Here is a 70,284-nt window from a genome sequence, read left to right as displayed (position 1 = left end):
GGTCTCAGTTGTCTTCGGATCTCTAGACACTGGATGCTCTTGGCTGCACCCCTGAGCTTGTGACAGTAGTCATGTCACAGGGCAGTCCTGGTCTTTTACAGGTGGCCTGGCTGTGTTGAATTTTCTGGATGCCAGCCAAGGAGAGAGATTCAGAACCAATGGGGGTAAGGGGGCATTCCTTTCTCATGCCCTGCTTATTCCCTACCCAGCTTCATGCCTCCTACCCAACACCGTGAATCCAGGCCTCTCGGGTACACCCCAGCCCACAAAGGGCTGACCCCAAACAACCCACACAAAGCACCCCACATCAGTCCTTCCAGAGCCCCCGTGAAGCTTTACAGACTTACCACCCATGCTCTGCCCCACAGCTGTGCTAGCTCAGTCTAAGCTAAAAGATCCCCCAGGGCTCCATCCTCCCTCCACCCATTCAATCACAGCTCCTTGGCGGTCCCTGCCAGCCCTCCTCCATCCTCCCTCCACCCATTCAGCCACAGCTCCTCGGTGCTCCCTGCCAGCCCTCCTCCATCCTCCCTCCACCCATTCAACACAAGCTCCTGTCACTACTAAAATGCAAGGCTCTATTCTCACCCTTCACAGTAATTTAAACAACCAGTCCTCCCATGCTGCATCTACTGTTATTAGAAAGGCTAAGTGACTCACCAGGGCCACACAGCTCCTGAGTGACAGAGCTGGAGTCAGGGCCCTGTTCCCTGCAAGTGAACTGCTGCAGGCCCCCCTAACAAGCTTGGGCCTTGAAGCTTTGCACTTCTTGCAATATGGCCCTCCCCTGCCTTCTAAGACACTCCCCTAGCTCCTCTGCCTCTCTGCCCCACCCCTGGGAAGGTCTGGTCAGCTGACCTTCGAACACAGCATTGGTGCCCCCTCCCACAGGTCACGGGTGGTTTTGTTTCTTTCCAATTAAGGGGTTCTAATCCTTAACTTTATCATTAATGACAGACAGCCTGCTGCTTTCCAAAGACGACATGGGAAGCCATTGGTTCAAAGTCCCAGCCAACACACAGAACTGAAGCACTTGGCCCCCGGAAACAAAGGTGGCAGAGATGCTGTGTGATCAAGAGACTCCAGGCAGTCGGGTGGGGGGGAGAAATCTGACCCCTACTATCTGCAGGAAGCAGACTGTTTTTGCTCTGTGGCCACAGGGTCTTTATCTCATTGTAATAAAGACTGCTTACAAGGTCCTTGCTAGGAGGAACACTGAGGGGTGGATGGATTGGCTGTACCCTAAGAAAAACATTTTGAGCTAAAGGAAACCATATTTTATGGGAATGTTGACCAATGCTGAGGACGCCCAAGGACACCGAGTACTTCAGAAGGGGCGCCCACAGTGTTCAAAACAGGCTCTCTTGGGGCAGGATGGGGAGGTCAGGGTCAGGACTCTGAGTGCCCAGAGCCTAGCTGACTAACTCAGCCCAGCAATGCACGCTAGGCTGTGCTGACAAACTGCTGGTCCTCAAGAGCAGCATCTCTCTAACTCTGGCCCTGGCTCTACACCTGGACAGCCGGGATGCTGGAACAAAGGCCATGGGTGCCTGAGTCTAGACCCCGTTATCAGAAACCCGGAGAACCATGTGGGTCCTTTGCTGAGGATCTCTCCTACAGCCCCTTGCCAGACAAAGAACCGAAGGAAGCGTCTCTAATCGGCAGGCCTTTAAAAGGAGGTTTTGGTGAAGTAGTTCAGGGAGAGCGTGGCTCGAGAAGGCTCCAGAAGGGATGGCTGGGGAAGAACAACCTGTCCCATCCAGGCTTTGTCACCTACCATTTATTGTTTGTTTGTCTTTTAGTAGGCATAAGAACCTCATTCTGCCTAGGATGGCATGGATCTCGGCCATGAGAACTGGGCTCTGCCTTCCTAGGCCGACTGAGGGGACAATGGCTACTGCTGGTGGCTTCCCTTCGCAGTCAGAGGCTGGCACGTGGGACCATGTTTAGCAGGGCTGCTCACCGAGTCTGTTGCTGTGAGTTTACCCAGTTGTCTTTAGCTAGTTTTACAGCAGGAGTCAGCTCCCCTGTAGCTCTGTGGCCAAGAATGTGCTTCCAAGTGTGCTGTTTGCTCTTGTATGGGGCAGGGGTTTTGTTTGGTTTTTGCAGCACTGGAATTGAACCCAGGGCCTGTGCATGATAGGCAAGCTCCCTACCGCTGAGCTATGCCCTCTTCTGGTTTATTTTTAACTGAGCAGTAACATGTGGCTTGAGGATTGCTTGCATACATGTTAGCATTTGAAATTTTTCTGTCTCCTCTCCCAGTTCACTAATGCTTGCCTGCTGAAGGGTCTCAAACCCTGCCTGGTGTAGCACACTTTTATTTATTTATTTGTTTGTTTGTTTGTTTGTTTGTTTGCATTCTATTCTCCTCTTCCACGTCTGCACCTCTTCCTCCTCTTTTTTTTGTTTGTTTGTTTGTTGAGAGAGGGTCTTGTGTAGCCTAGGCTAGCCTCAAATTTACTACAACTCAAGGATGACCTTGAACTATGGTCTTTCTGTTCCTGTCTCCCAAGCACTAGAATTACAAATGTGAGCCAAGCTTGGCTTGTTCTTTCCTTCTGTAAAAATAATAAAGCCCAGCCAGGCCAGGAGCACACACATGCACTTAGGAGGGAGGTAGAGGCAGAAGAACCAGGAATTTAAGGCCTGCTCTGGCTGTGTAAGATGTGTCTTAAGGTATGATGTTTCCCAGCAACCCTTGCATCAGGGGCAGTCACCTGACTAGGCACTGGACATCAAGATGCTAACATAACAGGTGAGCACACACCTTTCGTCTTGTCCCTCTCTAGATAGGACATGGAGGTGAAGGTGGTTAGCCAGTTTTGCTCAAACTCGACCATCAGTCTGTGGGCCAAGAGAGCTGCTGTCAAAGACCCTGATTAGCACAGCCCTTCCAGCAAAAAAAAGGAAAATTAAGATGCCATGTGTCTAAGCCACTGTTCTTGTGAGGCTACGGCCGTGGAGAACACCCTTAGGAAGCACCCAGAGAATGTCACCACCCTTCCTCCCAGGAGCCACCTGGGCACTGAGCTCTGCCTACACTAACAGACTTCTGAGGTCACTCCCAACCTTCTGCCTAATGAGGACAGTACCCCTGCCCGGGACTGTATGGGGAAACTGAGGCAGCGTGTGACTGGCCTGAGCCAGCCCCACCACCACCCTAAGAAAAATGAGAGCGGTTCACTGTTAACCAAGCAAGTTCATCTTTGAGAAAAAGTCTGAATGAAACACTGGGGACTGGATTTCAGAAGGTGAGCTATCATTTGACAGTGGGACAGCCCTGGGGGTGGGAGGGACCAAGGGATGGAGGGGATTCTGGGCAATGTGAGTAATGGTCTCGCTGCCATTCCACAAGTTCTTCCCCAGGGCCTAGCACACTGGTATTCTTTTTTAAAAAATATTTATTTATTATGTATACAATATTCTGTCTGTATGTCTGCAGGCCAGAAGAGGGCACCAGACCTCATTAAAGATGGTTGTGAGCCACCATGTGGTTGCTGGGAATTGAACTCAGGACCTTGGAAGAGCAGGCAGTGCTCTTAACCACTGAGCCATCTCTCCAGCCCCACACTGGTATTCTTGTGATGGTTTGAATGAGTGGCCCCCCATAGGTTCATATATTTGAATATTTGGTTCCCAGTTGATGGAACTGTTTAGGGAAGATTAGGAGGTGTGGCCTTTGCTGGAGGAGGTGTGTCACTGGGAGTGGGCTTTGAGGTTTCCAAAGCCCTCACCAGACCCAGCTGCAACTCTCTGTCTCCTGCCCAAGTAACCACAATGTAAGCTTTCAGGGACTGCTTCAGCCCCATGCCTGCCGCCGTGCTCCCTGCCACAATGGGCCATGGACTCACCCTCTGAAACTGTAAGCAAGCCCCTAATTAAATGCTTTCTTCTAAGTTGCCTTGGTCATGTGTCTCTTCATAACCATGGAACCATAAGACAGGCCTTGTATTGTTATTGTGGGTTCAGGTGAAGACTCTGAGCCCTGCGCCATAGCCCCAGCAGCCCATGGGGCTGGCACACCCAGTGCAAGGCTGTGCCTGCTGTGTTGCCATGATCTTCAGTGCTGGCTGTTGGGTGACAGAGCTCACAAAACACACACTGGGTTTTGTGGTTCTGAAGAGGGCTTGTCTCTGCCACAGCCCACCAATACATGGTGGTTTGAAAGAAAATGGCCCCCAAAGGGAGTGGCACTATTGGGGGTGTGGCCTTATTGGAGTAGATGTGGTCTTGTTGGAGGAAGTGTGTCACTGTGGAGGCGGACTTTAAGGTCTTCATATGTGCTCAGGTACTGTCCAGAGAGACAGACTAATTCCTGTTGCATACAAGGTATAGGACTTTCAGCTGCTTCTCCAATGCCATGTCTGCCTGCATGCTACCTCATCTGCCTGCATGCTACCTCATCTGCCTGTATGCTACCTCGTCCCACCATGATGAGAATGGACTGAACTTCTGAACTGTAAGCCACCCCAATTAAATGTTTTCCTTTATAAGAGTTGCCATAGTCATGGAGCCTCTCCACAGCAATAGGAACCCTAAGACAACATGGCAAGAATCTACAGAGGGTAAGGGCAAGCGAGATAGTGAGAAGAGAAAAACCTTACTGCAGGCAGATTTTTCTGTCCCTCCTGCCAGCTCCCGAATCACAACATGGAAACCATGAAAGCTTGGTTGATAGTTTAAGCTTGTTCCTAACTAGTTCTTATAACTTAAATTAACCCATTTACTTATTTATTTGGTTTTTAGAAAGGGTTTCTCTGTGTAGCCATGGACCTTCACTCTGTAGACCAGGCTAGCCTGGAACTCAATGAGATTTGCCTGTGTCTGCCCTCCCAAGTGCTGGAATTAAGGCGTGTACCATCACCACCTGGTTTTAGCCCATATTTTTATTGACCTATGTTTTATCACGTGGCTTTTACCTCTATCCCATTTTGGGTGTCTGTCTCCTTCCATGTCTGTCTGGCTTCTCCTGCTCTCCTGATGACTTTGCCCTTCTTCTTCCCAGAGTTCTCTCTGTCTGGCTCTCCCCACTGTACCTCCTGCCTAGCTAATGCCCCTTTAGTTTTTATTAAAGTGATCAGAAGGCACGTTGGCAAAGACACATCTTCCACAGTATACAAGAACACTCCACAACACCCCACTCAGAAAGTGGGGAGACTCAAGTGGGGCTCTTTCAGGAACTGTGCCCAGGAAGACTCTGGGGTCACACATCTTGCAGCTGGGTGTGACAGCACATAGCTTTAATCCCAGCCCGTGAGAGGAAGGGCAGATAGATCCAGAGTTCAAGGGCAGCCTGGCCTACACGATGAGACCCTGTGCATCACAGTTCAGTGTGCCAGCTGCCAAGCTTGACAACCTGAGGTTTACCCCAGAGCCCGTATGGTAGAAGGAGAACCTACTGCCTCCACACATGGACCATGGATCACATGTGAGCGCGCGCACACACACGAGCACACAAGCTTGACAACCTGAGTTTTACCCCAGAGCCCGTATGGTGGAAGGATAGAACCTACTGCCTCCCACTGTCTTCTGACCTCCACACACAGACCATGGATCACATGTGAGTGCACACACACACGGGCACACACACACAAATAAAACACAAGTTTTAAAAAGCATTAAAGAAGAATGAAAAGATGCTTCTATAAAGCAATGATGGCAGTAACGGCTTTCCCTTGGAGGGCCTCAACAGAGCCCTCCTCCTCCAGCTCCTCCCTTGCACATAGTTTCTTTAATGACAATTATGACGCTGTGCCTTCCTTAACTGCTAGTACGTTACCAGGAACACAAGAGGGTCCAAAGCTTCCTCGATGGCCTCCAGGCCTGCTAATAGCTGGCTAACTCCTTTTAAAAAGCCTGCAGCTGGCAAGGACTCAGGTCTGGGTGTTTGGAGATGGGAGAGGGGAAGGGGTGTGTCCTTTGATCTAGTTCCTAGGCAACACCTGGGCAGAGCTTGTACCTGCAAGCCACCCACAGCACCCACTAGAGGGCAGCACTAGTCCTCTGATGCCTCCCCAGCAACTATGCCTCCCCGGCAACTATGCCCTAGGGGTTCCTCCTCTTTGAGGGGCTGTAACATCTCATTTCATTGCACGCATGCACACATGCAAAAACACAGACACTTACAGTCTGTTTTGCTGAGGATTTCGCCTAGTCTCAGCTGTACAGGCAAGATCACCTATTTTTGCCTGCTTCAGCTATGCTGTGGGTCATCAAATTCAGGACAGGCATAGAATCCCATCTGGGTCCCACAGTTTTGCTGTGGATTAGAGAGCCACTTCCAGGCTCTCCTAAGAGAAACCTCCAGAAGCTTCCCTCCCATCCTCCAGACACCAGAAAGCAGCAGGCCCTGGGAGGCACTGTGCCATTTAGACCACATGGGGACGCCAGTCTCCAGTGTGTGCTGACAGAGGCTGGAAAGTCAGCTATAGGAACCAGACTCCAAAATATATTCAAACCAACCCTGGCCCCCCCCCCGCCACACTGACCAGCCAGCTAAACTGATGTAACATGGTGTCTTAGGGTTTCTATTGCTGTGGGAAAACACCACAACCAAAAAGCAAGTTGGGGAGGAAAGGGTCTATTCTGCTTACACTTCCAGATCATAGTCCATCACTGGAGGAAGTCAGGACAGGAACTCACACAGGGCAGGAACCTGGAGGGCAGGAGCTGATGCAGAGGCCATGGAGGGGAGCTGCTTACTGGCTTGCTCCCCATGGCTTACTCAGTCTGCTTTCTTATAGAACCCAGGACCACCAGCCCTGGGATGACACCACCCCCAATCAATAATTAAGAAAATACTCTACAGCTGGATCTCAAGGAGGCATTTCCTCAGCTGAGTCTCCTTCCTCTCTGATGACTCTAGCTTGTGTCAAATTGACACACAAACCAGCCAGCACATGTGGCAACTGTTGTTTTGTTTGTTTGGCTTTGTTTTGATTCAATTTTTCGAGACAGGGTTTCTCTGTGTAATCTTGGCTGTCCTAGAACTCACTCTGTAGACCTTGCTCGCTTTAAACTCACAGAGATCCGCCTGCCTCTGCCTCCGAAGTGCTGGATTAAAGGTGTGCACCGGGCCACTGGGCAACTGTTTAACCCAGTATGAGAGATGGTTTTTTTTTTTTTGCAAGTGAATGGAAGGGCCCAACTCACTGGCACTGTGGAACAGTGCCAACCCTGGGCTGGTGGCCCTTGGAGTTTGAGCGAAGCCATGAGGACCAAGCCAATAAACAGTGTTCCTCTGTAGTCCCTGCATCAGCTCCTGCCTCCAGGTTCCTGCCCTGTGTGAGTTCCTGCCCCAACCTCCCACAGTGATGGACTACAAGCTGGACATGTAAGCTGGCCACAAACCGTTTCCTCTTCCTAACCCTGGGTCCCCCCACACCCCCTACTCTGGGGGCACCTGCAAGCTAGATCTGGTGATGCAGCTGGAAGGGAACACCATTGGGACCTGTCAGAGAGGCCAATTATCCCCCCTGAGGTCTGCCCAGGGTGATGTATGAAGTGAGGGCAGCCCTGTGTACGCCCAGGGTAAACCATCAACCAGCTAGGGGCTGACTGCCAAAGGGAGGGAGGGGAACCTGTCAGGATTGCCCTGCAAACTATTGTCTGAAAGAAGGGTGTGGGGGGACGAGATGGGAGGAGTCAGTTTGAGGCAGCAGAAATGACGAGGGGAGTCTCTGGGGACACCACAGAGGCAGGTTCTCTGGAGTGGGGGAGCTGCCTTGTGCTCGGTACGGAGGTTCTCAGTGCCAGGAGACTTCTGAGACACAGAATGTGACTCCAAAGAAGAGTGAAGAGACGGGGCTGGAGAGGTTGCCCAGTGGTTAGAGCACTGGCCACTCCTCCAGATGAATGGACCCCAGTTCAGGTCCCACCATCAACACGTTGCTTCTCGGCCGTCTGTAACTCGAGCTCCAGGGGATCCAACACCAAGGGCATCAGGCACAGACATCCATACAGGAGAATCACCCGTGCTCGTAAAATACTGAAGAACTAACGCTTGCCGTACTGTTTCGCATATTCAGATCTGAAGGGCTCAGATCTGGTCTCTGCGCGCGCTGTCTCATCCCAGAGAACAGGAGCAGGCTTGGAGGAGGAAGCTGAACGGAAAACTGAGACCACTCTGGAAGGTCATTCTGTTACCTCGGCACCGATGTGCGGGAAGGAATGAAACCTGAAGACACCAGCGGTCACTCGCCTAAAGCGTGGGGGGTCAGCTTCAGGCCACGGATGGACGCCTGGAGTGGCTCACATCTTACTGGGATCACTTTTGTTTTATTAGCAGAAGAATTAAATGCAAACGAAGTTGGCAGAACAACATACACAACTCTGGGCTTCTATCCCCTCATGAGAAAGGTCTGGCAGCCCGAGCCTGATTGTCCTCCCAGGACACTGAGGCAGACTGCTTAGGTGCCTCTCGGCACAGACCCTTAGTCTAGTTTCTGCTGCTTGTACAGGGTACCACAAACTGGATACTTTATAAAGAAAAGAAACTTATGGGCCGGAGAGATGGCTCAGGGGTTAAGAGCACTGACTGCTCTTCCAGGGGTTCTGAGTTCAATTCCAGCAACTACATGGTGGCTCACAAGCACCCTTAATGAGATCTGGTGCTCTCCTCTGGCCTGCAAGGACACATGTATGCATAATAAATAAATAAATTTGGAAGGAAGGAAGAAGGAAAGAAGGAAAAATTTATATCTTTCTTACCTAGAGGTTGGGGTGTCTGAGAGCCCAGCATGAGGACCCTGGTAGGAGCCTCATCTCTGCAATAGGTCAGAGGTACAGGGCAGAGAGCTGGTCTTGGAACAAAGCCACTCCAGGGACAACTATGTCCATAATCCATTGTTTGAGGGTGGAGCCCCCACAATCTCTTCAAAGTCCTGTTGTCCGGTATCAATCACTGAGACACTTAAATTCTAACATGGCCTCGAACCCCACCCAGCTAACTCTCCACACTCCTCCAGACCCAGGGTGCTGCCCACACTTCCTGGCTCTGCCCAGAGCATGTGGGACTGGGAGTGAACCCACTGTGCAGGGGTGATCTGCACAGTAATGCAAACAGCAGGAACAGCTACAGAAGTAGGCGCACAGATGGACCCTGTATCAACGCAGTGCCTGCCCAGGGAGGCGAGTGGTCAAACACAGGACCTCAGGCCCCCATCTACACCCACTGGTAGGCATCCACGACAGGGCATCTTTACGTCCATTTTTTATTTTTTCAAATATTACATGAGAGTGTTCTTATGTTCAGAGAAATTGGTTTCCTTGCTTCTCCTTTATCCCAGCTCTGGAGAGGTGACCACACCCTGAACCTAGAGACCACCTGCCACTAACAAGCAGCTATAGGAGGACAAGGCCAGGCCTGCTGGCTATATTGTATTAGGCAGGGCTCTCTACAGGAACAGAATTGATAGAATAAAAATGTATCTATGGGCCTTTATTAGATTGGCTTATAGGACTGTGGTTCAGGTGATCCAACAATCGCTTATCTCAACTGAAGAGGGAGTTCCTAGATGGGAATCTAATATTTATTCAGTCCATGAACCTGGATGTCTCTAACATCCGGCTTCTAGCTGCCAGCCTTCGGTCCACACTGGAAACCCAGGGAGCCAGCTTCTGACAGTGGTGAACGACCAACAGGACTTGCTCTCCAGAGGGGAGACAGGCAACAAGCAAACTGTTTTTCCTCCTTCTGTGTGGCAGCCACCAGAAGGGTGTCACCTAGACTCAGGATCTTACGTTCGGAACTGATACAAGTCAAAGTCATTTTGGAATAGGGACTCTCAACTGAGAAAATGGCCCCTCCACATGGACCTGTGGGGCAAGCCCTTGGTACAGTTTCTTGAAGGATGAATTAACCTAGAAGGACCCAGCTCACTGTGGACAGGGCCACTCCTGGGCTGGTAGCCCTGAGACCTTTAAGCAAGCAGGCTGAGCAAGCCGTGAAAAGCAAGCCAATAAATGGTGTTCCTCTGTGACCTCTTGTATCAGCTCCTGCCTCCAGGTTCCAGCCCTGTGTGAGTTCCAGCCCTGACCTCCCTCAGTGATGGACTGCTACCCAGAAGTGTAAGTGAAATAAACGCTTTCCTTCCCAAGTTGCTTTTGTCCATGGAGTTTTAACACAGCACTAGAAATCCTAATGAGGACAGGCTGATCTTTCTGCTTCAAATAATCTGATCAAGAAAAACCCTTTGTAGGGGTGGTGGTGGTGGTGGTGGTGCACGCCTTTGATCCCAGCACTTGGGAAGCAGAGGCCAATGAGGCAGAGACAAGCGAATCTCTGAGTTCAAGGCCAGCCTGGTCTAAAAAGTGATTTCCAGGACTGTCTCTGAAAACTGAATGGAAAGAGAAGAAGAAGAGGAGGAGGAGGAGGAGGAGGAGGAGGAAGAGGAGGAGGAAGAGGAGGAAGAAAGGAAAGAAGAAGAAGGAGGAGGAGGAGAAGGAGAGAAGAAGAAGGAGGAGGAGGAGGAAGAGGAGGAGGAAGAAAGAACGGAAGAAGATAAGAAGAAAGAAAGAAAGGAAGGAAGGAAGGAAGGAAGGAAGGAAGGAAGGAAGGAAGAAAGCTGTAGAAAGAAGCGCTCCAACGTGGTGACTAAATCCACTTAAAAACCTGAGAGGGCTTTAAATAAAGGAGAGAGAGAAAGTTTAAACACAGCTTTTTGCTGTTTGCCTGGACGTGCCGTTAGAGAGAATTTCCTGTTTTGGCAATAGCAGCAGAGAAAAGCTGAGTCATTTTAAAACGCAGCTCCTGCGCTGTGCCGCCAGTTGGCAAAACTCTGGCTATAAAGCATTTCAGTGGCTTTTATGGACTGGATGTTTGTGTGCCGCTGGGGGGGATCGGAAAGAAAGTACTCTGAGACCATGCGCTGAGGCAGGAGTGGCTCTGGCTCTGCTCCGCCATGCTGAATTGTGCTGACCTCAGGCAGGAACTATCGTAATTACCATGATAACAGCGCAGTTAAGGTTTAGACTTGGCTGTAAACAGGCGGTACCATATTACATCTACTTTGGCGCAACTTAAGTTTTTAAGAAGTGCTTAACCTTTTAAGAAGTGCTCCGGATAGTAAAAAAAATTACAGATTCACAATAGGACAGATTCAGACAGAAAAGACTTTTAAATGAGTCACAATGTTGGATGAATGTACGCATACTTGAGAGAGAGAAAAGAAAATATAAAAATAAAGTTAATGCCTTTAAAAAAGGGTAAGTCTTTAAAGAGACAGAGTACAGATAGTTATAGATTAAAAGAAGTAAAGTGATAGAGTAAAAATAAGCCACGTAAAAAATGGAAAATTCACAGAGAGTCTGGATTATGTATTTTGTTGTGTTTTCTTTGATTTTTTTGACTGTAAAGGAGCTAAGTACAGAGAGACATTTCATTATATGGGCTGCCAGGCTAGACCAGAATGGACATCTTAACGGTATGACTTCAGGATTTGGATCTAAGAACATGATGCTTTGGAAAAGAGTTTTCTTTTCTTCTTTGTTTTCACAGAGGATGAGACTCTGTGGATTGCTTCTATTCCAATATGGTATGATAAGACCACGCCCTCCTGAAAGGTTGCTGTGAACACCCTCAAAAAATTACTTTGCTCAACTGCCGACTGAGATGAACCTGGCAGACAGGTTATACCATGAAAGACCTAAATAAACAACGCCCCCATTCAGCAGGAAAGCAGTTTGGAGAGAAAAACTGCGCCCATTTTCCCAAATATTGTTTATAAATGTTCTTTTACATTTAAAGGGGGATATGATATAGATATGAATAATTTTCATTGGTATGGATTTTAAGGTCAATTTGTTATATGTATATGTATTTCTGATCTTGATTAAGGTATTATAATTGTGTAGTTCATTTAAAAATGTAACGTATAATTAGGAAATATAGGGTTGTTAATGGATAATCATTGATAATAGTCAAGCTTGTAGTCATGTTAGATTTTTCTAGATGTGCATAGATATATTTCAGATAGACATTCTTCATATCTTTCAAAGACTGCAGAATATGGCATTTAATGTTTTAATAACTTAGGGTTTTCATGATAATGAGATACGTCTGCTCCTGGCAGCACCAATCTACTTCGAGAGAAAGATGGGCATCAAAGAGGCTACTTATGGAGTTTGTTAGCCACTTGGGCAAGAAACTGCTCTTGCCTGGACTGTTACATAAACTGGACACAAAGAACCCACAGAGAGAGGACTGCTGAACTTGCCTAAAGGTGAGATGGTTTTTCGGGGTTCCTGATTCATGAAGAAGTCTGCGAGACATTCTGCAGGACACAGCAGAAGTGACTGAACCTGTCTTTGGAATTTCCTGCTTCATGGAAAAGTCTGCTGGACACTATGGGCCTGAAGGCTGAAGATGGATGCCCCAACGGTACAGAGGAACTTTGGGTGACTGTCCAGGCAGCGAATTGTCTCTGTCATTTCTAGAGTTTGAAAGTTACATATGACTTGTTTACTTAGGTAATATTATATCCTTCTGGAGTCTTTGATGGAGTTGAAGAATGGTTCAATAGTTAAAGTTTTCCTTAGTTATGATAAAAGATAAAATAGGTTTAAATATTGTAACTGTAATTCTTGCTTGATAACTGTTTGTTATATGTAATTTTGCTATGTTAAGTTAAAGCCTTTCTTTTTGTTTAAACAGAAAAAGGGGAAATGATGGAGGAGTGTCTATGTGTTACTTTCATTATTAATAAAGATACTGCCTTGGCCCTTTAAGAGAACAGAAATTAGGTAGGCGGAGATAGACAGAACAGAATTCTGGGAAAGAGGGGGAGACGATTCAGGCAGTCGCCATAGTGAGTCTCCATGCTGCTCCTCTCTGAGATGGACGCAGGTTAAGATCTCTCCTGGTAAGCCACACCTCGTGGTGCTACCCAGATTACTAAATATGGGTTAAAGGAAGATGTGAGAGTTAACCAATAAGAGGCTGAAACTATGGGCCAGGCAGTATTTTAAAAGAATACAGTTTCCGTGTAATTATTTCGGGTGTAAAGCTAGCCGGTGGCCGGGTGGCGGGACACAGCCCCGCCGCTTCACACTACAGAAAAGCCCTCATTAACTGGGCAGTGGTAGCACATGCCTTTAGTCCCAGCACTTGGGAAGCAGAGGCTGATGGATCTCTGTGAGTTCAAGGACAGTCTGGTCTACAAAGGGAGTTCCAGGACAGCCAGGACTGTTACACAGAGAAACCCTGCCTCAAAAAGCCAAAAAGAAAGAGAGAAAGAGAGAAAAGAAAGGAAGGAAGGAAGGAAGGAAGGAAGGAAGGAAGGAAGGAAGGAAGGAAGGAAGACCCCTCATAGAAGTGCAAGTGGCTTGAATTTTAGTTGATTCCAGATGCAATCAAGGTGACAACTAAGATTGGCCATCCCACAGCACACACCTTTATTCTCAGCTCTCAGCAGGAGGATTAGGATCTCAGTGTCTATCTAGTGAGTTTGAGGTTAGCCTGGGCTACATGATCTCCTGCCCTGTGTTCAGCCAGCTACACAGCCAGCAGCAGGACAGGCCCAATCATAACACAGAGGACAGAGTCACAGCTCAGAAACAGAGCAGGCAAGTCAAGCCTTCTCCCCGCCTTTGGTCCCCAGCTCCTGAGCCCTGGGGAAGAGCCAGGCACTGACCCTAGGGCTCCAGGTCAGTTCATTTTAGTCAGTAGCATTGCTTGGACTGCTGTGGCCCCAGGAGGAAGGACTATCTTTGTGACAACCGTGCTGCTGGAACAACAGTTAGCTTCTACTAAAGCTTTCATAACAGAACCGGAACCACCGAGCACAGGGGAACTTGGGGGAAGATCGTTGAAGCAAACAACCAAGTTCCAGGATATGCATCCCACATAAAACTGGTGAACACATTTGGCCATTGCTCCGTGATTGAAACTGTCTCGTCTAAGTTACAGCTCAGAAATATGTTCTAAATTGCTCTTGAGGGAGGAAAAGGACTTAAATTTAGTAACTTGACATTACAATCTCCGGAAATAAAGTGAGTCTTGTACTGTTGCCCTGACAAAAGCAGGGAGTTGTGTGCTCCTAAGTGGAGTGATCTGGTTTGGTTTTTTTTTTTTTTTTTTAATAAGTTTTCCTTCTCTTCCAGAAGGAAGGTTCTAGAACAATGTTTCCCAAAGCATATTCATCAGACGAGGCTCAGAAGATGCTCCTGGGAAAATCAGCAAGCACAGCATGGTGATGCTTCCCAGCACTTGGGAAATATAAGCAGGAGAATCAGGAGCTCAAGGCCAGCCTCAGCTACACAGCAAGTTCAAGGCCAGCTAACCCAAGACTCTGGCACCAACTGCGGGGAAGAGGGTAGGAGGATCCTTAGCTTCCTAGTTAGAGGCCAGTCTAGGCTACATTATACCTTGTCAAAATAAATAATTAAAGTGAATTTTGAGGTGCTCAAGGGAGCGCTCACAAGTGAAGTTAAAGCACGCAATTCTCTAATAAATGATCCAGGTTCCGTTCCCAGTACTCACGTGGGGGCTCACAGCTGTCTGTAACTCCAGCTCCAGAAGACCTGATGCCACCCATGAAGGCCCCACCTGTACACATGGTACACAGACTTGCAGGGCAAAGCACTCATATGCCATAAAATAAATTTTTTTACATTTAAAAATAAAATAAAATATTAGTTGAATGTATTTAAAAACAAATAAGGTTTTAAATGATGAAGAGAAAATGCAGGGTATGGTTAGTGAAGAGGAATGCTTCAGATGGGGGCATGCGAATCAAACAATACCACACGAACTCCTGAATAGGGTATACAAAGGGTTTTCATTATTAAAGGGAAACTCACAGATCACAACGAGGAAAGGGTCCTCCAACATCTGGGCTGTGGCGAGTTGGGGGGGGGAGATGGAGAGGGCCGTCCCACTGGCCTTTTGGTGCCCAAAGCCACACCCCACCTGATTCAGCCTCTCAAGGGCCATTGGCTGAAGGAGGTTCCCCATCACGGTAGCACACACCTTTAATCCCAGCACTCTGGAGACAGGTGGGAACCAGCCAGGTCTATGTAGTGAGTTCTAGGACATCCAGGACTACACATCAAGACCAGAAAGAAGCAAGCAGGGGCTGGAGAGATGGCTCAGCGGTTAAGAGCATTGCCTGCTCTTCCAAAGGTACTGAGTTCAATTCCCAGCAACAACATGGTGGCTCACAACCATCTGTAATGAGGTCTGGTGCCCTCTTCTGGCCTGCAGACATACACACAGATAAAATATTGTATAGGAAAGAAAGAAAGAAAGAAAGAAAGAAAGAAAGAAAGAAAGAAAGAAAGAAAGAAAGAAAGAAAGAAGCATGCAGATAAGGCATAGTTGGTTCGTAGAAGAGAGTCTGCTGAGCACGAAGCAGCTATTCCCCCTCACCAGAGTCCCAGCACCAAAATAAAGAATATCTAGAGGCAGAGGCTGGTGAATCTCCACGAGTTCAAAACTGGAGAGGTCACTCAGCAAGTTTTAGGTCAGCCAGGGCTACACAATGAGACCTGTCTAAAATAAAGTAGGGGAAAATAATGATTTGGTCAAATCTACTTGTAAATATGATTTATCTCTCTTTCCTTCTCCTACACATAACACAGCACAAAAAGCAGACAGACACACAACAGATACACTCATTGCTGTTTGTTCATAGTTTGAGTTTTTAAGATTTTTTTTTAAGCGAGTGGGGGGGTGGGTTGCACCACATGAGTGCTGACGTCTTTGGAGTATGGTAGTCTAGACGAGCAGGGATGGACCCTCTGGAGCTGGAGTACACAGTCCTGAGGTTCCTGACATGGGCAACTGGGAACCAAACTTGGGTCTTCTGCTCTCAACTGCTGAGCCATCCCTACAGTCCCTGGTATGGCTTCATGACATAAGTTCTCATGCAGCCTGGGCTGGCCTCATCCCAGGTCCCCAGAACTACGTGGATATAACACTACGAACACTTGTTCTATTTTAAAGACAGGGGTCTGGCTTGTATTGCCCCAGGCTGCTCTTCAACTTCTAGGCCTCAAAAGATCCTCCTGCTTAGTCTCCTAATCTTGTTTTTTAGATTTCCCACTATTTTGGCATGGGAGCTAGGCATGGTGGTGCAGGACTTGACTGCTTAGCCCAAAAGTCCCCAAAATATTAGACAATGGGACCCTTTTATTCCTGTGTGAAACTCACTAGAGTCCTCAGGGCTCCTGGAGTTTAGAACCCATTTGAAGAAATGCTGCCTTGCCCTGGGGGAGGAAGTTGGGCCATAATCCTCTGCTTCCTGCCAAATGGCTTTTGGAATATTCATCAATTTTCTCAATAACAATGATGAAATATTGCTTCTACTTTTAGTTCATTTTCTCCTACAATCCCTGTAACATTTGGTATGCGATAAAGGCATTTTTAAACAAAAAGATACATTCAAAATTGGGGCTCAACAAGCAGGAAACTGTTCTGCAGCCACCTGTGCCTTTGAGGCTTTTGAGTTCACGCCAAGGTCCTGTAACCTCTGGGATGCTCTCCCAGGTACAGGGACACCCAGACTGCACACACAGAAAAAAAAATGCTGCTTGTTATTTATTTATTTATTTATTTATTTATTTATTTGAACTCCATTGAGAGTTGTCAGCCTGGGAACCGACAGTGCTGGAAACATTCTGAACTTGATTTTGTTTTCACAGAACGTCCTGATTGCCAAATTCAAAAGGCAGAGCACAAAGTATGCAAGTCAACAACTCCGCCATGACTCTTTGGCCTTGACATCAGGGTAGCATATGGTCATTCCAGCGTGCCTCGGGTAGGTTCTAGCACATTCTGGAAGGTAATGTTTCGTTTGCTTGCTTGAGAAAGTTAAGAAAGTACGACACATTTATAGTCTCCCTTCTCGCCATCCTGGGATCAGTGTGGACAGTGGCTCGGTGGTTGGGAGCACTAGGAGTGAAAGACCCCCAGTGTGGGGAGACTCCCACTCAAGTCTCGGGATAACACCCCCCCCCCCCCCACCCCAGTAACTCACGAGAGTCCGTCCTTGCTGCAATCACATGAGGTTTAATGATGAGATGAGACAGGAACCAGTGCACTGGGGCCGAGACTCATAACCCACGCAGGGGAGGAGTTCGACCCCGAGTGACCGGGAGAAAGGGCTTTTAAGGGAAGAAACCGTTGCCCAGTGATCCGAAAGGGGCAGGGAGGGTGTAGAAAATTCCAAGAATACCAGTGATGATCACCAGGGGGCAACTCCCTGCCTCTCAAAACCATTCCCAAAGTCATAATCAGCTAGTTCCTTTCTCAAGATTATTCTCAAGATTACAATCTAACTTTATCTTCAGCTAGTTCCTAAAACACAGTCACTGAATCGGCTAATCCTAGATTCCTGATTTTTCTCTCCCTGCTTAAATTTTTGGCTATTTTCTTCCTGCTGGGGGTTGGGGGGGGGGACCTGGATTTATCCAGGGCTTTCTTTGGGGAGATCTGGTTTTATCCAGGTCTTTCAGGAGCACCTGCTACTCTTGCAGAGGACCCAGGTTCGCTTCCCAGCACTCACACGGTAGCTCACCACTCCAGTTCCAGATATCCGACCCTCTCTTCAGACCTCCATGGGTACCAGGTCCACACATGGTATACACATACACATTCAGGCAAAACACACAGACACATAAAATAGTAATAATTTTTTTTTTTTTTTTTTTTTTTTTTTTTTTTTTTTTTTTTTTTTTTTTTTGGTTTTTCGAGACAGGGTTTCTCTGCAGCTTTTTTAGAGCCTGTCCTGGAACTAGCTCTTGTAGACCAGGCTGGAGTAATAATATTTTAGAACAGCAAAAAAAAAAAAAAAAAAACCTTTCCTAATGGAGCTGGCATTGAGCAGAGAAGTTTCTAGTTAATAAGATGGCTCTTACCATAAATCCAGTCCAAGACGGAGGTGCACATCTTGAGAGTAGCTGTTACGTAAGGAATGGCCTTAAAGTCCTGAGAAGTGATGGTCCACACAGACCATCAAGGCCAGTGGACCTGGAAATAGGAGAGAGGGCTGGAGGGGAGTGACGCACAGCATCCATCACCTGTGGAAATGGTGCAAGCGCGGGCTGAGGACCCAAAGGCAGCATCCGACATGAGACACGGAGACCAAGAAGAACCACGGAGCAGGACAGTGAGGCCAAAACCACGGGAAACTTACATGAGAGGGGACAAGCTGGCTGTGTGTGACATCATCCCAGGGGCTCTGTAAGCCTTACTCGATTCTTCCCTCAAGTACACCCTGAGCAATTAGTGGTATTCGGTGTGTACTGAGCAAGAAGCGGCTGGCAGCAGGGATGGAGTCAGGGTTCAAGGAGGAGCCTTCCTGGCCACGGTGACACACACCTGTAATCTCAGAAAAGAATGTGAGTTCGATGCCAGCCATGGCTCTGTAACAAAATTCTTCTTTTTAAAAAAAAGAAAAAAGAGGAGAAAGGGCCACTACTGGGAGTGCCCCCTTGGACAAAAGGCCCTCAGCCTACAAATATAGACCACCCCAGCATAGAACTCAGAAGGCTGACTACCCCATCCTTCCTTTCTCTCGGGACAGAAGATAGGTCCAATGCTATCCGCATTTTGGCCCTCACTCTCTGTGACCACAGTGCCTCCTAAACACCGCATCATTCCCTATTTGGCATCACCTAGAGCTGGCCCACTGAAGTGGGTTGGGGGCTAAACCCAGGACCTGGTTATCCTGGGCACAGATGCCTTCAGACAAGCATTCAACTTGTCTGAAAGACCCAGAGTGGTGCCCTCCCTGTAGCTGAGCCACCCGGGCTGAGGTGTGGAACTGGGCAAGAAAAGGGATCAGGACATAGGCCAGGAAGACATCAGGCACCTTGGGTCCCATCTTGAAAGCTAAGGGGTGGTGAACAAGGCTGGGTAAGCAGTCTGCAGCGTGTGGGCAGGTTAAGTCTGCAGCGTGTGGGCAGGTTAAATCTGCAGCGTGTGGGCAGGTTAAGTCTGCAGCATGTGGGCAGGTTAAGTCTGCAGCGTGTGGGCAGGTTAAGAATGCTTCTCTATCTGCTCTGCAGAAGTCATTCATTCATTCAACACGTGTTTACTGGCACCTATGATGTACCAGGTATGACTCTGAACATCATGTGTACCACACGCAACCATGTACTTCATACGCCAGGCACAACCATGAACACCAGGCACAGCCATGTGCATAACAGTCAAAGGCCCTATTCTTCCAGGCTTTACATAACTTTGAAGAAACGCACTCGATGTATAACTGAACATATGAAGGGAGGCTCAAGGGCCCCACGAGGAACGTCTGGCAGAGAACCCAGTTTGCCTGGGGGTTATCAGAAAGGAAGAGACACCCCAGACCTGAAGGACGAGATGAGGCCTGAGCCAGTCCTGGGAGTGCAGCTGGGGTGGGAGCAGCGTTTTCAAAGGCCCATAGGACTTAGCAGGGAGGAGGAGAGGGAAGGCAGGGGGAGCAGGCACCCAGTGTGGCCACAGCTGGGAACTGCGGAGGTCTGGAGATTTCAGCCTATGAGCATGAGTACACGTCGCTGTGCTCCTCTGAAAGACACCCTGGGATGGCTCAGTGGATAAGAGCACTTGCTGCTCTTCCAGAAAACCTGGGTTCGGTTTGCAGCATCCACAACAGGCAGCTCACTACCACCTATAACTATAGTTCCAGGATATCTTAACACCTTTTTTGGCTTCCACAGGCACTGCACGCACACAGTACACATATACACATGCAAAACACTCATTCACATAAAATCTATCTTTGAAAAATAAAAGACACCATGATATCAGTGGAGAATGGCGGACTCAGAAGCTCCAGTGGACTTGAGGGCTGGTGAGAGACAAGGCTATTGATAGGACATGGAGCAAAACTCCACAAGAGGTAGAAAGGATGTTGTGGAGAGAAGGCCCTGGCTGAGGGAGGAAGGATCCCTGTGGAGATGGTCTGACTGAGGGAGGAAGGACCGCTGTGGAGACAGTCTGAGGGAGGGAGGACCGCTGTGGAGACAGTCTGAGGGAGGGAGGACCGCTGTGGAGACAGTCTGAGGGAGGGAGGCAGAGGACAAGAGCTGAAAAGCAATAGGGCACCACTCAGAGGCAGCAAAAGCACGCAAGGGCTGTTTCTGGGGGAGGGTGTACTCGGAACCACCTTCCTGCCAGCTGTAGCCCAAGTCCTCCCATGTCTGTAACACTGGCCTCTCAGACAGTTAGCTAGCATGGACCTCTGACAGGAACATCATGTCCTGGCTCTTCCCTGGCTGGGTCTCCCCATGGGTCAGGTCTCAACTAAAATGTTACCTCCCACAGAGGCTTTCCCTGACCACCTTCACAGATGTTGCCCTATCACGGTGCAGTCACCACCTGAAAATACTTCACCAAGGTCCAAGTGATGTCCCTCACATGGACAACAGTGGGACCCTCCGGGCTGGGAGCTCTGTTCTCTAGCACTGGGGTACTGGCTCCCAGGCAAGTTTCTTCCATATGGCTCTGCAAGGCTTCAGGGTTCAGATGAAGCGGCCTGCTACCGTGAGAGTGTGTGTCAGTCAGCACCAGGAGAGGGAAGCACAAGGGGTCCGCTAGGAGGAGGGCCAGGCAGAACCCCGAGGAGCTGGGTAGGAATCACTGAGAGACAGAAACAGACCCTGGTCCTGGTCCATTTTAAAGAGGGAAGGCAGGAAGGAAGTAAACAAGACCCCAGGGCACAAGCAAAGAACCAGAAGCCCAGCTAGGCACTGAGACAACAGACACAGGGGTCAGACTCCTATCCCGTGTCACTGTGCTGCTGTGGATGAGAACGGCTCCCAGAGGTTCTCACGTTTGGATGCTTGGTCCACAGTTGGTAGAACTGTTTGGGAAGGCTGGAGGAAGTGTGTCACCGGGCCCTGTCTCTCTGCCTCCTGCTTGTGGATCAGATGTAAACTCTCAGGTACTGCTCCAGCACCATGCCTATCTGCCTGCAGCCATGTTCCCCACCATGAGGGTTATGGACTCACTCTGAAACTGTAAGCCACCCCCTAATTAAATGATTTCTTTGATCATGGTGTCTCTGCACAAACAGAACAGTGACTAAGACAGTCCCCAAGTGTCTGCTGCCATCACCCGTTTCCTAAAATGGTGGAGAACTTAGGTGGCACAGTTAGGAGCAGACATGGGGTGGGCACCAGTGCTACCCCAAAACCCAGTCTCCAATCATCTCCAAAACGCTAGTGGAGGGAGGGTGGACTCATGCGGAAAGAGGGGCAAGTGACAAAGTGGCCAGAAGGACATCAACACAAAGACTGAGAAGTGGCCTCTGGCAGAGGGGGAGAGACCGGCCTGGCGAAGTCCTAGAAGCAGGTGGAAGCCCAGAGAGTGGGGTGGAAAAGGGGTCGATCCTCCGTGAGGCTTGGCTGCCAGAGAGTAACTGGGGGAGGTAGTGGGGTGAGCAGGGCTATTTTAAGGCAGAAGAAACCTGAGTGTTGGGGCACTAGAGCCAATGAAGGGCAACTGAAGAAGTGGGGTGAAGGAGGCTAGCTGGAGGCTCAAGGTCTGCGACAGGGAGGTCTGAGGGGGATGTAAGGGGGAGAACCTTCTGGAAGAGTGGAGCAGAGGTGAGGACTCAGAGGACCCGGTGGCCAAACTTAGTCTAGCCAGTCTAGCAGAGGCGTGCAATTATTTGAGGTCACTCGTGCACTCCAGGTCAAAGGGCAGACTACAGCAGCAGTCATCTGGGCATAAGATGGAAGAAATGAAGTTAGCGTACAGCAAGAGTGACTGAAGTAATGGATTGTTAAATCAGAACTGGAAGGCACTAAGGGACAGGGCAGACAGAGGTCATGGATCAGGAGACCTTCAAGAAAATGATTGTATGATGGGCCATGAGATGGCTCAGTGGGTAAAGACACTTGCCACAAAGCCTGACGACCTGATTCAATCCCTGGGACCTGGTGGAAAGAGAGAACCAATTCCTGTAAGTTGTCTTCCGGCTTCTCTGTGTGTGCCTGAGATCACACACACACACACACACACACACACACACTCACACACTAAGTAAGTGTAATAAAAAATGTTTTATGTGAGCACTTGAAAGAACAGAGTGACCATGGGCTCTCAATAGAGGGAGGGGGTCGTATCTGTGAGACACAGAGTGACCCGTGGGTCAGCTATCCCACAGGGCCCATGGACTGCAGCTGCATGGGAGCCCACAGCATGGGAGCAGACTGGAGAGACAGGTGCATGGCAAAGTACTCACCTAACACAAAGAGATGTCCTTCAAGGCACTGGGCAGATAGTTCAGTGGATAAACTACTTACCATCCAGGCATGGAGACCAGAGTTCACATCCCCGGGGCCACAAGGTGGCTTACCACGTAAAGGCACCTGCCACCAAAACCTGAGTTCAATACCCAGAACTGACACAGTGGAAAAAGAGAACTGCTTCTTCAAAGTTGTCCTCTGACTTCCACATACGTGCTGTAGCATGCACACACATGCAGGCACGCACACACACATGTGCGCATACGTACACACAAATGTGGTGATACTTTGTTTGTGCTATAACAAATAAATCTTGCCTGACGATCAGAGTGTAGAGTGAGTCACTAGTTAGCCACAGAGGCCAGGCAGTGGTGGTGCACAGCTTTAAATCCAACACTTGGGAGGCAGAGGCCGAAGGGTCTCTGTGAGTTCAAGGCCACCCTAGGCTATGTGAGATTGAATCAGTCTAAAAGAGAAACAGCCAAGCAGTGGTGGCTCACACCTTTACTCCCAGCAGGAAGGGATACATCTAGACAAAGAAAGTAATATAAGGCAGGAGGAGACAGCTCAGGATTCAGTCTGAGGATTCATAGCCATAGGACCGCCCCTTTGGTCTGAGGATCCAGTAGAGAAGAACTAGTGGCTGGCTGCTCTGCTTCTCTCATCTTTCAGCATTAAGCCCTATATCTGACTCCAGGGGTTTTTTATAAAGATCAATTAGAATCCATGCTACACACACATGCGTGTACACAATAAATATCAAGATGCCATTTTTGAAAAAATTTGCTGGGCATGATGGTGCATGACTTTAATCCCATCACTCAGGAGGCAGAGGCAGGAGGGTCTCCGTGAGTTCAAGGCCAGCCTGGTCTACAGAGCTAGTTCCAGAATGGCAAGGGCTACAAAGGAGAAACCTTGTCTCTAAAAGAAGAAAAAGAAAGAGGAAGAAAGATGGCTCACAAGGCATGGTGATGTGTGCCTTATTCCAGCACTGGGGGACAGGAAGAGTCCTAGCCAGTCTGGTCTATATAGCAAGCAAGCCGGCAAGCTACAGAGCGAGAGTTTGTCCAAAAAAAATCACCACTTATTCTTAGTATAGGCTCCTTTGTTTGAGACTGTGAGGTAATAATAGCTCATATGGGCTGGAGTCTTCTGCACTGCCTCCCTTGTGCCTACTCCCAGAATCTCAGGCCTGCAGGGGATATGGATACTCCTGGTCAAGCCCCCAGTTTCTAAATCCACTCTTCTCCAACACAGACTCTTCCATCCCCGACTTTCCCAGACCTCTGGTTCTCCTCTCTTGCCTTCAGCTAAGGGACAGAACACCAGACACTTCTGACTTGAGCCTCACCCTGACCCACCCCAACTTTCATGTGTGGCTCTAGCAATATTGTGGCCCAGAACCTGCTAAGCTCCAGTCCAGGAGCTAACTGTCCCTGAGGTGTTCTGGAGCTGAGCTGAGAGCAGAGGCCCCTCCACCGATGCCCCTCTGGCAGGCTCGGGCTTGGGGAGGGAGACAGGTCCCCTGCTTTGGGTCCTGTAGTTTGTGGTATCTCTCAGCTACAAGTCAAGCAGATAGATAGTGTGACCAAGGTCTGGAACATTCTATACTCTCAGGAGAACAGTGATTTGGGTTCATTCACCACAGACACAGGACTTGGCTGCTATCTGACATATTTGAGTCCACAGGTGAAGGCAGCATGTTGTGCATTCATCTTAACTGTGTGAAAAAAAAAAAAAAGCCTGAGTCGTCATCTATTTTCCTTAGTCTAAAGATGAAGAAGATGAGGGAGTGGGAAGTGTCCACAGAAGTCAAGCACCTTCTCAGGCCTCAGTCACTACGCGCACTACCAGAGTGCACACCCAGGCAGTGTGGGTCGACTGCTAGGTGACACTGCCCAAAACCAGCCTGCGGGGACGCTCTTGCGGCTTGGGCTTGAGTCCAGACCAGTCCTCAGATTTCTCTCTTCAGTGGGTCAGTATATTCTCTCTCTAAACCAAGCAGTTTGTTTTCTGAGTCAGACCTGAAAAGTCAGTCCTGACTGAATAACCAACCCCATAACCTCAGTGTGGGACATCAGGACACAGCCATCGTCCACCTCCTGTCTTGCCCTCACCCTCCCATGCAGCTACTGACAAAGCCTGCATCCTGGGCTCCGGTGGCAGCCATTGTGCAGGGTTTTGACCATCACATCCTGTTGCCTTTTCTTGTCCATCGGGTCCACACTTGGTTGTGCTTCTGCCCACTAAGGGTCCAGGTCTCTAGTGAGAGCCTCCAGCCACCTGACTTCCCCTGCCCTGGGGCTCACCCCCTTTAGACACCCCCTCCCCCACTGGCTGCTCTTCTCCCTCCACCAGGTGCAGGCTGCCAGGCAGACACCAGGGTTGTGAGGTGGCCTTCATCAGCTCCCTCACTGAGGACTTGGCTTCTCCCCACCCTGGGCATGGCTTGTGATCTATTTTAACATCAGTCTTTGAGCCCCACTCTCAGCCAGCTGAGAGCTCCCTGAGGGGAAGCTGTCTCCTTGCTTCCTTGAGCCCAACTCCAGAGCGCATCAGATGTCAGCACAGAGAATCAGGAGGTGCTTACAGAAGAAACAAAGAAATCAAGTTTGTCCCTAGAAGCCTCCCCTCCCCTTCCTTCTTTCCCCTCCCTCTTAATAACTCCCCATTTCTATAATTAGACACTATGACCAAAACAACTGCTAAAAAAAAAGCATTTATTGAGGCTTACAGTTTCAGAGGATGAATCCATGGCCATCAGAACGGAGGGTATGGCCACACACAAGCAGGCTGAGAGCTTTCATCTTGAGGCACAAGGACCAGGCAGAGAGAGAACTAACTGGGAATAATTCAAGTCTTTTGAAAGAAACCTCAAAGCCCACCCCCAGTGACACACCTCCTCCAACATGGCCACACCTACCAATCCTTCTCAAAGAGTTCTATCAACTGGGGAGCAAGCATTCAAACATGTGAGCCTATGGGAGCCACACAGAAGAGGTGCCCCTCCCCAGCTCTTGTCAGAGATCGAATAAAGCCAAACTCTTGATCACACTGACCGAGAGATCAGGGCGCAGGGCGCGACCACATTTGGGCGCTAGAGTCACTTCCAGACCACGTCACACCCACCCTCACAAAGTCTTGGTTCTAAACCAGCTGTGTGGCCCCATCTGTAATCCCTGAGAGGCTGAGGTAGAAGGATTACTGCGAGTTCAAATTCATTCTAGAGCACACAGTAAGGTTCAGGTCAGCTTGGGCTATTGAAGTAAAATTGTATCTCAATAAATACATAAGAAATAAACAAACAAACGAACAGTCTGCTAGAAGCAGGAAAATGGAAGGGGAGCGAGGAGACAAACTAGGAATCCCAAGGTTAAGTGCTGGAAACAGAGCACACACTCAGAACTGTATTGCTGGCCTGTTTAATAGCAAGCCATGGAAAGTGATGGCACATTACTGGGTGGCTGATGCTCTCTCCAAATGAGAGGGTCTAACCTATGGTTCTCAGCTGCAGCAGGTCACAACAGGTTGCTGGGCTGTAGGGCACTTACTGTCAAGCATCAGGCAGGACAAGAGCTTCACTATGTCCACAGGGGCCTGGTGGGCAGAGGACACACTAGTGTCCAAGTGGTTGGGGTGTAAAGTCACTTCAGTGCCCAGAGCAGACAGCAGTCACCAAGTAGACCCAGTGTTCCTGGAGCCTGGGTCCCCGGAACCCAACCCGGGTGTCAGGGAACAGAGTGCAGAGTCACCACAGTCCAGGTATCTTCATCCCATCATCTGCATCACAACTGGAGTGAGGGTGGGTGGCAGGGGTTCCCTGGTGCGCTGGCAGGTGGAGGGAGAGCTCTCTGAGAGGCACAGCTGGCTCCAGCATCTGTAAGACATGGTGCCCCTCTCTTGACTGGAGGGAGCTAGGCAGTCAGCTGAGATCAGACAGGGCCTTGCACAATGATCAGACTGACAGGGTAGGGCAGGGTGCCCCAGTAGTGGTCACACAGGCTCAGGCTAACAGAGTGCACTGGGAGCCAAGGTGCCGCTCCTCTGTCCCTCAGGCCCCCTCCAGTCCCCCCTTCTTTCCACTCTGAAAGGAGGTTACTGCAGGAAACCCCTCTTTTTTCCCCCACCCACCTAATAGCCTTGATCAGAGATCTGTAGCGAACTTCTGAACACACAGTACCCATTCCAAACACTGAGTCCAAGGGACATCAAAGGCAGGAAGCTGGCCTACCCCCTCTCCCAGTCTGTCACAGTCCTGGGTGTGAGCAGACAAGACAGTGCTGGAGACACAGCCTTTCCTGCCATCCAATCCGCCACACATCCCTAACACCACAGGGACTTGGTTTGGATCTTTGCCATCCATGTTTACTTCAGCAATCCTCTGAGGCCCTCCCCGTTCCTCAGGTTCAAACCAGGAAAGCTGCATGCCCAGCTGGCTTCGGAGTTTTCTTCCCTGGCATCTAAGGAATGTTCTCGGACCAAACGGAATTCTGGCAAGCTACGCCGCCACTAAGAAGTAGGTGACAAGGAGGGCGTCAGGGACAATGACGCTTAGGGTTGAGGTCAAGCTGGCCTGTTTGCATGTATGCCTGTAACAGCTCCCTTCTTGGCGGAAGGGAAGCCATTGTCTCCTGCCAGCATCTGCACAGAGCTGTGGGGAAGCAGTGGGCAGAGCAGGACCCAAGAGAATGAGCGTTGGAACCTTGAATGCCCCCACATGACACGCTCTAGGGGCGTGGCCGTAGCTGGGACGCCACCGCGGGGGGACTCCATGGTTTCCAAGCTCAGTCTCCTGCGAGTCTATCTTTCCTCTCACTGTTCCTCTGAGCCTTCCGGTTGCCAGTGGAAAGGGGTTTTGCAGGGATTTAGAGAGGAAGAGAGGAAGGGAAGCACGACGGAGCCGGGAGACCGGAGGGGAGACCCGCAGCAGAGGGTATCAGATGGTAGGCTCAGGGGAACCTGGTCAGGAGCTCTCTGGTGCCCACCACCAGGGAAGTGAGTGGGGACAGTGCCCTGGGCTCTGCTGCCCACTACCCTGATGCCAGGAGCGTACACATGTGTGCGCGCATGCACACACACACACGCACATGTGCACACACGTGCACATGTACACACATACACACACGCATGCACACACAGAGACACGCACACACTGCCCTGCCCTGGACTATCTTCACTCCAAGGCAATGGGGGAGGCATCTTTGACGTAATCTGCCATTTTCAAGGCCAGGGTGGCACGGCTGGCCAGGACCAATGCCAAACCCTTAGCTGCTAAGCAAGGATCACACATTGTCGGCTTCACAGCTGCTTAGCTGCACCTGCCCACACCCTCAGCCCCTCACCAGGTCATCCTCACAGGCACCCTGCACCACTGCCTTCCTGGTGGTAACTTGAGAGCTGGAGGGGTGAGAGTCACCAGGAAGAGCCTCCCCCAGAAGTCCCCAGGCGTCCCACACAGCACCCCCCTTTCATGGCTCAGTCTGAGGTGGCCTTGGACTGGGGTTACTCTGTCTTTGGCCACCCAGGCCCTTCTCTCCAGATGGTTCCCTTCCTTAGAGAGATTGAGACAGAGACCCAGAAGCAGCCCCACAGCTGGATCCTCGGCCCCACTTCTACTTCCTGCAGCATCTGCTCCTGCCAGGAGCCTTGCTGTCACCACCCCCAACGCTCAGCTGGTCCTAAGCTACCAGGGTCAGGGAGCAGGGGAGGAGGCCTCACCACACCTCTCTACCTGCAAGGGTTCCCCAAACAACCAAGGATTCCTCTCTAATGGGAGTGAAGGCTCTTCCCCCTCCCCTCCTCCACATTCAGCTTGGTTGGCCCCAGTCTGCCCACTCCCGTCATGAACAAAGGCTTCATGGAGGAGAGAGCAGCGAGCTGACAGCCAAGGCCAGACTGAATTAGTCTGCAGTACAAAGGGTCCTGTTGAGCCAGCACACTGCACATTGGACTGGGCAGATGCAGGGATGGGGAAACACACAGGTACCAGAAAAGAACTCCCATCACCAGGCCATGCCGGTCTCTTCCTTTATGCTCACGGGAGCACAAGGGCTGTCTGTTTGTAGAGGGCAGTCAGGGTGGGGGAAATGATCAGAGGCAAAGGGACCCTCCAGCCCCACCCCCACGTTCCTATGCCTCCCAGCTCTCACCTGTGCAGGAGACAGGAGTTTGTGGGATGGACCTTCCATTGTGTTCCACAGAAATGGGCTCTGGAGGGCACAGAAGGGGCTGAGCCTCTCAAGACAGGCTGACACCTAGGAGTCATCCCCTCCACAGGCACCAGGCTCGGCCTCAGGGATGCATGCCTTTCCCTAGTCGGTGGTGCTATCAGGCCCTGCGCTCGGAGGAGGAGTCCACCACCCAGGAACAGGATCCCGCAGAGCACCAGCAGTGACAACACGCCCAGGACTACAGCCTGCACCAGTGGTGGCCCCTCCGGGGGCTGGAGTGGCAACCCAGACTGGTTACAGCAGCTCAGCCAGGCAGCCTTGGCCGCAGCTCCCATCTGTGAGCTGTTCATGCTCCCACCAGCTGCCCAGATGTGCACACTGTCCTGAGTGCTGAGGCACAGGAGATGTATTCAAGAGGCGGGTCTCCCAGGGCTCTACCGCCCCACTCTACCCAACTCAGGCCCCTCCTCGACAGGCTCCTCCGAGTACCCTATAGGTCCTTCTCTGACAGGCCAGATTCTTAGGCTAAGCCTTTCTGTTCTCCAATTCCATGCCCATGATTTGAAATTTCCAGGTAAGTCCAGGAGGTCTGTCCCCAAGGCTTCCCTCCCTTGAAAAACACCAAGATTCAGTGTTCTCGGGGCTTTTCAGCTTCTGAGATTTAGACAGCCCCCTCCCGGGGCTGGTTGAGGCCCTGAACACACTGAGCTTTCTGTCCCGGAACTAGACGTTCAACACTTCTAGCCCCCAGGGACACAGCCAAACAGGTAGCCCAAAGGGTCCAAATATGGAAATCCTTCCGTCAGGGCAGGCAAGCAGGACACAGGACTCCTCCACACCACAGGGCAGAGAGAGTGGGTAGAACTAGGTTCTCTGATGGCAAGTCCTACCTATGTTCTCTTGTCCTCTTGGATAAGGAGTCCTATTTACCAAGAAGAGAGCACAGATAAGAGAACAAGAAGGGCTATATGGGAAGGTTTGGAGGGAGAAAGCAGGGGTGATGTAATTTTATTATTATTTCAAAAATAATAATTTAAGCCGGGCAGTGGCAGTGCACGCCTTTTATCCCTGCACTTAGGAGGCAGAGACAGGCAGATCTTACAGAGTGAGTTCCAAGACAGGCTCCAAAGCTAGAGAGAAACCCCGTCTCGAAAAACCAAAATAAAAATAACAATAATTTTAAAAAGAGCAGAGACCTAGCCCACTGTCCCCACGTCAGGAGAATCATAATGCTCCAGAAGGATGGGGATATTACTGTCTTAGAAGACAGCCCCTGCAAGCTAGATACCCATGGTCTAGCCAGGGTTGGGGAGTCGAGCACAACCTGGATGCAGAGAAGCCTGCCCAGGTCTCCTGGAAAATCCTTTAGCAAATTTTAAGTTCCTTTTCTTTCTCTCTCTTTGTAATATGAATGCTCTGTTTGTGTGTACGACTGCACACCAGAAGAGGGCACCAGATACCATCACAGAGAGTTATGAGCCACCACGTGGTTGCTGGGACTTGAACTCAGGACCTCTAGAAGAGCAGCCAGTGCTCTTAACAGCTGAGTCATTTCTCCAACCCCTTAAGTTCCCTTTTCAAAAATAAAGTCACTGTGAAGAGGCTTGGAGGGCAGCATCCACCTGCGATGCCAGCACAGAACAGAAGAAATCCAAGGTCAGAATACATAAGGAGTTTGAGACCAGCTCGGACTACTTAACTTTGTCTCAAAAAGAACAACTAAGCCAGACAGTGGTGGCACAGGCCTTTAATTCTAGCACTTGGGAGGCAGAGGCAGGAGGATCTCTGAGTTCAAGGCCAGCTTGGTCTACAGAATAAAACCCAGGACAGCCAGGGCTATATAGGCAAAACCCTCTCACCAAAAACAAAAAGTAAGTTACAGCTTTAATCCCTAACAGAGGCTAGTGGATCTCTGAGTCTGAGGCCAGCCTGAGCTAAACAGTTAGTTCCAGGACAGCCAGGAATGCCTCAGCTATGTAGAGACCTGTCTGTAGGCAGAAATTGTGCTTTCATTTCCCAACTGCTCAGACCCGAATAGTCACATAGAAACTATATTAATTACAACACTGTTTGGTCAATAGCTTAGGGATACTTCTAGCTAAATCTTATATCTTAAATTAACCATTTCTATTAATCTGTGAATCACCATGAGGCTGTGGTTTATACCAGTAACGTTCTGGCTGGCAGCTGGCATCTTTCTCCTTCAGCAGTTTAAATGCCATCTCTTCTGACTCTGCCTACTTTCTCTACTATATCTCTGTTCACGATTTCCTGCCTGGCTTTACTCTACTAAGCCACTGGCTGAAAAAGCTTCTTTAATAATCAATGGTAATATAACATATTCACAGCATACAGAGGGGAATCCCACATCATCTCCCCTTTTCTTTCTAAATAAAAAGGTTTTAACTTTAACATAGTAAAATTACATATAATAAAATAGCTATCAGCAAGACCTACAGTTACAATATTATATATACTTTATCTTTTATCATAACTTAGGAAACTATAACTATCTATTCTTCAACTCCACAAAGACCCCAGAAGGATATATTACCTAAGTTAAAAGGAAGCGCATTGTAAGCAACTTCCAAAATTCTAGAACTGACAGAGACATCTCACTGCCTGGACAGTCACCCAAAGTTCTGTAACATTGGGGCATCCATCTTCAGCCTACAGACCTATAGTATCCATGCAAACTTTCTATGAAACAGGAAATTAAAGACCATTTCACCTCTATTGGCAGTTTGTCAGTCACTTTCTTCTGTATCCTGCAGAATGTCTGCCAGACTCTTCATGAAGCAGGAATCCTGAAGGACTGTCTCACCTTAGGCAAGTTCAGCAGTCATTTATCAGGGGAAAACAGCACCACCATCAAGCAGTCAAGGCAAGAGCAGTTTCTTGCCCAAAAGACTAACAAACTCCATAAGCAGCCTCTTCAATGCCCATAATCCTCTGAAGTAATTGGTGCTGCCAGGAGCAGATATGCCTCATTGTCATGAAAAGTTCTAAGTTCTTCAAACATTTTAAATGCCATATTGTTAGTCTTTGAAAGGTTTAAAGAAAACCTATCCAGGGGCTGAGAGATGTCAGAGGTTAAGAGCATTGCCTGCCTCTCCCAAAAGTCCTGAGTCAATTCCGGCAATCACATGGTGGCTCACAACCACTCTGTAATGAGGTCTGGTGCTCTTTTCTGGCCTGCGACATACACACAGACAGAAATTGTATACATAATAAGAAATTAAAAAAGATACCTATCCATCTGAAATCTGAAACATATCTCTGTACATCTAGAAAACCTAACATGGACTACAAGCTTGACTATTATAGACTATTAACTTGCATTTCTTAATTATACATTACATTTTCAAATGAATTGCATAAACACATTAATCAAGAGCAGAAATATACATATAACAAAACTGACCTTAAATTTGTATCAATAAACCAAATCCATACCAATACAAAGTATTCATCTCTATAGTATATCCCCTTTAAATGTAAATAAACATTTATAAACAATAAATTCCTGCTGACTGGGAGCGCTGTTAATCAGGTCTTTCATGGGGGATCCTATGTGGCTGGTCCATCTCAGCCAGCAGTCCTGAAGCTGTCATGGATGTTGGACCATCTGGGCCACTGCTTCAAGAAGTCTTGTTTGATAAACCGTATTAGCTGGTAAGGAATCCACAGCTTTCTATCCCCTGTGGAAACAAAAGCAGAACCTCTTTTCCAAAGCAGCAAATCCTTAGACCCAAATTCTGAAGTCAAGATACCTTTAAAATATATATGCTGATTTAACAGCAGCCCCCAGAATCAAGTATCTCTCTGCAGTCAAAGATTCAAAGAAACATAACAATATACATAATCCAGACTCTGTGTATATTTCATCTTTACATGGCTTATTTTTCCTTACTCCTTTAATCTATGGCTGCACTTTTATATTACTTTTACTGTCTCTTTAAAGACTTTACTTCTTTTTATAACTGTTTATACTTTTTCTTCTCTTTCCCAAGCCTATGTACATTTTTTTGAACATACTGTGTCTCATTTAGAGGTCTTTTTTTTTTATCATTTAGAGGTCTTTTATGTCTGAATCTGTCCTATCTGAAACTACTTTTCTGACAAGAAGCATTTAAAATGGTAAGCAGTGTGTTCGCAGCCGCCCTAGATGTGGCTCCGCCCTTCTCAGTCTTTCAATATGGTAGAGGTACCTTTACCGCCAGTTCTGGGACCACCTGAACTGCACTCAACACCTCAACTCTGGGAAGGAGCGCGCGCACCTAGAAGACCCCATCCAGCTGCTTGTTCACACAGGGGTGCTGAGCAGCAGGCACGCTCTCAGCTACTTTCCTCCTTACCCTGAGTGGGTGTACAAGAACCGGGACCTGAAGTGAAAGGCAGACCATGCGTCGTCAGCCCCAGCCATAGGGCATCACTTGTAGGCAGACTGTGCTTTCATGTCCCCACTGCTCAGACTGAATAATCACACAGAAACTATATTAATTACAACACTGTTTGGCCAGTAGCTAGGCATACTTCTAGCTAACTCTGACATCTTAATTAACCCATTCTATAAATCACCACAAGGCTGTGGCCTACTGGTAGGTTCTGTCTCAAACACCCCCCCCCTGAAAAGGTCACCTCTAGTCAGTATCTCAGAAGAAAACAGGGAACACCCCGACTGCAGCATGCCAGGGAAGCTTGTAAAGATGCCTTCTCTAGCTCCAAGTCCCTCAGACATCCACTCTCCAGAGTGCCATAGACTGAGGACACCACACCCATGGCCTGGAAATCATCCAGCTCCCCGCTCCAGGACCATGGCCAGGGCCCAACTAGCATCAGTGGTCCTCCCTATGAGCAGCTCACCCAGTTGGTCTTACATCTCCCAAATGTAGCCAACAGCATCCCAAATTACAGATAAGTGAAGAGTGTAGCGGTGGAGACAGAGCACACCTGTGTAAAAATGAGTGTGTCCCCAAGCATTGCCCTAAGTGAGGCAGGCCAACCTGGGCAGTGTCACCGGACACCACAACCCCAAGACCCACCTTTCCTTAAATACCCCGAGTTAACAATTTTGTGTATGCGCTGTAAGACAAAGCACCATTGTCCCACTCACTGGACAAGTCACAGTCACATCTGGCTGGGGGACCTACATATGAATGCCTAACACCATAAGCTCCATCGTCTTAACCTGTCTTTAACTGCATCAACCCACTTCTCTCAGTTTGGAATGCCCGCGGCATACATGTATCCTCATGAGAATGTCACAAGTGTTCATGGCAGGACACAAGCCAAGACAGCTAAGCCAAACTCACATCTCAACTTTATTTGCAACCCTCATGGTAGGTCTGTACAGTGCAGAAAGAGACCCCACCAGGAGAGGTGTGGAAAGGTTGCATCTAGAACAGAACCACTGCAAAGGTGACAGGTTCACCAGAGGCTGGTAACCACAAAACAAGGACATCTGGAACTTCTCTTCAAGTCTCACCAAGAATCCAGAGCAGGTTCGAGCCCCAAGACCTCAGCATCAGACTCCCAGAGCCATCGAGGAGTTGCCAAGGCCCCAGCAAGGCCTACAGAGCAAGGGTGTCTTTGATGAGCCTGCGCATAGTGGTGGTGACTGAGGTGCCCAGGGCATCAGTGATCTGAAAGGAGATCTTGTAGAGGTAGGGCTGCACATCACGCAAGCCTGTGTCAAACACGTTGTCCACTTCTGACTGCGTGGGCATCTTGGGCAGGTACTCGTGCCTGCTCATCACCTCCACAATGTTGATGATCTTCTCACAGAGCTTCTCACCCACCTTCTCTCGGCAGATCTGCCGCTCCTGCTCTGTGGCCAGGGCTACCACATGCACCTTGACCGTCCATACCTCCCAAGGGATACACTCATCCGAAAAAGGCCAGCGAGACTTTTTCTTCTGATAGAACTCCAAGGACATCTGGCCTAGCCCATCACCACCTGAATTTCGCAATGCATCCTGGGGAAGACAGAACAGATGAGCAGGCCACGGCCTTGGGAGGTTCTTCTCCTGTGAGGCCTGATTCCCATACCCTGGGGAATTCATTTCCATCTCTACTCACCCTACTCACTAAACATGGCAGGGAATGAAACCTATAGAAGATAAAGGACTTGCATGAGGTGACCAGAAAATACAGCTCGCCTAAACTTGGTTTCAGGCAAACTAGCACCCTTCTCCTTGCCCTGCTCAGCTTTAAGAAGTGGCACTGCCAGGCAGTGGTGGCACATGCCTTTAATCCCAGCACTTGGGAGGCAGAGGCAGATGGATCTTTGGGAGTTTGAAGCCAGCCTCAAACAATAGCTAGCTAGTTCCAGGACAGGCTCCAAAGCTACAGAGAAACCCTGTCTCAAAAAAAAAAAAAAAAAAACAAAAAAAAAAAAAGAAGAAGAAGGAGAAGAAGGAGGAGGAGGAGGAGGAGGAGGAGGAGGAGGCACTGTATCAAATGTGAGCGAAGGTGCAGATGCACACCTACACATGTGTACACACTCATACATAATGAGCTATTGTGTTCTAACCAGGGGCTATGCTGTGGGGTGAATGAGAATAGCCTGTGGAGGCTATATATTTGAATACTTGGTCTCTAGCTGGTAGAACTGCTGGGGTTTGAATTAAGGTTATGTGAGGACATAAGGAATCTGTGACATGGGTACAGAAGGAAGGGAATTTGGGTATCAACAAATGTGACAAAGAGCCTGGGCCTGCTTGTGGCATTCCTCAGTTGAGAAGCATGGGAATGCCAGAGGCCTTCCTTGGTTTCTAGAAAATAGGGCAAAGCCTGCTCCCATGCCTCAGACATTTATAGAACCTTGAAGGCACTGGCCTGAGGACCAGGCTTCTCTGCTGAACTGCAAACTCCTGTTATCAAAAGCTGTAATGATTAAAAGCGAGCCTTAGGAGGGTTTGCACTCTGTGCACTTGGGACCCCGGTTTCCTGTTTAGTTCTTCTGCACTGATCAATCTCACAAGAACTGTTGGAATAGAGTGGGGGCGTGGCCTTGTTGGAGCAGGTGGTCACTGGGGGTGGGCTTCGGGGTTTCAAAAGACTTGTGCCATTTCCAATAAATTGTTTCACAGTTGTGTCTCAACCTGGAAGCTCTCAACTCCTGCTCCAATACCATGTCTGCCTGCTTGCTGCCATTCTCCCCATCCTGAGGGTCACAAACTCATGCTCTGAGGCTGGAAGCCCAAACATTCTTTTAGCAGCTGCCTTTGTCATAGTGTCTTATCACAGAAAGAGAAAAATAAAGAAGTTGGTACCAGAGGCCGGGCAGTGGTGACACATGCCTTTAATGCCAGCACTCGGGAGGTAGAGACAGGCGGATCTCTGAGTTCAAGGTCAGCCTGATCTACAAGAGCTAGTTCCAGCTAGTTCTCTGTCACACAGAGAAACCCTGTCTCGAAAAAACAAAAAACAAATTAAAAAAAAGTTGGTACCAGGAGTAGGGTAATGCGTGACAGGTTTAATCATACTGTTTTGGAAAAGAATGTGGAAGACTTTGGGACTCTGAACTAAGAAAGTAACAGAATACTGTAAGCAGGTCATAATGGGCTATAGTACATGGCTGGAAGACAATGGTGCTAAAAGCAATGTAGACTACGAAGGTCTGGCTCAAGTTTCAAAAGCGAACAATATTAGCAGCTGGGCTATTATTGTGATATTTATGCCAAGAATGTAGCTGCCTTCTGCCCTTGTCCTTAAGAATCTACCTGCAGCTAAATTTAAAAGGAATGAACTAATTTTGTTAGCAGAGGACAGTTTAGACAGTCTAATGGACTCTGTCACGTGGTTCTTAGTGGACCACTCTACACAGGTCTACAATGAAAAGGTTTCAGTGGAGCAAAATACAAATGGAGAGTTTGGCGGGCGGTGGTGGCGGTCGCCTTTAATCCCAGCACTCGGGAGGCAGAAGCAGACGGATCTCTGTGAGTTCGAGGCCAGCCTGGTCTACAAGAGCTAGTTCCAGGACAGGCTCCAAAGCCACAGAGAAACCCTGTCTCAAAAACCAAAAAATAGGCCGGGCGGTGGTGGCGCACTCCTTTAATCCCAGCACTCAGGAGGCAGAGGCAGGCGGATCTCTGAGTTCGAGGCCAGCCTGGTCTACAAGAGCTAGTTCCAGGACAGGCTCTAGAAACTACAGGGAAACCCTGTCTCGAAAAACCAAAAAAAAAAAAAAAAAAAAAAAAAAAAAAAAAAAACCAAAAAATAAAATAAAATAAAATGTAGAGTTTGAAGAGAAAAACAGCACCAGGAAATTTAATGTTGGTGCCTGATCTTGTACTGAAAGAAGTGAGAATTTTTTTAAAGGCCTAATCCAAAAAGGAATGAAGGACCTCAGGGAGGACCCTGCCCCGCTAAGCTTCCAATCTGTACAAAGGAAAAGCTAGAGGAATTTTCTACACCTAAAAAGTAACAAATCAAAGCTGCTGTGAAAAATGATCCGAGGAGGCCAAGGTTCTCCACAAACCTAGTCGTACTGTCCGCATGGTCCCGGCTCTAGAGTCATGGAGAATACACAAATAATGAGGTTGTGGGATCTTCCTCCAAGGCTAAGAAGAGCCACTGAAGCCAAGTGTGTGGCAGAGGAGTCCCTGCATAGAGGCCCCGAGGGGCCACTGTGTGAATCTGTGAAAAGTGAAGCCTGGATTGTCTGACTACTACATGAGGCTGGAGATGCCAGAGCAAAAAGACACTGCCAAGCCACAGCCATGGAGTGGAAGCAGCCCAAGAGACAGAAGTGTGCAGTCAACAAGGCCGGGAGGGTGGAGTCATCTAAGTCCTCTGACATCAGACTCGGAGTTTTCCCTGCTGGGTTTTCAGTCTGGTTTTGGTCCAGCATTACCTGGCTGAGCTCCTTTTTCTTCCTTTTGGAATGGTAACTTATGTCCCGTGCCACTGTGTGTGGAATTATGTGATCCGCTTCTGATTTTACAAGGAGTTACAGGTAAGAGATAGCCTTGAGTCTGAGACAACTTTGGACTTTAAAAATGTTGTTAAAGCCAGGTGTGGTGACGACTTTAATCCCATAGTTTGGGAGGCAGAGACAGGAGGATCTCTGAGTTCAAAGTCACCCTTATCTACAGAGTGAGTTCCAAAACAGCCAGGGCTACACAGAGAAATCCCACCTTGATGAACAAAAACAAAAACAAAAAAAAAATGGTGTTGAGACTGTGAAACACTATGCAGACTTTGAAGTTTAACTAAATACATCTTGCATTATGATATAGCCAAAAATCTATGGGACCAGGGAGTCAAATTTAGCGGTTTGAATCAAGCTTATAAATTTTACTATTTGGTCCCCAGCTGACAGAACTGTTTGGAAAGGACAGGAAGTGCAGCCTTGTTGGAAAAGGTGTGCCATTAGGGGCAGGCTCTGAGGTCTCAAAGACCTATCTCTGTCTTGTGTTCATGGAACAAGACAAGCTTTCAGCTGCAACCTCAGCGCCATGCCTGCCAGATGCCATGCTCCCGCCAAGATGAACATGGATTTTAACCCTCTGGAACTCTGAGCCTCAAATAAAACCAACATCTGTCTTGGCCGTGATGTCTTATCACAACAATAGATAGGAAAGTAACTAAGACAGGGTGCATGCCTATAACCCCAGCACGGGGAGGTGAAGGCAGAGGAAGGGGCGCTCAAGGGGGTTACCTGGTCTAGAGACACCTATTCTGCACCAAGAACTTTCAATGTCACTTGCTTCTCTAAAATCACAGAGGGGACAGATAATTTTACCTCAGTAAAATGAGGTCCAGAGAAGAAAACAGCCCACGGCGAGCAGAGCGGCTTGGGAAGGAAGAGCTCGCACACGAGCCTGGGGACCGGAGTCTGATCCCAGAGTCACACAGAGATGTTGGGCACAGTGTGGACGCTTACAGCTCCAGCACTGGGGCAGCAGGATGGCCGGGCTCAGCAGCCAGCCAGTCTAGCCTGCTCTGTGAGCTTCCAGCCAATGAGAGACCGTCTCACGGGATGACACCTGGCCTCCATATGCATGTTGCTCATGTACCCATACATGCATATGCACACTTGCCAAAGTGATCTTGTGAAGACCTGGACCAAAGTTTGACTCCAAACTGTGATCACGACACTCACTTCCATTTCTGCCACCCCACTCAGGTCCCCGCAACCAGGGGCTGTAGAAATGACTCACTGGTTAAGGGTACTTGCAGAGGACCCTAGTAGCTCCAACATTCCACCAGGAAGTCTACAACCGCATCTAATTCCAGCTTCAGGAAATCTGACAGCCTCTGGCTCCCACAGGCACCTGAACACACGTGACACACATAGACACACACACGGCAAATGTTTACAGAGGCGTACACACCAACAAAATACAATCTCTTCTGAAAACGCTGCAATAACTCCTCCCCAGATAAAGCCTACTTGCTCTTCTACTTCATGACTACCCAACCTTAGTCTCTCTTTAAAAAGCAGGAGGAACAGCAGAGCCTTAGGGATTGGTTTAGAGAAGTGGATGCCAAGGGATGGAGTTAGTAAAAGCAGAGGAAAAAACAGACCTGGCAGCTTCATTTGCTCTCTTCTGAGAAGCACATGAATGAGAAACACTCAATAAATCTACCTATGCTGTCCCATGGCTACTGCTCCAGGCCCGTGAGCAACAGAGAGCAAAGATGCCTCTCCGGGGGGGTACAGTCGTTTCCTCCATAGACAAACAGCACGCACCCTGACTGGTAGTAATCTGTAATAGTAGCATGTTCTATTCAAACACTAAGTACATCTTGATCATTAAGTCCTTGTAGTACAGAAAGCACAGGCAGGGACCACTGTTGCTCTAAGTTCATGTTCTGTAGTGTCACCTGCCCAAGGTCAGCCTTGCTAAGGGGGAAGGACAGCTCTGGCTCCTACTCACTCACCCCCTTTCGGAGACAGAGTCTCACTCTGTAGCTCTAGCTGTCCTGGAACTCACTATGTAGACCAGGCTGGCCTCAAACTCATAGAGACTCATTGAGACCCGCCTGCTTCTGAGTGCTGGGATTAAGGGCATGTGCCGCCATGGTCAGCTAGTCCCTACTCTTAAGCCTCTCGGTGGTAAAGCGTGACTAGGGCACCTCACACCTCACCCTGCCTGAGCTCACGAGGTCAGCGATCGAGTGTGAGCACTGCAGGCCTGGAGAGCGGGTGTCCACCTGGCTGTGCAGCCCCTGCAGTAAGTACCGGGCCTGGGGACGGACAGGCTCAGGGAACACAGCAATGGAGGGAGGGAGAAACACAAGGAAAGGGAAGGACTTCCCTCCAATACTCTAAAACTAGACTTCTCAATGAAGACAAAGATAAAACTCACATTGCCAACGAGGAGGGGGAGGAGGGCAATTTGGGAAGCAAGAAAAGACAACATATCACAAGTTGTCTCTCATATGCAAAATCTAGATTAAATATATGCACACACCTACGCGCGTGACATGAAAGGAGGATCTATTTAGGGGAGAAAGGCGAGCACTAGGAGAGGAATGGGTAAGAGCAAGGCACAATGACATACATGTATAAAGATGTCAGGATGAAACCCACTATCTGATATACTATCTAAAAAAATATTAAAAATCCACAGTGCCATTTCATCACTGGAGTGGTGACCACGATGAACAGCCTGGTGTGTCCCTTACCCCTTTAACCCTGGCCTTAACCAATGCACACAAACACAGGTCACCAGGCCCAAAAGGGACCTCACATTTGGAGAAAGGAAAGCCACTCAGCCAGGTACTTCCCCTTAGAGAGTTTCAGGCCAGATGGGAAAGACCCAGAAGAGACAGAAGAGACAGCTGTCACAGACAGCTGTGGAGCCAAGGTAGTCAGGATCACAGGAGCAGTGACTACCTCTCAGCAACCCCACTGTTTAAGCTGAGGGGCTGAGGTATTCAGCTCACCCTTCCTCCAGAGAAAGTAGGAGCACCCTCCCAGACCCAAAAGAGCTCTCAACACATCCGTTCTTTTGAGCCTTAAGAACCGACTCCTGCCGGGCGGTGGTGGAGTCAGGAGTAGGAGGCAGAGACAGGCGGATCTCTGTGAGTTCGAGACCAGCCTGGTCTACAAGAGCTAGTTCCAGGATAGGCTCCAAAGCTACAGAGAAACCCTGTCTTGAAAAACAAAACAAAACAAAAAAGGACTCCTGCTCTTTGATAGGGAGGGCAAGCTGGTACAGCACACCGTCAGGGTGGAGGGGTACACACTGCAGGCCCACCTGCCATCAGCTAGGCCACCCACCTACCTTGAATTCCCCAACAACCTTGCGCAAGGCCCGGTCCAGCTCCTCAGAGGAGACACGCACATACGTGAAGTCAATGAAGTCACAGTCAACATCCTGGATGCCCACGGTGCCGATGGAGTAAGTGCCCTCCTTCTTGTAGTGAAACTTGCCCGTGCTGCGGTGCAGGAGCACTGTGTGTAGCACGGCCAGCATGGCCTCCTCCACCTGCCGCCCCTCCACTGACACTTCCAGCACTTCTGATCGACAGTTCATCTTGCAGCCAGCACCAGAACAAAGGCGAAAGGCAGGAAGCTTCACCCCACCTCTCGGGGGCGGCCTGTAAGAACCAGGTCAGATATCATCTAGAAGGTCCTGTCCACTTTCTGCTCGACCAGGCTCAGCCTCTGCCTCTCCCGGCCCTTGTGTGTTCTGGTAACACATTTTATGAGAAAACCCACAGACCCTTGGGACCAGCAAAGGGCAGAGCCTCAAGGTCTCCAGTTCAACCATCAGGTGAGACTTGTATTCCTGTGACACTCTGTCTAGCAGGTCAGTCAAGAGCCGCCTTGCCTCCTCAGCAGGCAGAGTCAGCCTGAGCACAGGGGCTCTGCCCTAGGAAGCTGCGGAGGAAGGGGAGCAAGGGAAACAGCCCCAACATGAGTCAAGAACAACGGCAAGAACATGAGTCGGGAGCACACACACACAAAAAAAGCCCAGGTCAATTTTCTGGGACCTTAATGGCCGGGTTAAAGCATCTGGACTCTGTCCCAAGGATGACAAAGTCACTGAACCCCTGTGTCAACATCAAATCTCTACATGAGAAAGTCAGCTCTGGCTACAAGGCAGATGACAGCTTTGTCCTTTGCCGAATCATTGGAGAGCTGTGAAGGCTGGTCTTTCAAACCCAGATAACACACACCCCACACCCACACATCTCCCGGGCCAGCTAGACCCCCAGGTAAAATGTGTTTATACAGAAAGGCTGGGTAGCAAGGCCCGGCCAGAAGTTTAACTAGAAACAGGCAGTGGAAAATGGAGTGTGAAACACTCACGCCCAACAGCCCTGGGCTTCAACACCGAAGAGCAGCACTTCTACTTTGTCGACAAGGTCTGAGCTGGGAGTGGTGGCGCACACCTTTAACCCCGCACTTGAATTCAACAGCTTAGAATACACAGTGAGTTCCCACACAAAATTCAAACCCTGTGTTTAAAAGCACCCCACCCCTGCAACAAACACACAGAAGACAGACAGACAGGAGGGTCTTTTCCCCAAACTGGCCTGTAACTCCTGGGCCCCAATGGCCTTCCTGCCTCCACCTCCTGGGTAGGTGGGACTACAGGGTGAGCCTGGCTCTCCTACACCAGCCTGTGATTCTCCAACCGTCCTGTGCGCAATGACTTGGATCTGTTTGTTTGAGACAGGGTTTCTCTGTTACCCCAGGGTTGGCCTTGAACTCACAGGGATCCACCTGCCTCTGCCTCCTGAAGCTGGGATTAAAGGCGTGTGACATCGTCACCTGGCAATTATTAGGTATTTTGTGACCCGAACAGAAAAGCTAACACTCTCAGACTCTAATCAAATCATTCAGCCTCAGCCGGGCGGTGGTGGCGCACGCCTTTAATCCCAGCACTCGGGAGGCAGAGGCAGGTGGATCTCTGAGTTCGAGGCCAACCTGGTCTACAAGAGCTAGTTCCAGGATAGGCTACGGGAAACTACAGGAAAACCCTGTCTCGAAAAACCAAAAAAAAAAAAAAAAAAAAAAAAAAAAAAACATTCAGCCTCTTTGAGCCTCAGTTTTCTACCTAAAAACTGGAATTCAGCAAAGATTTACGCTAATACACGTAAAACAGTCTACTGGTTGAAAACTGTAACTCAAATGCCAGGCATCCAGGAAAATCTACTGCAGCTGTGGCCCAACAGCTGTACAAGCTGCTTAACACAGCAGAAAGGCAACACTGGGGATGTGGCTCGGCACGTACAGGAGCTCTCATATCCAGTGTCCACAAGAAAGGGAGACAGCAGTAAAAAAGCAGCAGTTCCTCCCAAAGAAGGAAAGAATTGCATGTGTATACCACCCAGAACTCTGCCTGGTAATAACAAACATTCCCTATGCGCTTACTCGTTACCATACTGCTATTACCTGGCAACCATGCAAAGATGCATTGGGATGGAGGCTGGGGAAAGAACCTAGAAGGCAGGAGCTGGAGAGATGGCTCAGTAGTTAAGAGCACTGACTGCTCTTCCAAAGGACCTAGGTTCAATTCCCAGCACCCACAGGGTGGCTCACAACCATCTGTAGCGCCAGTCCTAGAGGATCCAACACCTCCTCTGTGGACACTGCACATACACGGTGCAGTCATACAGGCAGGCGAAATAGCCATACACGTAAGAATATATACTTGAAGAAACTTAGCAAACACACATACTGAGCCCACAGGGAATGCAAGCAGTTAAGTTTCTAAGATGTGCACTCTGCTTGTTGCGGCTTCTTAGTGACTTCTCGCCGCCTTGCACACAGACCACCTCATCTTTAGATTCCTCTGGAGAGCAATAGTTAAGCTACTTCTTCAACCAAAGGAATCAGTGCCTCAGGTTTCCACCCACTGGCTTTAGTTTTCGTATCTGCTTTGTCAATTTTAGCAGGGATTTTTTATTTTATTTATTTATTTGATTGGCTGGTTGGTTGTTATTTGTGTGTTTTGTTTTGTTTTGTTTTTGTTCGAGACAGGGCTTTTCTGTGTAGCCCTGGTTGAACTGGGACTTGCTTTGTAGACCAGGCTGGCCTCGAACGCACAGAGATCCGCCACCACTCTCCTGTAAATCTTCTGCCACAACTTCCCAAGTGTTGGGCTGTCTCCTGTTCTTAAGTAGTAAGTACCTCTACTCCAGACATAAGGCAACACTGTGTGGAGCCAGGAGCCATAGGCGGCTCCCCCTGTCACCTGGCCATCAGCTTAGGCATACCTGTGCCACTGGGTTTTGTTGTTGTTGTTGTTTTTTTTTTTTTTTTTTGCCTCTCCCACTAGACACGTCCTACAGGAAGGGGACTATATTCTATTCCTCACTATAAACTGTCTCTCTTAATCGCTCAATGCATCCTGACCCAGAATTCCAGGTTCTTCCAAGGGTTTGTTTCTCTCGGATCAAGGCTGTCTCACTATCATTATCTTGTTTGACACCCCCCTTCAATCCTCCAGCTGTGGTCCAGCCCTTTCTTCCATTTCTCCCTCTAACCAGCAACTTCCCGAGTTTTCAGTATTCCTGGACCCACCCCTTCCTTCCAGCCCTAGGCAGTTTACATTTCCCTCTGGTCCCCCTAAAGATCAGGCTGAAGCCTGGTTGACCTACGACAAGCCAATCCCCCACCCTGCGTGTAGAGACTGAACCAGGAGTCACGCAGCCTCGAGTCCCTTCCTCTGCCGCTCCAACCCCCGCGCGAAGGAGGAGTGCTCGGGGACAGACTAAAAGCAAAAACAGGCGATTTGGATCCGTACCGAGAATTCGGACCGGACGTCAGGGTCACTGCCCGCGAACTCGCGCCGTCTCGGGGCAGCAACGTAGACGACAAGGACCGGACTCGGACACCTTTTCCCCTGAGCAGGACACCCAACAGAGTCCTCCGGGCCGGCGACCCCTCCGCCAGAGCCTCGCGCAGACCGGAAGTTTTCCGGGGCCGGCGGCGGAGCGGAAGAAACCACCCGCGTCTATGGTGGTTTGCTGGGCCCGGCTCGGCTCGACCCAGCCGTACACAGCTGCAGCCGCAGCGTCGGGAAGCTCTCACGAGCCACATAAGCTCTGTTAGTGCTCCATATTTAAGTGCTAGGGTTTTTTTTTTTTTGCTTGATCGTGCTTCGGGTCATAAGACTCGGTAAGAAAAACAACCCCCTCATTTGGACGAGTCTATTCACTCCTACCAGCGAGAACGTTGTTTGGGCTGGTACAACCCACTTCCGCCATCGAGACAAGAGGGAAAGAAAGGACGGGTGGACTCGGCGCTGCCTCTGGTGGCCGAGCGGAGTCATCGGCGACCAAGGCGTGGACCCCGGCTGGCGCTGACAGCCCTAAAACAGCAGGGACCCCAAGATCCAGGCCTTAACATCTGAGGGGCTCTCTGGAGATGAGCGCACGCCGGTGTGCTGCACCACGCACAGTGGGTGGCCGAATTTGTGCTGGCCCAAAGTGCCTAACAGTCAGGTTCCCACAGGAAGATTTCGAAAAAGGAGCTTAATTTCCCTAAGTTATCTCCATACAGAAGCACTACTCAGTGTTCTATCATGACCGAGCAGGTGACAGTCTTGTTTTTAACGATTACGCGGTTGCTTCTCTGACATCACCCTTTTTAAAATTTCCTTATAAACGAGGAGCTTCTGTAAAGAATCACAAGAAAGACCTTTGTGATCTATAAGGTGTTCTATGAATACAATTAAGTGCTCCTGCTGTATAATTTCTCGGAGCGTGTTTAGTTGACTTTGTGGTTGTTAATCCAGAGCCCACAGGTTTGGCAAGTTGCTGTTGGCGCCTGGAGAGCGTGCTGTCCTCAACTTCCAACAGGGGGCACTCCTGAGTTGTTCCAAACACATTTCATCTCCCAAAGCAGTGAATGAATGTCTTGTATCTAGCAGTCCTACATGGTGAATAATGAGAGAAGCTAAATCACTTGCTTAGATCACTGGCAAATAGGAGACCTGACGTTCTCAAACGGGTGCATTTTACCAGTACAGCTCACCTGTCTGCCTTCTGCAGAACCCTCCACACACACTGCCATTCTCTAATACGTCTCAACAACCAGAAAGGCAAGAGTCGAAAATGCAGCACCTACTGAGCAGCAGGGAACCGCCTTGATTTTTATTATCTTTGCCAGCTTTCCACTGTGTCAATTTTAAGCCACAGGATAATGCTGAATTTGGAGTCTAAAATGCATAAAAGATTACTCTATTGATCGATCGATCAGGAGGAGTAAGTACAATAAGGCTCCTGGGAGTTAGAACCAGGTGCGTGCGTGCGTGTGTGTGTGTGTGTGTGTGTGTGTGTGTGTGTTTGTTGGATGTAGGGGCCTGTGAATCCTAGGTGAATTCTCTACCACTAAGCCACAACTCCACCCTCCTCTATCTCAGGATCTTTGCTAGCACCACCGAGGACACCATTCAGCCCTGGTAGCTAGCAGTCATGCATGGCTGCACTTGAGACACGCTGCAGTGCTGACTTACCCACAACTGTGTCTTTAAGAGAGATAAAACTCTACTCACCAGCCCCAGCCTACGGATCATGAAACTGGGGCTCACTGGTATGCCCTGGTTTACAGTGATAGTTAACTGTATGTGTCACCTTCAACTTGACTGGAACACACCCAGACATTTTTTTTTAATATTTATTTATTATGTATACAATATTCTGTCTGTGTATATGCCTGCAGGCCAGAAGAGGGCACCAGACCCCATTACAGATGGTTGTGAGCCACCATGTGGTTGCTGGGAATTGAACTCAGGACCTTTGGAAGAGCAGGCAATGCTCTTAATCTCTGAGCCATCTCTCCAGCCCCACACCCAGACATTTGTCAGACACATGTGAAGGTGTAACACTTGAAAGTGGTAGACTAAATGAAGTAGATGGCCCTTCCTAATGTGGCGGGCATCATCTGATCAGGAATAGCCTGATCAAAGCCTCATTCTCCTACAAGGGATATTCTTTACTGCTTTAGGGCTGGGACATCAGCCCTCTCTTGAGTTTCTGAGTCCCAAAACTGCAGCATTCAGACTCAAACTAAACCTTCTGCTCTCCGAGCTTTCCCATTGCTACCATCAGCTCTTGGGCCCTCGTCGTAATGGTGTAAACTATTCCCTGTAATAAACCTCCATCCCTCACATCTATTGCCTCCTCCCATGCATGTAGCTGTGTCCTGTCTCTGCAAACTCTAAGACACTTGCCAGGGCCCCATAACGGATCTTTCTTCTCTCTACCGATGATTTTGTTTACTTTGTTGGTGTTGTTGTTTTTAGTACTGCTATTGCATGGGTGATTTTGATAAAGCTTCTTTCCAAGGCTGGCTTATGATTCTTGACCCCCCCAGCACTGAAATGACAGGCCTATAGCATGCCTGTCTTCATTCTTCTCCCTGCCCCACAGTCCAGCCTTTGCTGCCTGTCATTGAGCTGAGTTCTTTCCTCTCTCTGGTTTCACATGCTGGCCAAGCCTTGCCTCCTCAGACATTCCTGACTTCTTCCAGGGCACCCAAACCTTGAGTCCCATCCTTGTCGGAATGGTCCAGCCTTAGCCAAAAAGAATGGTTGTATGTGGCATGAGTTCTCCAATCCTATGCCTTGACCCCCATGATCAAGATACAGTTGTTTAGATGGGCGGTGGTGGCGCACGCCTTTAATCCCAGCACTCGGGAGGCAGAGATAGGTGGATCTCTGTGAGTTTGAGGCCAGCCTGGTCTACAGAGCTAGTTCCAGGATAGGCTCCAAAGCCACAGAGAAACCCTGTCTTGAAAAACAAAAATAAATAAACAAATATAAAAATAAAAATGGAAAGAAAAATAAATGGTCTTTAAGAAATGACAGCAGGTTCTGTGGGGCCAGAAAGAGTGAGGAGGGTGTCACTGCTGTTATCCCAGGGAGACGCCAGTGGCCGGAAAGGGAAAGGGACACATTCAAAGTAGAGGGAACCAGGCTTGATAATACAGGCCTGTACGCTCAGCCCTTGGGAGCCTGAGGCAAAAGGATCAAGACTTCAAGGCCAGCCTGGGCTATAGAGTCCACAGGCCAGCCTGGATCATGTGGCAAAAAAGATCATCACAAAACAAAATAGACAAGAAGTCCACCAGTGTGAAGGTTCAAGTCCCATTCTCAGAAAGGCGGGAAGTGACTAGACGCCATAAGAAAAGCCAGGGGCTGGAGAGGTGGCTCAGAGGTTAAGAGCACTGACTGCTCTTCCAGAGGTCCTGAGTTCAATTCCCAGCAACCACATGGTGGCTCACAGCCATTTAGAATGAGATCTGGTGCCCTGGCATGAAAGCATACATGGAAGCATACATGGAAGGAATATTGTATACATAATAAATAAATAAATCTTTAAAAAAAAAAAAAAGGAAGAAAAGAAAAGCCAGGCCACTGCAGAGAGCACAGGACAGCAACTCCAGCAAATGGGCAGGAGGGGGAGGGTGCCAGGAAGCCGTGGAGCTCCAGGGTTTTCTGGAGAAGGGGAAGAGGCCGGCAGGGAGGGCTTACTGAAGGCTGAGAGCGGAGCTCTGAGGCAGCAGATTCCTCCACGAGAGTTGGGTGTTCCAGCAGCCAGGCAGCAGGCCACTGACTAGGGTGCTATCAGCCGTGCATGCAGCAAAGGCCTGGGGAGGGACCTTGAAGACCAACCCAAGTCCTTGGAAGCAGGCAGCTGGCGTTGCCTGATGAATGTGGCCTCAGATGGCCCCACCTCATCCTGGGATGTACCCAGGGGGAGAACTGAGCCCTGAAACTGGCCCCGAAGGCCACTCCAGCTGTTGCAGAACTGACCCCAGTGGCGTCACAGGGCGTGACTCAAGCCCCAGCAACAACAATGAGCGGGACTGACGTCAGGCTGGGGGCTCCTGACGGTGGCCAGCCTTGCTGGATAGTCAGAGTCATTTCTACTGACCCTCTGTTTAGGCCATGGGAGCAAAGAAGACCAGCTGTCCCTTTCTGACAAGGTCCCCTGGGACCAAAAGCAAGGGTTCCTTCACCTCCTGCCTCTGGCCTCTGTGGCTGAGGAAGCAGCCGAGCGAAGGAGAAAGCAGTAAAGACAGTAGAGAAAGTGGCAAGAATCGTGAGAATCAGACTACTCCCGGCCCCAGCTTGCCAGCCTCACCAGGCCTGGGTGCTCATGTCCTCTGCCTGACCTCAGGATTTTAGGGATCTGCCCTTCCTTCTTGTGTTTCAAGTGCCATGAGTTCATCTCCTGCAAAAGGGCCTGTATGTCTGGCCACCTTAGGGTGTGAGTGGGACTTTATTTCTGTGTGTCTGTCTGTGAAGAGAGAGAGTCCTCCCTTAAAAAGCTATGCATCTGTCTCTTTGAGAGCAGGTGTGTATCTATCGTTCCTGGGGAAGGAGTCTATGTGATCATCCTGGCAGAGGGCCAGTTCATCGCTCTGATTAGGGTTGGGGTCTGTATCTCTCCCTGGGGACTGTTTCTCTGGCCCTGGTTTCATGCTAGATGAGGACCATCTATCTTTACGGTATTCCAGCTCCCTGACACACTGGGAAAGGATCCAGGTTTCCTGTTTGGTTACCCCAAGGCTGGTCTCCTAGATGGGGGCCCCAAGCTGGATAAGCAAGGCCAGTCAGCACCAGGTCTGCCTGGCTTGCAGTTGGGCACCGTTCCCTGCTAACACAGCATGTACCAACCAGGACTGCCCCCCCAACACCCTCCCTTAACTGGCTCAGCTGCCACCTACAACCCCCACAGCCACAGGGAGCCTGATTTATGTCCTGAGTAGAGGCTAGATATTGCCAGTGTCTGGGTCAGACCTTGAAGAGACCTCAAGTGGCCCCCAGGCTGCCAGGTTCAGGGTCCAGCAGGACAAGAGGGGAGCCAGAGTGGTGAGGAAGACAAGGTGGCAAGAGCTAGGGGAGACAGGCACAAAGCAGAGGCCAAGGCCAAGGGGTCCTGGAGCCCCTGGAAGGCAGGACCAGCCTGGAGTCCAGCCGGGGAGCCTGAAGTCCAGCTGGAGAGCCTGCCTCAGAAGGGGCAGTAAAGAGACTTTTTCTTTCACTTGGCTCTGAAGTTTAAATTCCTGCTAGCCATTCGAGGCCTTTACCAGACCATTCCCAAACTTAGAGCTAAGGAAGGGCACGGGCAGGAGCCTAAGAGCCTATGTCTAGCATAGCGCTAGAGGTCACCTGAAGCTGAACCCGAGTTCCTAGACGAGAGAAGAGCCCATTAGCTGAGCTCTGAGGCAATAGGAAACAAGCCTGGTCACAACTAAAAACCAAGTAGGTAAACTTCATGTCCTCTCACGCTCTGAAGAGGCCATTGGTCCTGCGCTCCTTCATGTCAAACTTGTTGGGGAGGAATCAGGCTCACTCAGATCCTGAAGCTAAAGACCTCTAGAATCCTTGGCTTAACTCTCCTATGAAGCCATCAAGAAACACCCTTGGCCAGGACACAACACTGACCTTTCTCATATGCCTGTCCACTCCCCAGGACCACAAAGTGGCCTCCCACCTCACAAGGCCTCTCATGCTTCCCTCTTCGTTACTGGGCCATGAAGCAGAGCATGCTGGGTAAGAGCAGTTCCTGTAGACAGTACACCTCAACAACAGCATATGACTTTAATTTCAAGGCTGACCTCCACCGCTGCCTCCAAAATGGAGACTGGGTAGCCAGACGTGAGCCAATCCTCATGGACCCCAGATCTACAAGGAAAATGAATGCTGCTGTGCCCACCTCAGTCACCTCAGGGCTGGGGAGGGGACCAGGGCCTCTGGGCACTCGGCCCAGCGTGGGTGGGGGGCAGTAGGGAGACAGGTTTCCTGGGTCTCCCGTGAGGACAAACAGCAAGCTTTGAGGCCTTGGAAAATCCCGCCCGGGATTCCAGGCCCTGCCAGCGTCACTGCCTTTTGACTATTGTCCCCATCGGAAACGGGCCCAGCCCCCGGCCAGCAAGGACAGAGCCACCATTGTGAGGCCCCAATAGGCTCAATGCCCCCTTGTTCGCCCTCTCAGCCCCTAGCAAGACTTGGAGGCCAGTTCTTCCAGTTGCTGGTGGAAAGAAAGAGCCTGCCTCCAGGCTCAGCCTTCGGGTGGGGCAGGGCAGGAGTCGCAGATCAGCCCCCACCCTGTGCCCCAAGTGCCAGAGTCCTGCAAAGGAGCTGCTGTAGTGGAGAGTCTTTTATTTGCAAAGCACCGGCTGGGCAGCCCAGTGGTCAAGAAACTGCACACACCCAGCACAGCCACTTATAAACCCTGGGGAAGTCATTTCTTTCCTTGGAAGAGGATTAGTATCTTTCATAAAACACACTGTCTGATGTTTATCTAGGTACAGACTATAAACCCAGCACTCAGGATGCTGAGGCAGGAGAATTGTTGTGAGAATTCAAGGTCAAGCTTAGCTACACTGTGAAACTGTCTCAAACCAAACAGAAAAGCAAGTCATGGTGGCTCCTGACTGTAAGGCAGTGGAAGCCGAAGGATCGGGAATTCTCAATTGTCCTCATCTGCCGTGGAGGACAAAATATACCCACCGCAGCCCAACAGGCTGGCTTAAAGTCCTGTGAAGACCGAGATTGCCTTTGCTCCACCCATAAATAGCATGAAAGTATGGATCCTTTTGCCTTTCTCAGGCACTACCTGTCTTTACATTTATCGGTACTAAAGGCACACAGAAAATGAGAGGGAGCTAGTCTGGCTGTCAGCTCCCTCTGTTCTGCTCCCAGCCAGGGTCATCAAAGAAATGAGGAGACTGAGGGTGGGTGGGGGAGTGGAGACAGGGGCTGGGGTGCTGTTGGAGCTCACTCGGGACTAGTTAGTGTCCCAGAGTCCATGTTTGCAAGTCCGCAGCACCAAGGGGGGATTCACCATGCGAGACATGGTCTTCCCATGGACCTTTTTTAGGCCTGAGGCTGAAATGTATTCCCAGATCTCAAGGAAGAGTGCATGTCCAGAGTTCCTTAGGGAGTCGCATGCAGTTCGAGCCTGGAAGGAGGTATCACTTCTTCCCGACTCGAGAGTAGACAGTTTTTCTTGTCTAATCCAATTTCCAGCATCAAGAGGCCATGGAGATGTTGCCTTGGGTCTTTTTTTTTAAAATATTTACTTATTTATTATGTATACAATATTCTGTCTGTGTGTATGCCTGCAGGCCAGAAGAGGGCACCATACCCCATTATGGTTGTCAGCCACCATGTGGTTGCTGGGAATTGAACTCAGGACCTTTGGAAGAACAGGCAATGCTCTTAACCTCTGAGCCATCTCTCCAGCCCCCTTGGCTTGGGTCTTGGGTCAGGGGTGGTGAGGAATGGCTGTGCCATGAGGCTCCTGTGAGATTCTGGGAATGAATCAATGCTAACTAGCACAGTGAAGGTGGCCAGGCCCTGCTTCTTGCCGGCCCGCCACAGGCCTACAGCTGCTATCAGTTTAGACTCATGGTTCTCTAGATACCGCCTCCCCCTCTCCTCAGGTTCTGGTTATCAAACACAAGGCCTCACATGTTCAGGCAAACATTCCTTCACCGAGCTACGTGTGCAGCACCGGCACCTGCTTCCAAGCCAGCTAACGGAACTGCTGAGGAGTTAGGGAGCTGGAGAATATTTTGAAGACATGGGCACAGGTGTCACTTAAGTTCCTGCCACGCACAGGGCGGTGGCGGTGCACGCCTTTAACCCCAGCACTTGGGAGGCAGAAGCAGGTGGATCTCTGTGAGTTCAAGGCCAGCTTGATCCAAAGAGAGTTCCAGGACAGCCAAGAGGGCACAGGGAAACCTGTGTTAAACAGCCCACCCCCCAACCCTGCCAAAGCCTAAATCCTAAATCATCCTTTACCCCAGGGTCAGACCCTAAAAGACAGACCGGAGACCTGAGGCTAGACCTATGGCTGCTACCCTAATTCCTGGGATAGTTACCAGCCACCATGGGCCCATCGGCCAGCAGGGCAGAGTCTTCCCACGTTAGGAACTAGTTCCACATGGAAGCACAGGGTGCACATCAATAATCCCAACACTCAGGAAGTGGAAGTGGGAGGATCATCAGCGTGAAGCCAACTGAGCTACACAGCAAGTCCACACCGTATGTGCTGTACAGACAGACGTGTGTTTGCGTAAGAGAGGAAAGCTAGTTCCGGAGTTTCGCTAATGACTACATGAAGCAGGCTTCATCATGACCTGCCACCTACAAAGGAGTAGCTGAGGCTCACCAACTTGTTGGCAACAGCTAAGATTTGCCCGGCGACGTTGCCATCTCTTCTATAAGTGCAGCGACTGTGCAGTGACATCAGAGAAAGGACTCGATTTCAGCTACATGTCTATTTTTTATTCAATATATTAAATATATTAATCAGAAAAGTCACATCCTATAAATCCAGGAAAAATACACAAATATAAATCAGAATCTGCCATTCACCTTGAGTGACAGCTATGTACATGTGGAAGGAAAGTGGAAGAGATCTCAAGGTAGAGGCTGAAAGGCTTGCCCAGGCTGGTGAGGGCCCCATCCCTTCCTCCAACCCCCACCTCACCTCTTCCTTTCTGTATTTACAGCAACTTCAGCTCATTTACAGCAGAGTGGTATGTGTTAAAAATGTTTTTATCTTACAAAAAAAAAAAAAAAAAACCACGAAGGCCAGGACTGAGCTACAGGGATAAGACAAATAGCGGTGTCACCCCCATGAATACACACCCTCCCCAGGTCTTGAGCGCCCTGTACATCCTCTGGAGTGAGGAGGCGAGTCAGTCTCAGCTCAAAACCAGGCTGGGAGCGGGGTGTTCTGGGGATCCATGGGCTTAAAGGCACATGGGTGACATGAGAGCACACGCATGTGTGCACACGTGTTCGGGGTAGGGATCAGAAAGACAATGTGTCCATTAAGATCTTGTCCAAAATAGGTGGAGGGGGCACCACGTCCTCCAGCTTGAGGTATAAGATACGCTGCAGGCCTTGGGCGCCCAGGGTCCGAAGCTCAGGCAATTTGCCCAGCAGACGTGACAGGCAGCTGGCTGGCTGGGGCTCTCCCGCCACAGTAGCCATGTGCTCCTTCATGCAGCTGGTAATGCGATTCTGCAGCTCCTCCACGCGCCGAGGCTCCTGGAGTCCGTGTCGGTCTGCAGCAAGGAATGCAGAAGAAGCCACTCAGTGGACCCCCCTCTCCCCCACAAACCCGCCCAGCTCCCCTAGCATGTGCCACAAGAACCCATTCCCCTGACTGGTTAGCATCTGAAACCATCACTTCCAGCATCCCAAGAGAGAATGAGGCCCAGACAGCTTGAAAACAAAATAAAACCCTAATCCAGGTTTTCTGGGGTACAGGTTCTACATAGTTCTAAGAAAGCCTGGAGCTTCACAGCAGTGACTTAGGGCTGCCATCAAGGAGAGCCAAGTATAGACCTCATTACCCCTTCAAGTCCCAGCTCTTCTGATTTTGTTCTTCTATTCAGGTAGGTCCTCTAAGAAGTTTAAGTGGAAAAGGAGGTAGAAGAAGATACCAGGAACCTCTACATAAGTCACCAGAGCCCTTCCACTGTGATACAATAACAATATCCACGACACACACAGCCACTGTAGCTACGGAGCCCTTCCACCATGATATACATATAGCAATAGCCACAACACGACGCACAACCACTGTGGCTGGCGGAGTGGCTGCCTCTTACAGAGACAAGAAAGGGAGGGAGCCTAACAAAGCTGAGGCTGCTCCTCTACTCTGGACCACAATGCTGGCTATCCAAGTGCAGCGTGCGAAAACTTCATGCATGCACTTTTCTGTGTGCTGTAAGATTGATTGACAGGGAGATTTCAAAACTAACTGAAAGCCGGGCGGTGGTAGCGCACGCCTTTAATCCCAGCACTCGGGAGGCAGAGGCAGGCGGATCGAGGCCAGCCTGGTCTACAAGAGCTAGTTCCAGGACAGGCTCTAGAAACTACAGGGAAACCCTGTCTCGAAAAACCAAAAAAAAAAAAAAACCCATTAACTGAAACCCTACACCAGATACCCAGCATCTAAGGCTGTATCAGGCTGTATCTCAGTGATCCTGGGGTCATTCAAAGGTTGATGTGAGCTTTAGAGGCAGATACAGTTGCGTCCCTCTCTCCAGGTCCTGGCATCCCAAATGCTGCGGGCACTCTAGGGGCCCCATAGTGCTAGATGCTACCTATCCAATGGACCTGCAACCCTTGGGCCCAGTCTGGTGCTTGCTACTCACCAGCAGTAAGGACCAGAGCAGACAGGCAGGCAAAGGCAGGGACATCAACAGCCAAGCTATGCAGGGACTGTGAGAAGGCTAGGATGCTGTCAATCCAGTTGCCAAAGCCTCGGGCACACTGCAGCCGGTGTAGCACCAGGCCTGAGCAAAAGACGAGCTTCCCTTCACCAGGCTTAGATCTGGAAGGAGGTAGATGACAGTCAGGACTCGGGTGCGGGCAGGCTGGGGCAGCAGGGCTAGGACCAGGAGGATGGAGGGTGGGCAGCTTACCGGTAGGCCAGGCGGAGAACGAAGAGTTCCAGGAAGGCTGACTCCAGCAGCAGGTCTTGGTCTCCGGAGGAAAGCTCTGCAAAGCCAGGGATCTTCTCTGCCCACTTTCGAATAACTTCCAGGGAACCCATGAGCAAGTCATAAAACTGCTGCACATCGCCTGCATCTTCCTTCCCGAAGCAGGGCAGCACCAGCTCCTGGAACTGAGAAGGGCCACGGAGAGGTAAGCACCACCCGCTACTGCACACACACAGCTGTGTCCCACTGCGACACCAGATCCAGGAATGCAAATGAGCCCTACACTGGGCCCATGTGCTCAGCAATCCCCACAGGGAAACCCAGGGCTATGGAGGTTGTTTGTAATCGATTCCCTGACCCCAAGTCCACCCCAGTGCATTTCTCCAGCTAGTCAATGCTGAGGGGGTTCCCCATTTTCTAATGTTGCCCTGGAAAGAGAAGTTTCCCTAACATGCACAAAGACATTACAGCATTTATGTTCCCAGGAGCAGGCTGGGTGGGCGGGACCTCACCTTGGAATAATCCAACTTGGCAGTGCTAGGCCCAGAGTCCAAATGCACCCGGATGAGAGAAGTTAGGAGATTGGTGGGAGAGATGTCCGGGGGTTGTTTGGGTTTAGAAGGCAGCCGGCCACGCCGCCCCTTTAGGCTGTCTGTTCGGACAACTGCAGAGAAACAGACAATGATGAAGTAGGGAATGAAGGAATCTGGAGAAGGGGTCTACAGCCCACACTACACACACCACTTCTGAGAAGTCAAAAATGCAGAACTCAGCCCCACCCACCCTTGCCAGCAAGGCAGGTGGAAGCTGCCATCTACTTGTAGGGGCTGAAGTCTAGAGCTGGGAGCTGGAATTAAGTGCAGATGCCTGGTAACCATGGCTGCCCCCCACCCTATCAGGTCACTTATGCCAAGAGCCCCATCTAACCACCCACCTTCCTTCACCATGCCCACAGCCAGGCACTTCTGGAAGCGACAGAACTGGCAGCGGTTCCGCCGCCTCTTGTCCACGGGGCAGTCCTTGTTTGCCAGGCAGATGTACTTGGCACTTTTCTGCACTGTACGCTGGAGGGGGGGCAACACGGAACAGGCTGTCAGAGAATGGGGGGGGAGGCCTAGGGGAGGGGACCGTTCCGATCCTGCTGCCGACGAAGACAAAAGCACCCTCTGTTCATAGCTATTTTCCTAACATTTGGGTGCAGGGGAGGGAGAAATGGAGGTCCAGAATGGGGAGAGAAGTCTGGGACACATTGGGGGAGGATTCTGCCTCAAAAGAAAGATCACAGAACCCAAGACTATGCTAGGGACTCCTAAGGCTGTCCAGACACCCGTCCTGAACAGGTGTCTGCCTGTGTCCACCTGCCCTCTCCTGGGACAAGGAAGGGAGCGCTAAGGGGATGGGGGTGGAGAAGGGAAGCCAAGCGGGCACCCAGCACTGGGACAAACACACAGCCTGTTCCTAAGTCCACCCCCAGCCTGCAAGAACCAAACCCTCTGCCTGGAATCTTTCATCCAGTGCCAGGAACACAAGTGTCTGTGCCCCCCTTGTTACCAGGGTGAGGGTGGGGGCAGAGCAGAACCAGAGGCTGCCCACTAGAATTTCTCTTCCTGACCACCACTGCAGGCCACACCATCTGCCCCCTTCCCTAGCTTTCTGCAGGCTTACAGACCTGTGGGCCCTCGTGAAGGAAGGGTCCCAGGTCTGAAATTGGTGGGTCCCTGACTCCTGCAGGATAGAACCAGCTGTGAAGGTCATTTCAGATCTCTGTGATGGCCCACTCCACTCCCACTTCCAACAAGTTGTAGGCACCCCAAAATGGCAAAATACCTTGAAGAAACCCTTGCAGCCCTCACAGGTGCGGACCCCGTAATGCTGGCAGGAAGCGTTGTCCCCACAAACGGCACAGCGGCCTTCACTGCCACCTGAAGCCCCACTCCGGGCCTTGGTGGAAGTCACAGGTGCATCCAGAATCCCGGAAGTGTCAAGGTTCGGAGAAGTGGGTGACAAGCCAGGGAAAGCCGCTGGCATGGAATAGCTCTCTCCCTTCCCAAGCTGGTGGGTGGATGGTGGCGAGAACAGCTTGAGAGAACTCTGGGCCAGGCTGGGGCTCGGACCCGTTGGGGGACTGAAGGAGAAGAAGGTTGGAGGTGGTGGAGGCCCAGAAGCCTTGGGCAACTGCTCTGTCCATGCCCGAAGGCCTTCATAAGTCTGGCTGGGGGAGAAGGGGCCAAATGAGCCATCCCAGGGAGAGAGCTGGGGTGGCTGGAAGCTGGGTGTAGATGGCGAGGGGACTGAGCAGAGACTGCCATAGTAATCAGAGCCGCTGGAGGACAGGGTCTCATCTAATGGGCCACTCAGGGTGCCGGGATAACAGCCATACACCTGGAAGTCCTCAAACTTGAAGGAAGCAGAGGCGGGAGAGGTGGCCGAGGATGAGGAAGAAGACGTGGAGGAAGCTGACGAAGAAGCTGAGGAGCATGGCTGGGTTGTCCCCGGCAGCTGGTACAGGAAGGTGTCGAACTCTCCGGCGTAGCCATCCATGAAGGTGCTGAAGCTGGGCAGGGTAGTGGGTGCAGTGGGCGCTGCCTCAGGGCTGGCCAGGTCCATGGTAGGCTTGCTGAACTCAAGGGCCAGGGGGTCACTCGTCAGGTAGTCACGCGGTCCTGGGCTTGTTGCTGGTGTTCCATATTGGGCTTGGATACAGGGCATCTCTGGAGAAGGAGGAGACCCACGGAGGAAGGGGAGGAGCCAGTAAGAAAAAGCAAAAAGTTTGATAGTCCCAAGACAGCCATGTGGCAAGACCACGGAACCCAGGAATCCTCATCCCTCCCCCGCCGCCTAGGCACTATCTCACTCTATGAGCCACAAAGCTACTACCATTCTGCTCCCAGCCCCAGAGAGCACAGTCGGAAGGCCAGCCACATCCCAGTGCACCTGGGAACCCTACAGAAGGCACCTAACCAGCACCTCCCTGTAGGAACAGGGGGAAGCTGTGTGCCTCCAACTCTCAGCCTCCTGTTCATGGGTGGGGGCTGGGAGAGGCAACCCACAGAGCTCCAGCCCCCAGGAGCAGATCTGCTGTTTTTTTCAACCAGGCACTTACTGGGAATACATTCCCAGGCACACCCCTAGACTCTGCATACCCCTTCCTCACACCCCACAGTGTCTGCCTCCACAGACATCCAGGAAATGGAGAAGCTGCGGGCCATGGTACAACTGTCTACCACAGTGGTTTTAGGAGCAAGGCAGCGCCAGACCCCTGCCCCGCCTCAGCCCTGCGTGCTGTTTCCACAGGCACCCGGTCCTACTATTTGGGACTGTGCCCCAATTCTGTACTTTCTGGGATGTTTTCAGGTGTTGGGGGTATTACTGGGTAACACAGCTACAGACATTTAAATGCCATATACTGGGGGCTGGAGAGATGGCTCAGTGGTTAAGGGCAGGCATTGCTCTTCCACAGGACCCAAGTTCAGGTACCAGTACCCATATCAGGTGGCTCACAACCATCTATAACTCCAGCTCCAGAGCATCTGATGCCTCCACCCTTATAGGATCCGTGTGTGCGCGCATTCGTGTGTACACACACACACACACACACACACACACACACACACAGTTAAAAATAATTAAGAATAAAGTCTTAAGTACCATATACTGGAGGGAGATGAGAGACTGAGCAGGTAGACCGAGAGAGGAACCTCTGGACACACAAGAGAAAGGACCACCCTCAAAAGGAATTTCTCAGGTAACCTGGTCATTTTCATAAGAGGACACTCAAGAGTCCAGCAGTAGCTACAAGCTTGTTAGCAGAGTGCAGAAGCCTATTGGTAGGTACATGAAGACAACCAGTCCCTGCCTAAGTTCCTCTGCTAAAGCAGATGTCTGTTTCTTATAGCATTCAGGGGCTTGGCAAAGTCAAAGTCCCCCTCCCCAAAGTGAGCACCTGGAAGATCAGAGATAGAAATCCTGCAGAGGTGGCTCCAGGACCCCGTGTCCTTTCCAAACTCCAAGTCTGGAGTCTGGAACAGTCCTAGCCTTCCTAGCAAGCCACATAGGAACTCAAGCTGGCGCAGGAGATGGGGTAGTAATGGAGCAAAGACTGTCACCACTTGCTGTCCAGAAGCTCTTGAAGCCCTCTTGTCCAGTATTTCTTCCATCCCCACCCCACCCCTAGGTGCCTGGACAAGACAGCTCCACCCCTGGCCTGACACGCAACCACCCAAACAATAGTACCCCCAACTTCCAGCCCTGTCTGCCCAGTGGCGTTTCCCTCAGGCATACAGCACCTGTGAGAAATAAACATGGCCACTTCTGCCTCTGCTTGCTAGCAGAAGCCTAGGCAGGGATGGGCTGGGGGTGGAGGAAGAAGAGTGGCAGCCAGTCAGGACTGGGCACTTGCTCCAGCCCCATTCAAATCCTGTTTCTCCACTTGGACATCCTACATCCGGATCAACCCCCACCAATCTACCCTACTTCAAGCATACAGTCAGCAACACACACAAGATAGAGACCTGTGTCTAGCCTCCTGGGGGGGGGGAGGGGGGAGGCAGTCCCAAGGGGAGGAGGAGGAAGAGGCGGGGTTGAAGGAGGGAGTGGGAGAAGCCGGCTTAGGCCAGGTCCTGGCAACACAGTGTCTTGCACCTGTTAGGTGAAACAAACCTCAGGCTGCACGCTATTTAACGGATTCAACAGGGACCATTGGGTGATATGCAAGCCAATCTGGATCGACAAGAGGGTTTATCCCCTAGTCAGTACCACACTAAGACTCCAGCTTAAGCAACTTCCACCTAGTCTCCACGTGCCCCTTTTCCTGACTGCAACCAGGGTAGGGCTAAAACTTCTTCCTATGCTTCTAGACAACCCTGAACCTGCCAACTTAGTCCAACACAGCAATTACCCCCGCCAATCTAGCTAGCCATTTCCTTTAGCATCCCCAGGTCTTCCTGCCGTCGATCAGACAGAAGTTCAGTAGGGGAAATCTGAATTTTACAGCCTATAAAGTGTTAAGTAAACAACAGTGAAAGGGGCTAACAGCCTAGGAGGGAGACTCGAGGAAATCCAATCCTATACGGAGTTGGATGGATCCCAGCAGCGCTGAAGCTCTACTGTATACCTTCTCCCCTCAAGATGCTCAGACACCCCCCACCCCACAATCAGCATCCAAACACAGAGGACGGTGTGCATCTTTGGGCGCCCTGGGGAAAACCAAACCAAGACAAAAAAACAAAACAAACAAACAACAACAACAACAAAAAAAAAAACCGCTGGACAAGCCTCCACTACCTACCTGCACCAACCACCTTGCAGACCCTTTACCCTGTCCCCAAACCTCAAGCCCGAGCTCACTCTATTCCAACAGCTACCTTTTAACACCACAGATGCACTCTACACACCCATCCTCGCAAGCCGACCCGAAGCCATCCTTTCCGCCCGCGCGTACACCCATCTCATTCGTACACCACCCATAGAAACAGACGTACATTCCCCGCGGGATACCTACCCGGCCGGCTGCTGTTCCCCCTGGCCGGGACCAGCGACCCAGTCGCAACCTGGTCCCGCGTGCGCTGTGCAGTCCTTCTCGCACACTCCCACAACTTTCACCGCCTCCTGCACTGGGGCTCCCCTGGCGAGTCCGACCCTCCTCTTAAGCGCTCCGTGACGCATGGGGAGGGGCGGGGGCGCCACTGACGCACGCGGCCGGGCGAGCTTTGGCCATACAAGGGCGCGGGGGGCGGCGCGGTTCCGGCGGGAGGCGGCCAGGAGGAGGCGCGGGGACGGGGAGCCCGAGGGGGCGGGGCGAAGAGAGGGGGGGCCTGGAATGTCTGTGCGCGTGACGCACGCGGGGTTCCATTGACGCAGGGAGTGCGGATTGTTTGATCTATAAATAGTTTTCCTCTCGCCCGCTGAGCGGGCTAAATATAGCAGCTTCCAGACCTGCTAGGCTCCCCAAGCCGGACCCGGGATCGGGTCCCGGGGTCCGAAATAACCGACCGGGAGGAGGGGGTGTTGTAGAGCCGCACCCGCAGGGCTTCCCCGGATCAGGATCTCCTCCCCTCCAGCTGCTCCCAGTGCCTACCGCGCCCGCGCCCTCCTACCCACTCCTACCCCGGGCTTTGCTCCGCCTTTGCCCCTTTCCCAGCCTGTCTCTGGGGCACCTAGGGTGTCACTCCTGCCACTGCCGGCAGGCCAGAGTAGTCCCAGAGCTGAGGCAAGCAACTCTGGGACACACCCAGGAGAAGGGAAGGTGGGCTGTGCCCCTGCCTCGGCGTCTGGCAATGCTGTGCACTTCACGCGTCTTGCCCAGCAATGTCTCTGGCCCCAGGGATGGCAACTAGAACCCTAGCCTTGCTCCTGGTGAAGGACGATCTGGCTTTCAAAGTCTTTTCCCAAAGGGCATGGCTTTGTCCTGGCCTAACTGATTCTGCTACGAACTGATAGTAGTTTCTCACCAGTGGCCTCCCTAACCCTTCGCAGGATGGATGCACCCTAGTTGAGAAATTGCCGAATTTCAGAACCGGGTGGAGCCTGAGAAATCTCCAACTCATGCCAACTCTTCCCATTTTATAAATAGACTCAGAGACATAATGACATTTGCTCAAGGTCACTCGGCTAGGTGGTGGCACACTGGAGTCGAACCCAGGGCCATCTGCAAGGGGCTCTTTTCACGCCCTCTTGCCAATTCCCTGGCCCCAGTCCCGCTGTGGAAGCACCTGCCTTGCCTCTCCAGCAGCAGGGAAGAGAGCGGCTCTAACTAGTTACCACTTGCAGTTCCGGGCCTTCCAGGGCTTTATTCACCTGCAGACCAGGCTGCAGCCACCTGGAGCCTATTTCTCTGTCCCGCTGTCTCCTTACCGGTGCTCTGTCCAGCCCAAGCTTGGGGGGCACTCATTTGCTAGCAAGGTAAGGAAAAAAAGTCTGGAGAGAAGGCTCAGAGGTTTTGAGCATATCCTCCAACTTTCCCCAACTGGAATTCTTTGAAATATCTGTCTGTCCCTGCCCCCCATTTCTGCTGCCAACCACAACCAATGCCAACCCACTAGTACAGCAGCCTTAACTGGGAATACCCAACCACCTTCCTTTCTGGCCATATCCCTTTTAAAAAAAAAAAAAACGGGCTGAGGGTGTAGCTCGGTGCTAGAATGTTTGCCTGGCATTTGTAACCTGGATTCCAGCCCCTCTCCAGAAAAGACCTCCCTAACTAGCCCGTCACTTCCTCCTAAATCTTCACTCCACAGGGAGCAGCTTTCATACACTGCTGGTCTCAATTCAGCGACCTGATCAGAAGTTACCAGAACCCCCAAGCCAACATGCAGTTTTGCTGTGACTGAGTCCACAGCTCTGAACTTTGTCAAGCCACCTTCCACAGGGCTGCTAGGCTGCCTGGGGGAGCTGAAGTGTGACAGGGATGAGTAAACCGGAAACATCCTGGGCCTTTCCCTCATGACATCGGAGTTAGATGTTTCTTTCCTTGAGCCTTTGTGTAAGTATGGAAGGCACTATTATTTGAAGACAGGGTCCAGGGGTTCGATTAGGAGTGGCACGCCTGCTCTGGTTGTGCTCCCTGCTCCCCCCTTCTCTCTCCACCCAACCCTGAATGCCTCCCTCTACTTCCAAAATGGCTTTAGTACCTGCCAGCAACAGCAGGTGCACTGTCTTGTCTTCACCGGGTGTGCTGAGGCCCAGTCCTTAGCTCAGCTTGAGTTTCCTGCGTCCTCCTCCCTCCCCACCATTTTGCCTTTGCACAAAGTGGCACAGACCACCCTGTAGAAGCTGACAGGTAAGCACCAGGGAACTCGCTATGGATACCCCCACACTGCACCGCCACCCCGGCCAGCCCCTCGAGCCACTGCACACTGTAGAGGCCTGCCCTCTTGCTGCCCCAAGGCTGGAGGACAGTAAGGAACTACAAGCCGCCGTGCGGAAGTGTGATGATGGAGGGCTAAACTCACTCCACTCCAAATCATCAGTAAGGAGAACGGGCTACTCTGTGGAGACATAGCTGGGGCCACCCATGCAGGTACCAGAGCGATGCATGCAGCTTAGCACAGACAGAAGAAAGGCAAAAAGGCTTGGAGGCTGCTCAGAGGCTGCTCAAGAAGAGAAGCCCAGGCTCTGCGAGGTGGAAGCAGGTTCATGACTGATGCAATCTCTGGGAGACCTAGAGCAAACCTGGCTCCAGACTAGACAGAAACCTCTCAAAGGAGCACCAAGTCTGGCTTTCAGGACTCACACCAGGATCAACTGTTCACTGGAGTTAGGAGAAATAAGTAATGCTGGGAGCTGTGTCCCAAAACTAAAAGAGAACAACTGCAACCCATGGAGGGTAGGGAGGAGAGGTAACAGCCTGCAGACAAGAGCCAGTGCTATGCAGTCAGGCCCACGGCAGGGCCCACCCGACCATACACACCAGCACCCAGCCCTACAAGGCCCTTCAGCTGATTCCTGGAGCAGCCCGTCCCTGCAGTGCTAGCGCAGCCACTGCTGGAATCTTGTCTGGCCTCTGACTTCATCTCCTGGGCCACCCAACTGCCCAATTAAGTCTTTTCCCACTGGTGATAGGGAGGGTAAGTCACAGAAACAAGATAATAAAAAAGGGCCAGACAGAGTTTGGGCCAAGATACCAAACCCGAATCACACCATTTAGCTCTCTTCCTGCCCATCCTGACTGAGCTGAAATCACAACCTCCATTTTATAAACAGATTCCTCACTCCTGTTCCATGTTTCTTGCTGACCACACTGCCTGACCTGGATTCCTGTAAACCTACCACAGAGGCAGTTATGGCCACAGCCTGTTACAGGTGTCTCCATGGGAGTCCGTGATGGGGCTGGAAGCATGCCAGTTCCTGATTTGGATGATTGTGTCCCAATTGTGTTGGCTCTAGAGAGGTCATCAGACTATATGCCCAAGCTTTTACCCTATGATAGTCATTCTTAACCTGTGGGATCACGACCCCTTTGGGGGTAGAACAGTCATTTCACATGGGTCAGAAAATACAGATATTTACAATTCTTAACAGTAGACAAATTACAGTTATGAAGTAGTAACGAGAATAATTTTATGGTTAGGGGTCACCATGGCATGAGGAAGGGTCGCAGCATTTGGAAGACTGAGACCACTGGTGTAAGTGGGTGCAGACGCAGCTGGATTTGACTGAGTTCAAGTTCATTCAAGTGTATGTTTCTGAAATCATAGTAGCTGTTTCTCATTAGGCATTTGTTCTATAAATGGTTACACAGGGAGATAGGAGGAACTGAACCACAATGACATTAGAAAAGCACCTGTGACCCTAGCTCAGAGGCAGGATCCTCCGAGAGTTCAGGTTTAACCTGGTACACAAACTCAGGCTCAGCCTCAAAAAAAAAAATAAAATAAAATAAAATAAAAAATAAATAAATAACAGGATGGGGGGAAGAAACAGTATGATAGGGAATTAGAGGCAGACTCAAGCTCAGCTCCATCCCCACCTATGTGTGAGCAACAGGACGGGTGATGATTGCCTCCCCTTGCAGAGGCCTTTTCTTTTATGGCCTTTACTCTCCAACACTAAGTGGCCTGAGCTAGCAATGTCCACCATCATTCCCCAGTTGGGTAAACAGGGAATAGGGGAAGTGGACTCACACAGCCCTTTCCCACGATGCCCCGATGCCCCTTGGACTGGGCCCCACCCTGTAATGTGGAGGGCAGGAACCTCCCCCACTTTTACTAAAACTGTCCCCACCCACAGCCTCCATGCTCTTCCCATGGGGTGGGTCAAGTAAGCTTTGTTTCCTCCCACTGAGAAGCGGCCCCAGGAGCTTCCCCTGCTCGGCCCCATGCTGCCAGGACCAGGCCACTTCCACTTCCTGCCCTAGCAGTGGGCACTGTTACCTGCTGCCCCAGGGGCTTCCCATGGCAGCTCTGGGAACCTTGGTGAAGGACCAAGACCAGGTTTCTGGCTCTCATTACCTGGTCCTTCTCCAGGCCCTGCAGTGACCAGAGATTTTTTGCTCCCCCACAAACAGGTTTCCAGTTTGAGTTCCCAGGTTAGCCCATAAAGCATGCACCCTGCTCCCTCAAATACAGGCAAGCTCTGGAAGAGCTCCAAGCCAGCAAATCTCCTTGTAGTGAAACCTGGCCAAGTCCCTTGGCCCCTTCGAAATCATTTCCCATGTGAACACTGTAAGTTCCACGGGTGGGGAATTCAGTTCACTGGAGGAGGGAAAGGCTGAACACCCAAACAGAGCACTCGGACTCGGATGTCGGAAATCTGTAGCAGAGAGTGGCAAGGGACAGACAGGGACCAGGGTTACATTCTCCCTCTCTGAGAACTAAACAGTAGCACCTCCCCTCTGAGGGGCTGAGAGAAAACAGGAGCAAAGCAAAAGCTCAGTGAGGAACGCAGCTAGTGCTAGATTAACACTGGCGGGAGGCAGCAAACTGATCCCTGAAGGAAGTCAGCATGGTCACAGAAGCCTCCTGCAGTCCCGTGACTTTTCTACCCCATCTACCTCCCAGGCTGGAGAAATTAATACACAGTATATAGGAATAAGGTCAGACCTCAACAAGGACTGGCGGCCTGAGCAGGAAAGCACAGAGGAGGTTAAAGTCATCGAGAAAGGCTGCCTCATTTGTCCCCCCTAACAAGCTCTTTGGTGCATCTTTACTAGCCAGTTCTCCACCTGGGAGGGTGGCCCGCCAAGATTCCTACACCCACCAAATTTCCTTAGCCCTAGGTCTCCTCCCCACCCAACCTCCTCAGCACAAAGCCAAATTCAAAATAAAGCCTCCCTGATAAGGAGCAGGGAAGGCCGCCACACTTGCCCATTGTTAAAGTATTTTTAGTGCAGGCTCTGGATCCAGTTAGAGACCCTGTTCAGAAGGGGAAACTTGAAGGAGGAGGAGAGTGTGGGAGCTTCCCACGTAAGAGGCTGCTTCTGGCCCAGGTCCCAGGGAGCATGTTTGTGGCTAGCTGGCTTCAGTACAACACTGCTCCTCAGCTCCCAGATGGGACAGACAGCAAGGAGAGTGAGAAAGATGAGGAACAGCAAAAGATCTACCCCTCAGCCCAGTGGCCGGTTTCTGCAGGACTGAGCCCAGGTCCCTACTCAGAAAGCAATCTTGAGATAGCCCAACAGGACAGGGAGCCTGGGTCCCTAGTCAGAGAGCAACCCTGAGATTCCCTGACAGGCATCTAGCTCACTTTATTTCCCCTCTACTTGAGCAACCTCGAGGCCTCCACCAGGCCACACGGACAACCTGTGGGCAGTCTCTCCGAGGGAGGAGAGGGCAAATTCTTCCCCTATGTCCCCACTGTCAGTCCTGAAGTATCCCCAGGTCTGATTTCCATCACCGAGTGAAGCCATGGTACAGCTCCAGTTCCACGACTGTCTAACATCCTTAGTCATCCTTTTCCCTCCCCTCAAAGCCAAAGGACTCAGCACAATGTTCACAAGGGAAAACATCTGGCAAGATGGGCAGAGAGGAAAAGGAAATCCAAACAGCCCAGGTTTCTGCGCCTCAGGGTCCCCACTCCTCAGACTTACCAGCTCTCGTCCTCACAACCCCAGACAACAAAGGAAGAATCCAGGGTTAGTGGGGTTCTTTTCACAGCCTCGAGAAACCCAGTGTGGAACTGTGACAGCCTACCCTTCCCAGCTGAGGCCATATACTGACAGAGCAGACTCTGGATGGGAACTGTCCCCAAGCCAGTGTGTCCTCTTCTGTTTATATAGCAGAAACCAGAGCTGGCCTCTGGGGACAGGGAGAGCCGCCTCAGGGCCCTCTTGGCTGGGGGCCTGACTTTGGCCCAGGTCAGCAAGAGCCCAGAATAGTCAGCTGACGGGAGCCCCAGAGTGAGCGTGACCCTGGGCCCGTGCCCAGGCTGGCAAACAGGTGCCCACGTCACAAGACTAGCAGTTCTAGCACTCACAGGGCTCTGGCTGGCAGCCCCTCGGGGCAGCACTGGCAATGTATTTGACATGGGAGTTCCACCCAGTCACATCACCCAGACAACAGGGCAAACAAGAATGCTGCCCCCAATGGGAAGGCTGCTTGTTCAGGAAGCCAGGTCAGGGCTGGGGATAGAAACATGGGCCAAGAGGAGGGAGACACCTGGCCCCTGCTGCCATTCTGACTCACGTGCTTCCAGAGTCCAGATCTCCTCTGCTGACCAGGGCCACACGCCTCTTCCACTTACAGTAATTCTCCCTGTCCCCAACCCAAGTTGCTGTTATGGAGCCCACTGCCAACAAGACACTAATTCCCAGGTGCACACTCAGCCCAGCTCCCAGGAGCCATTCCCTAGGCCTCCCCTGCTTCCCTTCGGGCTGACCTCATACCCCGTTTCCTACTCCAGCTACCTCCACGAGACCCTGCCCCATAATCACAAGCTCTGCATGGAGCAACAGGGCTGAGGATGCTGAGGGAGCCAATGCGTGATCTTACAAGCATCTAGAGCAGTGGTTCTCAACCTGTGGACCAAACAACCTTTCACAGGGATCAACTAAGAGCACTGGAAAACACAAATGTGGGGCTGGAGAAATGGCTCAGCGGTTAAGAGCACTGGCTGTTTTTCTAGAGGACCTGGGTTCAATTCCCAGCACCCACATGGCAGCTCACAATGATGTGTAACTTCAATTCCAGGGGATCCAACACCCTCACACAGAGATATGTGGAGGAAAAACACCAATACACATAAAGTAAAAATAAATTATAAAAAAAACACAAATATTTGCATTACGATTCATGACAGTGGCAAATTTACAGTGATGAAGTAGCAACGAAAATCATTTCACGTTTGGGGTCAGCACAACATGAACTGTACTGAAGGATCACAGCCTTAGGAAGGTTGAGACCCTCTGCTCTAGAGTCTCCCAAACCTGAAGGACTGTTGCCTGAACATGGCCTCATGTGCCAAGGCAAGAGGGAGAGAGTACCAGGCTTATGTCCAGGTCGCCATGTCACCAAATTGAATTCTAGCTCCCCTAGGCATGGTGACCAAGTCTGGGTTCCCTTAGCCCCGTCCCAGTGACCCTGTAAGAAAGCCCATCTTCAGAAGGCTGTCTTCCGCCACCAGCCAGCCTCTGAGCCACACATGCCTGGATTCTTGGTTTCACTGTCTCCATCCTTGCAGAGCCATCAGAAGTCACATCCCCCTGCAACTCTCTCAAAGTGGAAGGGCAAATCAGATGGCCAAGGACACACCTTGGGGATGGCCACAGGTTGGGGATTTTCCTTCTCAAGAATATTGGATGAGGCCGGGCGGTGGTGGCGCACGCCTTTAATCCCAGCACTTGGGAGGCAGAGGCAGGCGGATCTCTGAGTTCGAGGCCAGCGTGGTCTACAAGAGCTAGTTCCAGGACAGGCTCTAGAAACTACAGGGAAACCCTGTCTCGAAAAACCAAAAAAAAAAAAAAAAATATTGGATGAATAACGGCATGGTGACGGGGTGGTCCCATGCTTGGCAGGTATAGTCCAGGCCCTGTACCTCCATGGTACAGTACCTACACCCTGGAAACAGGCCAACCCCCAAACCCACATGCCCTTGCTGTGCTCCCAGCCCTCAGCTACCCACCCAAACCTTCAGCTTCCTGGAACCATGTACAGGCTGCCCTAAGAGCAGCTGCCACCTCCTTCCTATCCACCCATGAGCCCTGGACCCAGAGCTTCCAGTCTAAGCTCTTAAGAACATAAGGCTTCCCCGTCCCCACCCCCGCATCACCTCTGCAGAAATCAGATGTTCCCATGCTCAGCAACCTCGCTTGCTTGCCGCCTCGGCAGGGCTTCCCCCTCCAGCCCCCTAGACCACATCCTCTCCAGGCAGCCCTGCCCCCACTTCTGCCCCCATCCTACCCCACTGCTCAAGGGACCCAGGAGGGCACCAAGGACAGCAGCAGTACTTACCATTCTGGATGGGCCAACAGGACTCTGCCAACACTCACCATCCCCTCAGCCTTTGGGGCGCAGGGATGCAGCCAAGTCACCAGGGAGGGGCAGGGACTGGCCTCTGTCCGTGGTGGCCTATGGAGGGAATTAGCATGAAATGAGGAGCAAGCAGCCATCAAGGACAGGCTCCTTAAACAACATAGCTGGGGAAAGTAAGAGTCAGAATGGGGGCAGGACCCAGGTCCCAAAAGGACAAGACAATCTAGGTAAGAACATGAAGGTGGCCAGGAGCTAGGAACAACATCTGGGTGTCTCAGAATCAAGAAGGCACGCTGCCACCGCCATTGTACCACTGCTTCCTGCTGTTCTTGCCTGAAGCCCCTGGGAACACAGGGATGGGTACCAGGGAGAAAGTGGCCCCTGCGAGGGCAGGCAAAGCACCTTCTCTCTCATTTCAGGGCTCCAACTCAGCCCCAGAGCCTAGAGGTACCCAGAAGGTAAGACTCTCTGAGTCTCCCTGGTCTCAAGGAACCCACACTCCCAACCTAAGCAAGGAACTCCTACAACGGGAACCCAGTTCCTAATCAGGAAGGCTAACTTCTAGAAGTGAGGTGAAGGGTACCAGGTACCTAGGTTCAAATCGTCCCTCAACAAATGCCAGTCTCTCCCTGTTTCTCCTTTCTCAGTGAAGAAATGACCATGTCTAATTGGCATGCATCTCTTAAACCAGCAGCTGTAACGAGGTTTAAAATCTAGGGATTTATACCAGGACACGTTGGGTGGCAGCGGCAGGGGGTTCCCTGTGAGTTCCAGGCCAGCCAAGGCGACACAGTGAGACCTGACTCAGAAACCAGATCCAAGCACACACATTGCTATGCATCTTCCCTGGAAGTCTTAATTAACATGAGCACAGACAGAGAAGTCAGACCCCAAGACAAACCTCTTAAGGCAGCCTGTAGTCCCAGTTTGTCAGGAGACTAACACAGGCCTGCCTGGACTACAGAAGGAATTGAAGGCCACTCTGGGCAACTCAGTGAGAAATAGAATGGATGAAGAGAATGGTAAAGGCTTGCCTGGCAAAGGCAAGGCCCTAGGTTCAACCCCAGCACAGCAAACAAGAAGAGATGGAAGAAGGGGAGGAGGAGAAAGTGAAGGAGGTGGAATAAGACAGAAGAGAAAAAAGAAGAAAAGGAAAAGAAAAGATTAACTCCAGATATTTGGCTCCTTCCTAGACACTTCTGGGCACCTAGCCTCTGCTTCCAGAGTAGAACACAGCTGTTTAGCCCAACCCTGGACTTTCTAGCTCCCCCAGCACTGGCTATTGATTCTGGCCACACCTCCCCCACTCCCTCCTCCCACTCGGCATTCTCATCCTTCCCTCTAGAGCCCAGAGAGCAGTGTAAAGCTGGAGAAAGTCTTCACAGCTGTGTTGCAGGCCAGAGGGCTGGGAAAAGAGAAGTAGATATTTCCACAATAGTAGGTGGAAGAACCGAGATAGGGGAAGGCCCGAGGGTGGGTCACAGGCTCCTGACCTCTGTCCCAAGGTCACTCACCAGCTAAGGGACACTCCTGTGGCTGAGACGCCCAAATTCTCTAGCTGTGTGAAAGCAGCTTCCTAGCAGGCACAGAGCCCTGGATTTGATCCTTTAGCCCCCTCCTC

The 70,284-nt window shown here is 50.6% G+C and overlaps 3 protein-coding genes across 4 annotated transcripts; all 3 read right to left on the bottom strand.

Annotated features, from left to right (window-relative positions):
- Positions 1 to 28,344: 28,344 nt before the first annotated feature.
- Positions 28,345 to 29,396, bottom strand: Smim41 (small integral membrane protein 41). The gene is given in 2 exon segments (XM_038343438.1): positions 28,345 to 28,495; positions 28,498 to 29,396. Coding segments are annotated over 2 exon segments (264 nt in total). The 5' UTR covers positions 28,718 to 29,396; the 3' UTR covers positions 28,345 to 28,451.
- A 4,282-nt stretch (positions 29,397 to 33,678) lies between these two features.
- Atg101 (autophagy related 101) lies at positions 33,679 to 44,252 on the bottom strand. Its single transcript, XM_038344134.2, has 3 exons — positions 44,084 to 44,252; positions 40,610 to 40,925; positions 33,679 to 34,345 (listed from the first exon to the last, which is right to left on the bottom strand). The coding sequence occupies exons 2-3, from the start codon at positions 40,859 to 40,861 to the stop codon at positions 33,941 to 33,943; spliced, it is 657 nt and encodes a 218-aa protein (XP_038200062.1). The 5' UTR covers positions 40,862 to 40,925; positions 44,084 to 44,252; the 3' UTR covers positions 33,679 to 33,940.
- An 8,589-nt stretch (positions 44,253 to 52,841) lies between these two features.
- Nr4a1 (nuclear receptor subfamily 4 group A member 1) lies at positions 52,842 to 68,746 on the bottom strand. Of its 2 annotated transcripts, none has more exons than XM_038342932.1 (7): positions 68,643 to 68,746; positions 56,587 to 57,470; positions 55,694 to 55,823; positions 55,272 to 55,423; positions 54,742 to 54,944; positions 54,472 to 54,650; positions 52,842 to 53,373 (listed from the first exon to the last, which is right to left on the bottom strand). In XM_038342932.1, exons 2-7 carry the CDS (start codon positions 57,466 to 57,468, stop codon positions 53,117 to 53,119), a joined length of 1,803 nt encoding a protein of 600 aa, XP_038198860.1. In that variant the 5' UTR covers positions 57,469 to 57,470; positions 68,643 to 68,746; the 3' UTR covers positions 52,842 to 53,116. The 2 variants fall into 2 exon arrangements, with proteins under 2 accessions (XP_038198860.1, XP_038198859.1); XM_038342931.1 differs by lacking the exon at positions 68,643 to 68,746 and adding an exon at positions 60,260 to 60,380.
- Between the last annotated feature and the right edge of the window lie 1,538 nt (positions 68,747 to 70,284).

The sequence above is a fragment of the Arvicola amphibius genome, chromosome 9, assembly GCF_903992535.2.
Source record: "Arvicola amphibius chromosome 9, mArvAmp1.2, whole genome shotgun sequence".
Taxonomy (NCBI): domain Eukaryota; kingdom Metazoa; phylum Chordata; class Mammalia; order Rodentia; family Cricetidae; genus Arvicola; species Arvicola amphibius.
This window is presented reverse-complemented; position numbering and strand designations above follow the sequence as displayed.

Excerpts from the sequence above, each read along its gene's own strand:
- Atg101 (XM_038344134.2), bottom strand. The coding sequence starts at position 40,861 with ATGAACTGTCGATCAGAAGTGCTGGAAGTGTCAGTGGAGGGGCGGCAG. Across the intron at positions 34,346-40,609 it reads AGGTTGTTGGGGAATTCAAG|GATGCATTGCGAAATTCAGG; the intron begins GTAGGTGGGTGG and ends TGTCTTCCCCAG.
- Nr4a1 (XM_038342932.1), bottom strand. The coding sequence starts at position 57,468 with ATGCCCTGTATCCAAGCCCAATATGGAACACCAGCAACAAGCCCAGGA. Across the intron at positions 55,424-55,693 it reads TGTGGGCATGGTGAAGGAAG|TTGTCCGAACAGACAGCCTA; the intron begins GTGGGTGGTTAG and ends GTTTCTCTGCAG. Across the intron at positions 54,945-55,271 it reads CCAAGTTGGATTATTCCAAG|TTCCAGGAGCTGGTGCTGCC; the intron begins GTGAGGTCCCGC and ends GGCCCTTCTCAG.